The 72,089-nt window shown below is 43.3% G+C and overlaps 1 protein-coding gene across 1 annotated transcript; it reads right to left on the minus strand.

The window, feature by feature from the left end:
* Positions 1-4,073: 4,073 nt before the first annotated feature.
* Positions 4,074-58,892, minus strand: LOC126195195 (juvenile hormone acid O-methyltransferase). Its single transcript, XM_049933710.1, has 6 exons — positions 58,809-58,892; positions 37,740-37,945; positions 31,166-31,356; positions 23,524-23,656; positions 20,111-20,258; positions 4,074-5,255 (listed from the first exon to the last, which is right to left on the minus strand). The coding sequence occupies exons 2-6, from the start codon at positions 37,923-37,925 to the stop codon at positions 4,987-4,989; spliced, it is 927 nt and encodes a 308-aa protein (XP_049789667.1). The 5' UTR covers positions 37,926-37,945; positions 58,809-58,892; the 3' UTR covers positions 4,074-4,986.
* Between the last annotated feature and the right edge of the window lie 13,197 nt (positions 58,893-72,089).

Below are 72,089 nucleotides of genomic sequence, written 5' to 3' on the forward strand. Positions count from 1 at the left end.
GCGTTTTTCTTGTGCAAGAGTTACCATGTTTATGCAGTTCTGGCAGAGATATGTGTCTGTATTTGAGCAGACATGTTACTGTCTATTGAATGTTGTGTTGTAACATGAGACCTTTCAGTTAGAATAACTGAGTGATCCCCCCATGAACCATGGACCTTGCCGTTGGTGGGGAGGCTTGCGTGCCTCAGCGATACAGATAGCCGTACCGTAGGTACAACCACAACGGAGGGGTATCTGTTGAGAGGCCAGACAAACGTGTGGTTCCTGAAGAGGGGCAGCAGCCTTTTCAGTAGTTGCAAGGGCAACAGTCTGGATGATTGACTGATCTGGCCTTGTAACAATAACCAAAACGGCCTTGCTGTGCTGGTACTGCGAACAGCTGAAAGCGAAGGGAAACTACGGCCGTAATTTTTCCCGAGGGCATGCAGCTTTACTGTATGATTAAATGATGATGGCGTCCTCTTGGGTAAAATATTCCGGAGGTAAAATAGTCCCCCATTCGGATCTCCGGGCGGGGACTACTCAAGAGGATGTCGTTATCAGGAGAAAGAAAACTGGCGTTCTACGGATCGGAGCGTGGAATGTCAGATCCCTAAATCGGGCAGGTAGGTTAGAAAATTTGAAAAGGGAAATGGATAGGTTAAAGTTAGATATAGTGGGAATTAGTGAAGTTCGGCGGCAGGAGGAACAAGACTTCTGGTCAGGTGACCACAGGGTTATAAACACAAAGTCAAATAGGGGTAATGCAGGAGTAGGTTTAATAATGAATAGGAAAATAGGAACGCGGGTAAGCTACTACAAACAGCTTAGTGAACGCATTATTGTGGCCAAGATAGATACGAAGCCCACACCTACTACAGTAGTACAAGTTTATATGCCAACTAGCTCTGCAGATGACGAAGAAATTGAAGAAATGTATGATGAAATAAAAGAAATTATTCAGATAGTGAAGGGAGACGAAAATTTAATAGTCATGGGTGACTGGAATTCGAGTGTAGGAAAAGGGAGAGAAGGAAACGTAGTAGGTGAATATGGATTGGGGCTAAGAAATGAAAGAGGAAGCCGCCTGGTAGAATTTTGCACAGAGCACAACTTAATCATAGCTAACACTTGTTTTAAGAATCATGATAAAAGGTTGTATACATGGAAGAAATCTGGAGATACTAAAAGGTATCAGATAGATTATATAATGGTAAGACAGAGATTTGGGAACCAGGTTTTAAATTGTAAGACATTTCCAGGGGCAGATGTGGACTCTGACCACAATCTATTGGTTATGACCTGTAGATTAAAACTAAAGAAACTGCAAAAAGGTGGGAATTTAAGGAGATAGGACCTGGATAAACTGAAAGAACCAAAGGTTGTACAGAGTTTCAGGGAGAGCATAAGGGAACAATTGACAGGAATGGGGGAAAGAAATACAGTAGAAGAAGAATGGGAAGCTTTGAGGGATGAAGTAGTGAAGGCAGCAGAGGATCAAGTAGGTAAAAAGACGAGGGCTAATAGAAATCCTTGGGTAACAGAAGAAATATTGAATTTAATTGATGAAAGGAGAAAATATAAAAATGCAGTAAATGAAGCAGGCAAAAAGGAATACAAACGTCTCAAAAATGAAATCGACAGGAAGTGCAAAATGGCTAAGCAGGGATGGCTAGAGGACAAATGTAAGGATATAGAGGCTTGTCTCACTAGGGGTAAGATAGATACTGCCTACAGGAAAATTAAAGAGACCTTTGGAGAGAAGAGAACCACTTATATGAATATCAAGAGCTCAGATGGCAACCCAGTTCTAAGCAATGAAGGGAAGGCAGAAGGGTGGAAGGAGTATATAGAGGGTCTATACAAGGGCGATGTACTTGAGGACAATATTATGGAAATGGAAGAGGATTTGGATGAAGATGAAATGGGAGATACGATACTGCGTGAAGAGTTTGATAGAGCACTGAAAGACCTGAGTCGAAACAAGGCCCTCGGAGTAGACAACATTCCATTGGAACTACTGACGGCCTTGGGAGAGCCAGTCCTGACAAAAATCTACCATCTGGTGAGCAAGATGTATGAAACAGGCGAAATACCCTCAGACTTCAAGAAGAATATAATAATTCCAACCCCAAAGAAAGCAGGTGTTGACAGATGTGAGAATTACCGAACAATCAGTTTAATAAGCCACAGCTGCAAAATACTAACACGAATTCTTTACAGACGAATGGAAAAACTAGTAGAAGCCGACCTCGGGGAAGATCAGTTTGGATTCCGTAGAAATACTGGAACACGTGAGGCAATACTCAACTTACGACTTATCTTAGAAGAAAGATTAAGGAAAGGCAAACCTACGTTTCTAGCATTTGTAGACTTAGAGAAAGCTTTTGACAATGTTGACTGGAATACTCTCTTTCAAATTCTAAAGGTATCAGGGGTAAAATACAGGGAGCGAAAGGCTATTTACAATTTGTACAGAAACCAGATGGCAGTTATAAGAGTCGAGGGACATGAAAGGGAAGCAGTGGTTGGGAAGGGAGTAAGACAGGGTTGTAGCCGCTCCCCGATGTTATTCAATCTGTATATTTAGCAAGCAATAAAGGAAACAAAAGAAAAATTCGGAGTAGGTATTAAAATCCATGGAGAAGAAATAAAAACTTTGAGGTTCGCCGATGACATTGTAATTCTGTCAGAGACAGCAAAGGACTTGGAAGAGCAGTTGAACGGAATGGACAGTGTCTTGAAGGGAGGATATAAGATGAACATCAACAAAAGCAAAACGAGGATAATGGAATGTAGTCGAATTAAGTCGGGTGATGTTGAGGGTATTAGATTAGGAAATGAGACACTTAAAGTAGTAAAGAAGTTTTGCTATTTGGGGAGCAAAATAACTGATGATGGTCGAAGTAGAGAGGATATAAAATGTAGACTGGCAATGGCAAGGAAAGCGTTTCTGAAGAAGAGAAATTTGTTAACATCGAGTATAGATTTAAGTGTCAGGAAGTCATTTCTGAAAGCATTTGTATGGAGTGTAGCCATGCATGGAAGTGAAACATGGACGGTAAATAGTTTGGACAAGAAGAGAATAGAAGCTTTCGAAATGTGGTGCTACAGAAGAATGCTGAAGATTAGATGGGTAGATCACATAACTAATGAGGAGGTACTGAATAGGATTGGGGAGAACAGGAGTTTGTGGCACAACTTGACCAGAAGAAGGGATCGGTTGGTAGGACATGTTCTGAGGCATCAAGGGATAACCAATTTAGTGTTGGAGGGCAGCGTGGAGGGTAAAAATCGTAGGGGGAGACCAAGAGATGAATACACTAAGCAGTTTCAGAAGCATGTAGGTTGCAGTAGGTACTGGGAGATGAAGAAGCTTGCACAGGATAGAGTAGCATGGAGAGCTGCATCTAACCAGTCTCAGGACTGAAGACCACAACAACAACAACAACTGAGTGATAATTAATTTTCATGTTATGTTGCGAGCCCATACATCTGTTTATTTCTAAGTGTGTTTCCTCTCACTGACTATAATTTGTATTTTAATGTTACTTAATGAAGCTGTTGTTTCTTTGCATTCCAGTGCCAGCCTCTTTTTACACTTCGTTTATTTAATTTTTGTGGGAAAAGAATCCTTACAGCTTCTTACTGTAATATTCGTAGTTCATCTGGAAATAAACTTCATTAATTATTTATTCTGGTTTTGTACTCCTAACTGAAATAACGTGGTAGATGTAGTAGGAGCTTTAAATTGTAAGTACTCTTCTTAGGACAATCTCTTCCAGGTGTTAGAGCAGTGGTAGACAACCTGATACCTACCGCCAGCTACTGGCCATTTCAGCTTTCATGGTGGGCGGTTGACGGTAGGTGTTTTAAAAAAATTTCATTAAGTCTTCATAAAACTTTGACATAAAATATTTGGTACGTAGTTGTTATTATATTATTTAACTTGCTATTAGTCATCTTTATAAATTTTAAGAGTAAAGTTACTTCCCTGCTTTATAAATAACCATTACTGTCCAACTGGGGGCAGTTAGGAAGTCTTACTACTGACAAACGAACAAAAGTGGGTGGTAGGTAATAAAGGTTAAGTGTCACTGCGTTAGAGTATTTATTGTAATCAATAACATGTAATCAATAACATGTGACTATGTAGTCATCAGACAATCCTACAGAGAAGACTGTTCACAGGGAAACTATAAACGGTTACACTACCCCGTCCATTCTTGATGTCATAAGAGATTCTATTAATTTATTCATGTGTCAACTGTCACATTTTGTTCCCATCACCCCTCCTCCAGTCTCGAAAACTTGTACTCTCCGTCTGAAACCCTAATTCGCTATCAACATTACGATGCGTTTACGTCGCGCACATCTTTATAAACTGTGCATATCTGCATAAACTATGCTTAACATAGAGCTTGATATTGTATCGGCATCCAAAAGGCCACTTGCCCTAAAAAATATGGAAGAATAATGATGAAGAATATCTTCATTACAGTTTTCGTACTGAGTAAGATATGGTTCTCTGAGAGATGATTTGGTATAAGTGTTATAGGTACACAGTTTGGAAAATGTATGAATTGCACATGGGATCACAGTGTAGGAGTATAGGAATGTCCATGCGCTTTTAACTTATGATTATTTAATCTTCAGTGCCTCTTTTAAGATGTGCTAGTGAATGTTAATTAATTATCATTAGCTACACAGATCTATGAATGACAATCCTGTCGTGCTTTTTACACCCGACGAGAACTTTCCTATCCAAGGTGCTTTACCCATCTCAAGTACCATGAGGTTGAACTTTTACAGACCACGGAGACACAGGATGTTGCCTACAGGATTAGGTGGTGAAATAACCTGTGGTACTATTCTCCGACTGCCGTAGCGCACTGAGGACTACGGGGGGAAGAACTTGGCGGGACATCTACGAACATCCTGCCGCAACTACCACATTCTACTCGTGACGGCTGCAGATACCGCTTATCGTTGTGTTCTCCGGCCTAGTCAACGTGTAGTTCGAACGCCGTTTTGTGCTGCAGACTTCGTTGCCACGACAGTGAGCACGCTATAGCGCGTGGTGAACTTCTTGCTGTTGGCGTCGACTGCGTTGTTCCCGCTCTTGTTACTGACGTTGCTATTGTTATTGCTGTCAGCATCGTCTTCTATCGACACGAGCTTTTGTCGCAGAACTTCTTTCATGCAGTCTTCTAGGAACGCTTGCTGCAGCGTTTCTGGCAAGCGCTCCACAAACGGGTTCACGGCTGTCACGGCTTCTGTGTGAAAAAAAGAGTTGTTTTTGAAACAGAGGCAAGTATCAAACTTCAGAATAAAGAAAGACTAGTAGCTAGTTTCTCTGGGCTTCGTGTTTGTTATGAGGCCCACACAATTTAAGGCGATAAACATCAATACCTGCTTTAATCTGTTATTCACGTTCTACAACTTTGTATAAGAACCGTATTATCAATAAGTAACAAACAAGTTAAGACAATTAGGCTGTTTCACAATAGAAAATCTGGTGTCTTTGTTCTCTAACCAACCTTAAGCATTGTACATGTTTTTAAATTCTTTTAGCAACATTACTTTTAAGGCGTGAAGCGTCATTTAAATTTTAAGATAAAGTGCAAATACTGAAGTAATCTGGCTACGGCCCATCTCTATCATCCTTCCGGCAGGTTAAGAAAGTGCCGGGATGGGTGATAGTTAGCTGACTACGAGAATATTGGAGACTAATCCAGGTGGCCAAATAGTCAAAACGTTATTGGAACATTCATTAATATAGTTATAGAACTGGAGAAAGTGGCGAAACTTAAATGTGTTGTGATGAAATGCCTCCAACAGTAAATGCTTATTTGTCATACAGTTGTTGTTGCTGTTGTGGTCTTCAGCCCTGAGACTGGTTTGGTGCAGCTCTCCATGCTCCTCTATCCTGTGCAAGCTTCTTCATCTCCCAGTACCTACTGCAACCTACATCCTTCTGAATCTGCTTGGTGTATTCATCTATTGGTCTCCCTCTACGATTTTTACCCTCCACGCTGCCCTCCAATACTAAATTGGTGATCCCTTGACGCTTCCAGTCAAGTTGTGCCACAAACTCCTCTTCTCCCCAATCCTATTCAATACCTCCTCATTAGTTATGTGATCAGCATTCTTCTGTAGCACCATATTACGAAAGCTTCTATTCTCTTCATGACCAAACTATTTATCGTCCATGTTTCACTTTCATACATGGCTACACTCCATACAGATACTTCCAGAAACGACTTCCTGACACTTAAATCTATACTCGATGTTAACAAATTTCTCTTCTTCAGAAACGCTTTCCTTGCCATTGCCAGTCTACATTTTGTGTCCTCTCTACTTCGACCATCATCAGTTATTTTGCTCCCCAAATAGCAAAATTCCTTTACTACTTTAAGTGTCTCATTTCCTAATCTAATTCCCTCAGCATCACCCGACTTAATTCGGCTATATTCCATTATCCTCGTTTTGCTTTTGTCGATGTTCATCTTATATCCTCCTTTTAAGACATTGTCCATTCCATTCAACTGCTCTTCCAAGTCCTTTGCTGTCTCTGACAGAATTACAATGTCATCGGCGGACCTCAAAGTTTTTATTTCTTCTCCATGGATTTTAATACCAACTCCGAATTTTCTTTTGTTTCCTTTACTGCTTGCTCAATATACAGATTGAATAGCATCAGGGAGAGGCTACAACCCTGTCTCACTCCTTTCCCAACCACTGCTTCCCTTTCATGCCCCTCGACTCTTATAACTGCCATCTGGTTTCTGTACAAATTGTAAATAGCCTTCCGCTCCTTGTATTTTACCCCTGCCACCTTCAGAATTTGAAAGAGATATTCCAGTTAACGTTGTCAAAAGCTTTCTCTAAGTCTACAAATGCTAGAAACGTAGGTTTGCCTTTTCTTAATCTTTCTTCTAAGACAAGTCGTAAGGTTAGTATTGCCTCACGTGTTCCAACATTTCTACAGAATCCAAACTGATCTTCTCCGAGGTCCGCTTCTACCAGTTTTTCCATTCGTCTGTAAAGAATTCGCGTTAGTATTTTGCAGCTGTGACCTATTAAACTGATAGTTCGGTAATTTTCACATCTGTCAACACCTGCTTTCTTTGGGATTGGAATTTTATATTCTTCTTGAAGTCTGAGGGTATTTCGCCTGTCTTATACATCTTGCTCACCAGATGGTAGAGTTTTGTCGTAACTGGCTCTCCCAAGGCCATCAGTAGTTCTAATGGAATGTTGTCTACTCCCGGGGCCTTGTTTCGACTCAGGTCTTTCAGTGCTCTGTCAAACTCTTCACGCAGTATCTTATCTCCCATTTCATCTTCATCTACATCCTCTTCCATTTCCATAATATTGTCCTCATGTACATTGCCCTTGTATAGACCCTCTGTATACTCCTTCCACCTTTCTGCTTTCCCTTCATTGCTTAAAACTGCGTTTCCATCTGAGCTCTTGACATTCATACAGGTGGTCCTCTTTTCTCTACACGTTTCTTTAATTTTCTGGTAGGCAGAATCTATCTTACCCCTCGTGAGATAAGCCCCTACATCCTTACATTTGTCCTCTAGCCATCCCAGCTTAGCCATTTTGCACTTCCTGTCGATCTCATTTTTGAGACGTTTGTATTGCTTTTTGCCTGCTTCATTTACTGCATTTTTATATCTTCTCCATTCATCAGTAAAATTCAATATTCCTTCTGTTACCCAAGCATTTCTACTAGCCCTCGTCTTTTTACCCAATTGATCCTCTGCTGCCTTCACTACTTCATCCCTCAAAGCTACCCATTCTTCTTCTACTGTATTTCTTTCCCCCAATCCTGTCAATTGTTCCCTTATGCTCTCTCTGAAACTCTGTACAACCACTGGCTTAGTCATTTTATCCAGGTTCCATCTCCTTAAATTGCCACCTTTTTGCAGTTTCTTCAGTTATAATCTACAGTTCATAACCAATAGATTGTGATCAAGGTCACATCTGCCTCTGGAAATGTCTTACAATTTAAAACCTGGTTCCTAAATCTCTGTCTTACTATTATATAATCTATCTGATACCTTCTAGTATCTCCAGGCTTCTTTCATGTATACAACCTTCTTTTATGATTCTTGAACCAAGTGTTAGCTATGATTAAGTTGTGCTCTGTGCAAAATTCTACCAGGCGGCTTCCTCTTTCATTTCTTAGCCCCAATCCATATTCACCTACTACGTTTCCTTCTCTCCCTTTTCCTACACTCGAATTCCAGTCACCCATGACTATTAAATTTTCGTCTCCCTTCACTATCTGAATAATTTCTTTTATTTCATCATACATTTCTTCAATTTCTTCGTCATCTGCAGAGCTAGTTGGCATATAAACTTGTACTACTGTAGTAGGCGTGGGCTTCGTGTCTATCTTGGCCACAATAATGCGTTCACTAAGCTGTTTGTAGTAGCTTACCCGCACTCCTAGTTTTTTATTCATTAGTAAACCTACTCCTGCATTACCCTATTTGATTTTGTATTTATAACTCTGTTTTCACCTTACCAAAAGTCTTGCTCCTGCTGCCACTAAATTTCACTAATTCCCACTATATCTAACTTTAACCTATCCATTTCCCTTTTTAAATTTTCTAACCTACCTGCTCGATTTAGGGATATGACATTCCACGCTCCGATCCGTAGAACAGCAGTTTTCTTTCTCCTGATAACGACGTCCTCTTGAGTAGTCCCCACCCGGAGATCCGAATGGGGGACTATTTTACCTCCGGAATATTTTACCCAAGAGGACGCCATCATGATTTAACCATACAGTAAAGCTGCATGCCCTCGGGAAAAATTACGGCTGTAGTTTCCCCTTGCTTTCAGCCGTTCGCAGTACCAGTACAGCAAGGCCGTTTCGGTTAGTGTTACAAGGCCAGATCAGTTAATCATTATCGCATGGCACCGGTATATTTGCTAATGCGTAAATGCGGAACCGATTTACCCTGGAAAAAATTACTCCCACTTTCAACCCCCGCTTGCATATCTGACTCTATGATAAGAAGAAAGACGTACAGAAATGTTTCCATGTGTTTGCGAACAACAGAAAAGGGCCATGAGAATAACTACAAAATGGTTCAAATGGCTCTGAGCACTATGGGACTCAACTGCTGTGGTCATAAGTCCCCTAGAACTTAGAACTACTTAAACCTAACTAACCTAAGGACAGCACACAACACCCAGCCATCACGAGGCAGAGAAAATCCCTGACCCCGCCGGGAATCGAACCCGGGAACCCGGGCGTGGGAAGCGAGAACGCTACCGTACGACCACGAGATGCGGGCGAATAACTACAAAAATATTAATGGGGATTATTGTAAACATATACTCAAAACAACGGGGATTGAATGGATAGTCATGAAATAACATTCTTTGCAAGAATCTTATATCTTATGTATATTATATATGTGAAAGTTTGTAAGTGTGTATGTGTGTAAGTTAGTATGTTTGTGACTCGTTCCTGCTGAAACGGAAGGACGGATTTGAATGAAATGCGTTATACCCTGAATTAACACAAATTCCATCTTATACACTGACGAAAAAAATCGCTGTGCCAAGAAGGAGTTGTGATACATAAACCGAAGTTGGTAGGCGTGTTTCTACATTTGAAATATTGTCTTTCCAGTTTCTCGCTAGTCGCATAACAGTAGTACTAGTAGCGCCACAGATACAGGCAAATCAGGTTTGCTTTAAATACACAAAACAACTTTGTTATTGCGTTTCTTCTGTGATTGGACATGATGAATCCACTTCAGTCAATAATGCCTTTAAAGGGACAAAGACGCCATTATCAACACCTCACTGAGTTTGAACGACGTCATTTAATAGGGCTACGAGAAGCTGGATGTTCCTTCCGCGATTTTGTAGAAAGACTTGACCGGAATACAGCCACTTTACGTGACTGCTGGCAGTGGTCACGATAATATTCGGTCGCAAGAAGTCCAGGCTCCGGATGGCCACCTCACATTACCGAGAGGGAATACCCTCGTCTTCGGCGTTTGGCTCTGGCGTATCATACTGTATCTGCAGCGGAAATTTGAGTAGCGGGAGACATTGCAGTGACACAACGAACTGTTATGAATCGGTTACTTCAAGGAGAGCTCCGAGCCAGAAGCCCTGTAGCGTGCATTCCACTGACCCTAAACCAGCGCACTGGACTCGCATTCGGGAGGACGACGGTTCAATCCCGCGTCCGGCCATCCTGATTTAGGTTTTCCGTGATTTCCCTAAATCACTCCAGGCAAATGCCGACTTCCTTCCCCATCCTTCCCTAATCTGATGAGACCGATGACCTCGCTGTCTGGTCTCCTTCCCCAAACAACCCAACCCAACCCTAAACCAGCGCCATTGACGGTTTCGTGGTGTCAAGCAGGAGTTCTTTGGAGGGCAGGGTGAAGGTGTATTTTGTTTTCCGATGAAAGATGGTTCTTCTTCGGTGCCAGTGATGGCCGTGTGTTGGTTAGAAGGATACCAGTTGAGGGCCTGTAACCAACGTGTAGGGATGCTAGACAAACTGAACCTGTATCTGGAGTTTTGGTCTGGAATGCGATTTAGTATGACAGCAGAAGCATTCTCATGGTTATCCAATGTACCCTTGTACGTCAGTCTCATGATTCGACCTGTTGTGCTGCCATTCATGAATAGCATTCAAGGCGGTGTTTTCCAAAGGATAACGCTCGCCCCCATGTCGCTGTAGTAATCTAACATGCGCTACAGAGGATCGACATGTTGTCTTGCCCTGCTCGATCACCAGATCTGTCTTCGGTCGAGCACATATGGGACACCAACGGACAACATCTGCGACATCCACAAACAGTATTAACCGTCCCAATTGCAGCAGTCGTGAAGCTCCATGCCACCAACTGACATCTGGCACCAGTACAACACAATGCATGCACGTTTGCCTGCAACATTCTTCCGGTTACATCGGTTGTTAATGTACCGGCATTTTACACCTGCAATGGATTACGTCACGCTTACATTAACATGTGATGTTGCAATGTTAAACACTTAAATATGTTACCTAGACAAATGCATTCCCGAAATTTCGTTACACTAACTGTTTTTTGATGTTGCTATTTTTTTGCGTCAGTGTATATATCCAAATGCATTTAATTCACTGTCCAGTTGCGACAGAGATCTGTATTTCTCTTAAATTATGTATACACACGGCCACTGTATCAAAGAATGGCGTCTGTTCTGCCGTACATGTCAGGCACTCATTTATATATATCTACTTATCAAAGGGACGGGGGTCAAAAAGACGTCTAGCCCACTACGCGCGAATACCCATACTTCAGTCATCCAGTATTTGAGAATGAGAGCACTTAGTGACTTGCAACCAACTTTATGTATAGTACTAAAGCTTTATGAAATTTTTTTCTCCCCAACATAATGAAAGAAAAGAAAATTATCGCTTGCTACATTTTTGCTGTTCACAGAGTAAAACTATAGCATGAACTATGACGTTTTAATTTATTAATTCCTTACTACTAAGTCTATTCAGATCACTTTTCGCAGATAGTAGCCACATATACCACTGAATGTAAATTAGATCCATATATAACATATAGTTCTGGAGATATGTCATATACATTAAGCTGCATGAACATGAAATTGCAGTCCAGAACACACTATAGATACAAGTGAAATGTGTTAAGTACATGTGAAATATATCTGATATGTGCATATGGAGGTAAAGCCACAAGTACCAGTAGAAAGCTCATCCTAAATCCCTGGGTCGATTTCAACCAAATGTGGTATACATGTTACCTAGGATCTGGAAAGAAATACATGGGGGTAAGAACCACCAGCCTAGGGGGGGGGGGCGATAAGAGGAGAGAGAAGAAGCAGGAGGAGACTGACGGACAGAGGGGGGAAAGTAAGACATGAATACAGATAGGGAGAAAAGGAGATGGACAAAGAGAGGGGATGAATGAGATGGATAAAAATGGGAGTAGGAGGAACTGGATGGAGAAGGGAGGGGATGGATAAGATGGATAAAAGTGGGAGTAGGAGGAACTGGATGGTGAAGAGGAGGAGATGGGCAAGGAGAAAGAAAGGAGAGGAGTAGATGAATAGAGATTGGAAAGAGGAGGAGATGGACAGAGAGAGAAGGGAGGAGGAGTTGAACAGCGAGTAGGAGAGAAGGAGATGGACATTGAGAGATGGACAAGAAGAGGGGATTGATGAGATGGGTAAAAGTGGGAGTAGGAGGAACTGGACAGAGAAGAGAGGGGATGGATGAGATGGATAAGAGTGGAAGTAGGAGGAACTGGATGGAGGAGGACATGGGCTAGGGGAGGGGAGAGGAGTAGATGAACAGAGATTGGAAAGAGGAGGAGATGGTCAGAGAGAGAAGGGAGAAGTTGAACAGCAAGTGGGAGAGAATTAGAAGGACATTGAGAGAGGAGTGGGGGGGGGGGGGGCAGGAGATGGGCCGAGAGCTTATCTGAGGGGCGAAGCTGGTGTATAAATAAAGCAGCATTGTACACTTGGGATAAATGGAACGAGACTGCACTGTTTTTAGTAGGTTGGCCTTATATTCGGGAGGATGGGAGCTGCAATACCCATTCAGTTACACTAATTGAAATTTTCCGTATTTTCCCTGAATTACTTCAGGCCAGTGCCACGATGCGTCTTACTATGAAGCCACAGCCGACTGCCTCTACCTGTTGTATCGAACTGTCTAACGTGGTTCACGGTTCACGCTTCACCCTGCCGGTTGCAAGTTGCCTCTCTGACGTCTTCCAGGGGCAACAAAAATTTGATTTTCAACATTTCATTTAATTACTGATCGAATTTAAAAATTTAAAATGCTGTCATAATCTACTCATTAAGAGACATAACCTTATGATCATAGGTTAACACAGTAAGACAAGTATTACACTGAGAAACTGAATGTATGTCTTCAAGCAGTGTAACTCACCTCGAGCAAATACCCAGACTATATTCACCTACTATTTTTAAAAGGAGAAACTTTAGTGACTTTCAACAAACCGTACATATAATTTCGAACCTTTGCGAAACTTCTTCTCACTGAGACCTCCGCCAGAATGATGAAAGGAAATAATTTATCTTTTGCTACATTTTCGCTGTTCGTGCACTGGAACTGCTGCATCAATCATGACGTCTTATATTTTATTACTTCTTTACTACTATGTCTGTTCGCAGCACATTTTCCAGACAGTATTCACATATACCATTGAATGTACCTGCTGAATTATATCGTTGTGCGACATATATTTCAGGACGTGCCCAACGGAAAATAAAAGCCTGAGCGCACTTCTATGTGATGTCAGCAATGGGGTGTTTTTGGCCAACGACAAATAGTTGTCAAACCTCTTTGGTCAAATCTTTGATAGTGTAGAAGGGAAGCTCTAAGCAAAGATCTTTGATAAAAGTTAGAGCGAGAGCTTAACTTCGATCAACGTTCGCCGCTGTATACATGTCTCTTCGCTTCCTTTAGTGCATTTAAGCTATAAAATGACGAAGCATATTTGATGCTTGGCTACCACCATAATGATCATCACAAAGTATGAAAAATATGAAATTCTTCACAACACAAAGCACGTTTACTGCAAAAACCATAATAACCAATTGGAAACTTATAAAGAAATAGCTGCAGCAATCAGATTCATTCGAAGTGGCCGCGCAGTCGATGATGTTAAAGTTAAATATGGAAAGAAAGGATATCGAAGGAGATGGATGTGTGAAAAACCTAGTGTTCCAAAGGGTACATAAGTGAAATAAATGCATTTACTTGTACTCTAAGTAACTTAACTGAACCTTCATAAATTCCTGCTGAGGTGAAGTATTGGTTCACACGTTTCTGGAATAATGAGCAAAATAGTACACTGTCTACTACATTGCAAGATGGAATAACTTTTGCGTTTTGTTAAAAATCTCAACCTAACCAAGAGACAATCCTTAGCAGAAATAGCATTCAATATTTAAGTAGTGAAACAGTCTGCCAGTTACGTATTTGTTCACGGTTTTCACGATGCTTTGCAAGAATTTTGCCGACCGCGTTGGTCTACTGGTTCTAGGCGCGCAGTCCGGAACCGCGAGACTGCTACGGTCGCAGGTTCGAATCCTGCCTCGGGCATGGATGTGTGTGATGTCCTTATGTTAGTTAGGTTTAAGTAGTTCTAAGTTCTAGGGGACTGATGACCGCAGATGTTAAGTCCCATAGTGCTCAGAGCCATTTGAACCATTTTTTGCAAGAATTTATTCTCATTATGAAGTACAAATATTTACAATGATGTTTCGGAAAATCGGACAAAAGAAATCTGTCCGATTGCAGTAAACCTGAAAACACAACTGCAGGGCAAGAGAGACAGAACAACACATATACAGGGTGACAATTATTGAACTATATGAAAACAACGTAAGTTAGTTACAAACTACGGTGTATACACACTTTATTCAACATGTAAACGTCACTACAGTTTTTCGGATTTAGGTTATGACATGTTCGATATGCCTGCCACCATTGGCGATGATGTGGCGCAGACGAATAGCGAAATTCTGCTTGACCCGCTGAAGTGTCAGAACATCGATGCTGTCTATGACCTCCTGAATGGATGTTTTCAGCTCAGCAATGGTTTTGGGGTTATTGCTTGTCTTTAATATAGCCCCACTAAAAGGAGTCGCACGTATTCAGATGCGGAGAACACGGTGGCCAATCGAGGACCATGCCAGTGGCGTCTGGGTACGCCGGAGGCAGAATGCGGTCCCCAAAGTGCTCCTCCAGGCCATCAAACACTCTCGTATATCCATGGGGTCGAGCTCCGTCTCGCATGAACCACATCTTGTCGAAATCAGGGTCACTTCTCGATAATGGGGATGAAATAATCTTCCAAAACATTCACGTACCGTTCGATAGTCACCGTACCATCAAGGAATATCGCACCGATTGTTCCGCGACTGGACATTGCACACTACACAGTCACCTGTTGAGAGTGAAGAGACTTCTCGATCGCGAAATGCGGAATCCCAGTCCCCCAAATGAGCAAATTTGGTTTATTGACGAACCCATCCAAATGAAAGTTGGGTTCTTCGCTAAGCCAAACCATACACGCTCACACTAATTCCCATCATTCCCCGCGGCCTGTAGTTTCAAAATCCTAACGCAAACCGTTTAGAAGTTCAAATGGTTCAAATGGCTCTGAGCACTATGGGACTCAACTGCTGAGTTCATAAGTCCCCTAGAACTTAGAACTACTCAAACCTAACTAACCTAAGGAAAACACACACATCCATGCCCGAGGCAGGATTCGAACCTGCGACCGTAGCGGTCGCGCGGTTCCAGACTGTAGCGCCAGAACCGCTCGGCCACCAGCGGCCAGCAATTTAGAAGTCATGACGATTTTATTTCATATTGTTCAATAATTGTCACCCTGTATAAACACTCCATAAAATACCTATATGAGTATTTACTGTTGATAATGAGCGTAAATTCTCGAAACGCGTGATATTAAGCAAGAAAAAATAGGTAACTAGTGCGGCGTTTCATTTTTTAAATCCTGAAGAGCTGCAGCCTTTATAAAAACATCGATTATGATAATGAACTGAAGAAGCGACATCTCTTAAATGAGTATTGTGCATGAAAATATGAGGGGCCACTCTCGTGAGGGCAGACTGAAATGATTGTTCGCCTGTTCTCAAAAAAATTTCGCTTTTCTTTATATCCTCGCACTGTAGCTCACGAAGGAAATTCTGGCGAACGCTTTGAGCTTTTATACTCGCTATCCACGGTTTCATCCACAATCATTTCCATTTCTCTTTCTTTTCAACAAATGCAGTTGCCACTAACATGTACTGTTGTATAGGCGATTAACTGTTCGGCACCCATTACGAACAGTTTTACAATCGTGTGATAGGTGCAGTGAAATACTCATAGATTAAGGATAATGCTGATACATGGTGAAATAACGCTCTGGTGGGCGGTTTGCGGGTTTAAATCACCTCCGGGTATGGCCGTGCGGTGCATTTGACCTGTGGTCGTCGCACTGTGGCGCTGGCAGCAGTCCACATACGCAGAAGTGTGCTGGTGCATGTCAGAGTACGGTGGAGCGGGTAAGTGTGCAGACGCTTTCAGACGTGCTAATGGTGACTGTGTAAAGTGTGATCTCAGATTATGGCAACGATTCCAGCAGACAGGAAAAGTGTCCAGGCGCTACAGTACGGGACTTCCACAGTGTACAACACCACAAAAGGACCGTTATCTCACCATCAGTGCCCGCAGACGACCACGGAGTACTGCATCTAGCCTTGCTCGGGACCTTACAGCAGCCACTGGAGCAGCTGTCTCCAGACACACAGTCTACAGACGACTGAACAGACATGGTTTATTCGCCCGGAGACATGCAAGGTGCATTCCACTGACCACTGATCACAGGAGAGCCCGTAAAGCCTGGTGTCAAAAACACAGTACATAGTCATTGGAACAGTGGTTCCAGGTTATGTTCACAGGCGAGTCCAGGTATAGTCTGATCAGTGATTCTCACCGGGGGACCTGTATGGAGATCGCGGTTTGATGGTGTGGTTTAGGATTATGATTGGTGCACGTACAGCCATATATGTGTTTGACAGAGGAACTGTAACAGGTCAGGTGTATCGGGACGTCATTTTGCAGCAGTATGTCCACCTATTCAGGGTTGCAGTGGGTCCCACCTCCTCCTTTATATGATAATGCACGGCCCCACCGAGCTGCCATCGTGGAGATAATGCACGGCCCCACCGAGCTGCCATCATGGAGGAGTACTTTGAAACAGAAGATATCAGGCGAATGGAATGGCTTGCCTGTTCTCCAGAACTAAACCCCATCGAGCAAGTCTGGGAGTCTGAGATGCTCTCGGTCGACGTATCGCTGCACGTCTTCAAACCCCTACGACACTTCAGGAACTCCGACAGGCACTGGTGGAAGAATGGGAGGCTATACCCCAGCAGCTGCTCGACCACCTGATCCAGAGTATGCCAACCCATTGTGGGCCTGTGTACGTGTGCATGGTGATCATATCCCACATTGATGTAGGGGTACATACGGAGGAAACAGTGGCGTTTTGTAGCACATGTGTTTCGGGACGGTTTTCTCATCTTATCACCAATACCGTGGACTTACAGATCTGTGTCGTGTGTGTTCCCTATGTGCCTATGCTATTAGCGCCAGTTTTGTGTAGTGCCACGTTGTGTGGCACCACATTTTGCAATTATCATTAATTTATGAGCATGAGTGTAGTTTGGTCAAAGACGTTTGGCGAAATTTTTTAAAAGAGCACAGTCAAAGATCTTTTTCGGTATAATACGGGCCTAAGGCTTCATACGTTCCTGTCGGCCGGCAGTAACGCTATGTTGCTGACGTCACACAGACGAGTACTCAGGTCTGTATTTATCGTTGTCCACGGTTCAGGATGTATGACGTCACAGCACTGATATGCGTGATAAACCAGCTTTTGTGTAAAACGGAGCACAAATTACACAGAATATACTGACCCAATGTTCGATAATGAGAGCACAGCGACTTCCAACAACTTTTAGAAATAATCTTAATTCTTTTCTAAACCTTCTCTCGCTTACATGCCTAATGTCGAAATTTAATACACAGATCTGCCACAACTGGCAGAAAAAATGGGTAGGAGGTAGGTATTGATTCGAACTAAGCTTTGATTACAAAGACGGGTACGTCGTTTCATGCTACTTCAGCCCTGTACCTCATTTCATCAGTCATAGTTCCTGGTTAGTTGTGGTGTGTTAGTCTTCGGAAACCCATGATTAAATGTTGATTATGAGTACATGGAGTTCAGGGCACCTCTGCATCTATGTTTCCGAGGATAGCATGAACAACGGGCCATCTTGCAGTAACTTGTTGAAAGATAATGTCACGGAGCACTTGAAAATGGATTAAACGTCCAACCTTAACACGTCAGAAATATAACGATTTCCGTCCGGCCTACGTGGCACAGCTGTCATGTATATGGAAATTACATGACACTGTTGAAGTTCAGCCGGGCCACTTCGCACAGCACCAACGCCACATAAAAATACATGCATCTCTGCCTTTACATTGAGGTGAAGTGGAAGGCGCAAGTCATGTATACACTACTGGCCGTTAAAATTGCTACACCACGACGATGACGTGCTATAGACGCGAAATTTAACCGACAGGAAGAAGATGCTGTGGTATGCAAATGATTAGCTTTTCAGAGCATTCACACAAGGTTGGCGCTGGTGGCGACACCTACAACGTGCTGACATGAGAAAGTTTCCAACCGATTTCTCATACACTAACAGCAGCTGACCGGCGTTGCCTGGTGAAACGTTATTGTGATGCCTAGTGTAAGGAGGAGAAATGCGTACCATCACGTTTCAGACTTTGATAAAGGTCGGATTGTAGCCTATCGCGATTTAGGTTTATCGTATCGCGACTTAGCTGCTCGCATTGGTCGAGATCCAATGACTGTTAGCAGAATATGGATCGGTGGTTTCAGGAGGGTAATACGGAAGGCCGTGCTGGATCCCAACGGCCTCGTATCACTAGCAGTCGAGATGACAGGCATCTTATCCACATGGCTGTAACGGATCGTGCAGCCACGTCTCGATCCCTGAGTCAACAGATGGGGACGTTTGCAAGACAACAACCATCTGCGCGAACAGTTCGACGACGTTTGTGGCAGCATGGAAATCAGCTCGGAGACCATGGCTGCGGTTACCCTTGACGCTGCATCACAGACAGGAGCGACTGCGATGGTGTACTCAGCGACGAACCCGGCTGCACGAATGGCAAAACGTCATTTTTTTCGGATGAATCCAGGTTCTGTTTACAGCATCATGATGGTCGCTTCCGTGTTTGGCGACTTCGCGTTGAACGCACATTGGAAGCGTGTATTCGTCATCACCATACTGGCGTATCACCCGGCGTGATCGTATGGGGTGCCATTGGTTACACGTCTCGGTCACCTCTTGTTCACATTGACGGCTCTTTGAACAGTGGACGTTACATTTCAGATGTGTTACGACCCGTGACTCTACTCTTCATTCGATCCCTGCGAAACCCTACATTTCAGCAGGATAATGCACGACCGCATGTTGCAGGTCCTCTACGGGCCTTTCTGGATGCAGAAAATTTTCGACTTCTGCCCTCGCCAGCACATTCTCCAGATCTCTCACCAACTGAAAACGTCTGGTCAATGGTGGCCGAGCAACTGGCTCGTCACAATATGCCAGTCACTACTCTTGATGAACAGTGGTATCGTGTTGAAGCTGCATGGGCAGCTGTACCTGTACACCCATCCAAGCTCTGTTTGACTCAATGCCCAGGCGTATCAAGGCCGTTATTACGGCCAGAGATGGTTGTTCTGGGTACTGATTTCTCAGGATCTATGCACCCAAATTGCGTGAAAATGTAATCACATGTCAGTTCCCGTATAATATATTTGTCCAATGAATACCCATTTATCATCTGCCTTTCTTCTTGGTGTAGCAATTTTAATGGCCAGCAGTGTAATTTTGGTTGTACCAACTGACGGAACCTGACATCAAATGTGCCAAAGAAAACTGTGCTAAGAAATACCATTTAGCAACGTCCACAGTGTTATTATACACAGACATTGCAGTATATAGTGATACCAGTAAATCCTCGATTCTTTAAAGAACTGAACTCCCTTGCATAAGACGGCTTTAAACGTCTGGTTACTTTACAAATTAGACAACTTGTTAAATGTTTGATGTTAAGCATGTAAGGGAGAAAAAGTTTAGAAAAGGCTTGAAATGATGTTTAAAGGGTGTTGGATGTTCCTGAGTGCTCTTATTTTCAAATAGTGGGGGATGTAGTGGAGGAAACACTAATCATTAACGTATCCAAACAGTTGATGCAGTTTACGACAAATTGACGTTTGTTTGTATTGTGCCTTCATGGTAATGGAGTTCTAATAACCAGTGCGCATTATTACAAAATAGGAATATGTTAACAGGCAACTTGCAATGAGAGCATTGTTGATAATTGTGCAACATCTTAACCTGGAGATTCGTACTTCCAGAACGTTTTTGACAACACTCTGAGATGTAGTGATTATCTTCAGTTTCGGTAACTCACCTATGAGGGCGCTGTGGCCGGGAAAAGTGAAGGATCGTTGCTGCTGGGTGCAGAGCGTCACTCGAAACCCGGCACGGCACAGGAGTTCATTCATCTCACGCGCCGGGTCCTCGCTGTGATGGTACGGCGAAATGAAGCGGCTTGCGTCCTGTTACAGCAACTGAGTTACTCTGTTATACGTACGTAAACAAATAACACAGTATTATATGCAGACAATCGTCACTTAGTGATGGGACGGTGGGACAGCGTACAGGTGATAGAATAAAGCGAAGACAATGTTGGCAGTCCAAATAACTTCTCACTGACTTCAGAATTCACATTTGTGATTTACTGTGTGAAGTCACGAGTGAGTGGATATCTGGCGAAATCCCACACCCGGCGACAGTGAGGTGAATGGAACTGTCGAAGAAGGAGGAACGGTGGTTCCAGTGCAGAGAAAATACCGAACTTCACATTCGTATCGTTCTGCTAGAATTCTGCAGCTGCAGGAATGCCCAGAACGATATGTAACTTTCTGAGCTCTACATCTTGCTTGATGTAGAGATACAGTTGAAAGTATGTTTAATTACCAGCAGCTGTTTTTTTTCTTTTCAGACGCGACTGATAGTGACCCAGTAACATCACGCCAGGCGTTCGCCCGCTGTGATTGGTTGGCCGCATTCATGTCAATAGTATCTAACGTGTACTCGGCCATAAATGCAGTCCAATGTGAAACATGACTTGGAAAATGACCGTTTGTGCCCAGTCTGCACTGACAGGACCACTGAAGTAAGTGGCGATAGTGGTACCTTGTACGAAGGAACGTACGGAGTATTTCAAAGTCTCTACAACAAACTTCTGTGACTAGTAGATCATGTCACGATGTTCCTCCAAGTTTCTCGGCTACGTTAAGTTTCCTGTTGTGTTGCATATGCCCTGAAAGGCATTAGGTCGTAGGCACTCTGTGGCATTCGTATGCAGTTTGTGTTGCCTATAAGCTAGTCATCTTCATCACCTGGAACGCTGTGGTCCGAGTTTCTAAAATATGTTTCTTTGCTTACACACATTCATTCTAAAAGTTACTTTTGTTGAAAATCTGTAATAGTTTTTGGGGTAGCTAGTATGCAGATGCAGAACACGTGGTCAGTAGACCTTGCGAGTTGGTGAAATCTCGACGTCCCAGGGCCGACGAATTCAATAAAACGACTCCTGGCGTCGCCGCGAAGTGTCAGTCCACTGTTTGTCTGGAAGTGAAGATGATCCCCATTACGTAAGCTATCATCTCTACACGTTCGTCGCAATGAGTGTGAAACATCCGATGTCGATGCCACATTCTACTTGTTTTCAGTTCTTGAGGTGAATTATAGAATACACTGAGGTGACAAAGGTCATGGGATAGTGATGTGCACAAATACAGATGGCGATAGTATAGCGTAGAGAAAGTATGAAAAGGCAGTGCATTGGCGCGGAGATGTTATTCGTCTTCAAGTGATTCGTGTGGAAAGGTTTTCTAAGTGATTATGGCTGCACGACGGAAATTAACAACAGACCTTGAACGCAGAATGGTTGTTGGACATACACCCGTGGGACGTTACATTTCGGAAATCATTAAGAAATTCAATATAGCGAGATCTATAGTGTCAAGGATGAGCCGAGAATACCAAACTTCAGGTATCACCTCTTACCACGGACATTGCATTGTCCGACGGCCTCCACTTAACGACCGAGAGCATGAGAGTTTGCGTAGAGTTGTCAGTGTTAATAGGCAAGAAACACTGAGTGAAATAACCGCCGAAATCAATGTGGGACGTACGACGAACGTATCCATTATGAAAGTGTGGCGAAATTTGGGGTTAATGGGCTATGGCAGCAGACGACAGACCCCAATCCGTTTGCCAACAGTACGACATTGCCTTCAGCGCTCCTCTGAGCTCGTGACCATATCAGTTGGACTCTAGACGAGTGACCAACCGTAGGCTGGTCAGATAAGTCCCGATTTCCGTTGGTATGAGCTGATGGTAGGGTTCGACTGTGGCGGAGACCGCAAGAAGCCATGGACCCAAGTTGCCAAAAAGGCCCTGTGGAAACTGGTGGTAGCTTCAGAAGTGGAGGCTGTGTTTACACGGAACGGACTGGGTGCTCTGGTCGAACAGAAGCGATAATCGGAAGGAAAGGTTATGTTCGGCTAGTTTTTCCCGAAGAAATATGTAATTTTTATTGATGGCAATGCGCCAAGTCACCAGGCCTCAACTGTTCGCGACTGCTTCGAAGAACACTCTGGACAACTCGATGGAATGATTTGGCCACCCAGATCGTCCACTGTAAATTCCACTGGACATTTATGGGACATAATCGAGAGGCCAGTTATTGCACAAAATCCTGCACCGGCAACATGTCACAATTATGGGCGTTAAGCCTCAGGAAGTCGTTTCTGAGAGTATTTGTTTGCAGTGTAGCCATGTATGGAAGTGAAACATGGACGATAAATAGTTCAGATAAGAAGAGAATAGAAGCTTTCGAAATGTGGTGCTACAGAAGAATGCTGAAGATAAGGTGGGTAGATCACATAACTAATGAGGAGATATTGAATAGAATTGCGGAGAAGAGGGGTTTGTTGCACAACTTGACTAGAAGAAGGGATCGGTGGGTAGGACATGTTCTGAGGCATCAAGGGATCACCAATTTAGTATTGGAGGGCAGCGTGGAGGGTAAAAATCGTAGAGGGAGACCAAGAGATGAATACACTGAGCAGATTAAGAAGTATGTAGGCTGCAGTAGGTACTGGAAGATGAAGAAGCTTGCACAGGATAGAGTAGCATGGAGAGCTGCATCAAACCAGTCTTAGGACTGAAGACCACAACAACAACAACAACAACAACAACAACAACAACAAGGAGGCAAAATAGCTCCATATTTCTGCAGGGAGCTTCCAATGACTTGTTGATTTCATGCCACGTCGAGTTACTGCACTACACCGGGGTAAAGTAGATTGGACACGATTTTAGGCCACGATTTCGGCCACCCCATTGTAAACGTTCTTTTTTCTCTGAACTTTATAACTAGGAAAGTGGCGGAAGGCGGCTAAGACAGTCATCCAGTTACCACAGGCCTGCATTTTACGGGCAAAAGGTATAGAAGTTGTGGTAACTCCTACTTTGATGTACACCATAGCTCCATTGTGTGATAGCTACGTGGCAATGTCATTCTGCTTTTACAGCAGTGCTCAGAAGCCTCTGATTAGTTGTAAAATTTTATTTGCGTGGTCATTGATAATACAGAAATGTATAAGTCTTGATGCGATAGCTTTGAATGCAAAATGTTGTTTCTCATTTCTAGGGGCTCTTTATAGTAGCTACAAATAATGCTTCACAGGAAGCATGCGATCTGGATTACGGAGCGTTTTAGTCGGCATGTTTTGGATCTTGTGTACCTACCTGCATGTACTCTTTCCACTGGGGTTTGTGCGCCAGTCCTTCGTACACGCTGAAGATGGGGCAGTGGGCCAGCAGTGAGAGGACCACTTCACCGCCTGGTTTCAGTAGTCGGTGTAGATTTTCAGCTGCTTGCCTGCCAATTCGTGTACATAGTAGTCTTAGAATTCAGAATTTGTGAACAACCCTTTACATTCGCATGTGACTACAAATTAAAGAATTTTTGCCGCGGAAATTTGACATTTAAGCAATGACAGAAAGCAAGCAAGTATTCATATCCCTGGGGGAGTACGTGTAGGCAGTCCACTCAAAGTTTGTTTTTTGTTAATACGTAGGAAAAGTAATTTACCAACTATTGGGTAGTTACAAAAATACGAAACACACAGGCGTCTCTACTTGAGTATCAATAAGCACTACAAATAACTCACTTGTAGCACTCATGATTCTGTTTGAGTCCTGTTGTAGGTGCTAAATGAAGAAATTTATGACAAATCATCCTCGCTTCTTATCTTCATAAACGCTATTGCTTGTCTGAAAACGCCTTGGTATGTTTATCGTTATGTCGTGTTCGCAGAATACTTACATTATTCTACTATTTCCATAATACAGGGTGTTACAAAAAGGTACGGCCAAACTTTCAGGAAACATTCCTCACACACAAATAAAGAAAAGATGTTATGTGGACATGTGTCCGGAAACGCTTAATTTCCATGTTAGAGCTCATTTTAGTTTCGTCAGTATGTACTGTAGATCCTCGATTCACCAGCAGTTGGCCCAATTGAAGGAAGGTAATTTTGACTTTGGTGCTTGTGTTGACATGCGACTCATTGCTCTACAGTAGTAGCATCAAGCACATCAGTACGTAGCATCAACAGGTTACTGTTCATCACGAACGTGGTTTTGCAGTCAGTGCAATGTTTACAAATGCGGAGTTGGCAGATGCCCATTTGATGTATGGATTAGCACGGGGCAATAGCCGTGACGCGGTACGTTTGTATCGAGACAGATTTCCAGAACGAAGGTGTCCCGACAGGAAGACGTTCGAGGCAATTGATCGGCGTCTCAGGGAGCACGGAACATTCCAGCCTATGACTCGCGACTGGGGAAGATCTAGAACGACGAGGACACCTGCAATTGACGAGACAACTCTTCGTGCAGTTGACGATAACCCTAATACCAGCGTGAGAGAAGTTGCTGCTGTACAAGTTAATGTTGACCACGTCACTGTATGGAGAGTGCTACGGGAGAACCAGTTGTTTCCGTACCATGTGCACCGTGTGCAGGCACTATCAGCAGCTGATTGGGCTCCACGGGTACACTTCTGCGAATGGTTCATCCAACAATGTGTCAATCCTCATTTCAGTGCAAATGTTCTCTTTACGGATGAGGCTTCATTCCAACGTGATCAAATTGTAAATTTTCACAATCAACATGTGTAGGCTGACGAGAATCCGCACGCAATTGTGCAATCACGTCATCAACACAGATTTTCTGTGAACGTTTGGGCAGGCATTTTTGGTGATGTCTTGATAGGGCCCCATGTTCTTCCACCTACGCTCAATGGAGCACGTTATCATGATTTCATACGGGATACTCTACCTGTGCTGCTAGAACATGTGCGTTTACAAGTACGACACAACATGTGGTTCATGCACGATGGAGCTCCTGCACATTTCAGTCGAAGTGTTCGTACGCTTCTCAACAACAGATTCGGTGACCGATGGATTGGTAGAGGCGGACCAATTCCATGGCCTCCACGCTCTCCTGACCTCAACCCTCTCGACTTTCATTTAGGGAGGCATTTGAAAGCTCTTGTCTACGCAACCCCGGTACCAAATGTAGAGACTCTTCGTGCTCGTATTGTGGACGGCTGTGATACCATACGCCATTCTCCAGGGCTGCATCAGCGCATAAGGGATTCCATGCGACGGAGGGTGGATGCACGTATCCTCTCTAACGGAGGACATTTTGAACATTTCCTGTAACAAAGTGTTTGAAGTCACGCTGGTACGCTCTGTTGCTGTGTGTTTCCATTCCATGATTAATGTGATTTGAAGAGAAGTAATAAAATGAGCTCTAACATGGAAAGTAAGCGTTTCTGGACACATGTCCGCATAACATATTTTCTTTCTTTGTGTGTGAGGAATGTTTCCTGAAAGTTTGGCCGTACCTTTTTGTAACACCCTGTATAGATTAGGGTATGTAATTTTTTGTTATGCTCTGCACCTTTTTTTCTTCTTGTAACATTTAATTTAGCGTTTCCTATTTAAAATTGTCTTCTATATTGCCATCACTTGAAGATGCTGTCGCGAGCTGTGATGTATGCAGTGTGTCACAGTGGTTAGTGTCGCTAGCCTGTACACAAGATATAAAAGGGCAGTGTATTGGCGGTGCTGTCATTTGTTCAAAAATGGTTCAAATGGCTCTGAGCACTATGGAACTCAACTGCTGTGGTCATTAGTCCCCTAGAACTTAGAACTACTTAAACGTAACTAACCTAAGGACATCACACACATCCATGCCCGAGGCAGGATTCGAACCTGCAACCGTAGCAGTCGCACGGTTCTGGACTGCGCGCCTAGAACCGCGAGACCACCGCGGCCGGCGCTGTCATTTGTACTCAGGTGATTCATGTGAAGAGGTTTCTTACGTGATTACGGCCGCTCAATGGCAATCAGCAGACCTTGAACGCGGAATGGTAGTTTGAGCTATACGCTTGTGACATTCTGTATCGGAAAGCATTACGGAATTCAATATTACTAGATACAAAGTGTCACGAGTGTTCCGAGAACACCAAATTTCAAGCATTATCTCTCACCACAAACAACACCATGGTCGAAAGCCTTCACTTAACGCCTGAGAGCAGCTGCGTTTGCTGCGCGGGGGGTAGCCGTGCAGTCTAGGCGCCTTGCCACGGTTCGAGTCCTCCCACGGGCATGGGGGTGTGTGTGTTGTCATTAGCGTAAGTTAGTTTAAGTTAGATTAAGTAGTGTGTAAGCCTAGGGACAGTTGACCTTAGTTGTTTGATCGCATAGAACTTACCAGAAATTTTCAAATTCCCAGCTGCGTTTGTGTGAAGTTGTCAGTGTTAACAGGCAAGCAACACTGCGTGGAATAACCACCGAAATGAATATGGAACATACGAGGAACTTATCCGATGGGACAGTGCGGCGAAATTTGGGGTTAATGGGCTAGGATAGCTGACGTCATCGCCTGCAGCGCCTCTCCTGGGCTCGTGATATTATCAAAATGGTTCAAATGGCTCTGAGCACTATGGGACTTAACAGCTATGGTCATCAGTCCCCTAGAACTTAGAACTACTTAAACCTAACTAACCTAAGGACAGCACACAACACCGAGCCATCACGAGGCAGAGAAAATCCCTGACCCCGCCGGGAATCGAGAACCCGGGCGTGGGAAGCGAGAACGCTACCGCACGACCACGAGATGCGGGAGTGATATTATCAGTTGGACCATAGATGACTGGTAAACTGTGGCCTGATCAGATGGGTCCCGATTTCAGTCAATAAGAGCTGGTGTTAGGGTTCGAGAGGGGCACAGAAGCCATGGACCTAATTTGTCAACAAGGCACAGTGCAAGCTGATCATGGCTCTATAATGGTGTGGGCTGTGTTTACATGGAATGGACTGGGTTATCTGGTCCAACTGAACCTAACATTGACTGGAGATGGTTATGTTCGGCTACTTGGAGCCTATTTTGGCTAAAAAACAATGGAATTTTTATGGATGACATTGCGCCATGTCAGTTTAGTGATAGAATGGCAACTGCCCACCATACACAGACGAATGACCTCACACAACGCTTTATAAGATGCTGGCAGATAAGTTCTTGATGTAGAATAATGTGGATTAGACAAATTGGGATCCAATACTGCACATAGTGACATTCGCATACAATACGGCGAAGCAAGACAGTACAAACTTTACACCGTTATTTATATCTGCTTGCGAGGCCGAAGCTCCAATGGATGCATTGATCCCGTATGAGCTGGACGTTACTCACGATGTCTACATGAAACATATCAACGAAGAACAAGGTAGCTTGTTCGTGCACCGACCCTGGGCGCCCAGGAGAACGAGCGCGAGCGCTATAACGCCAAGCACCGGCCAAGTGAGATACAGCTCGAGAGATTTGGTTTGGATTTTTACGCCTCTGTGGAACGTAGGACTATCGGAAATGTTACTAAAGAGCTACTTTGGGCCGTATCGTATCCTTCGTTGTCTGTCGGACGTCGCATATTTAGTCGAGGATTATGATGCTTCATAAAAGACAAAAGCACATATACGTCGTCCATGTTTTTCATATGATGCCCTATTACAGTCCAGAGGCCTAGATTGACGACGGAAGCCGGCCGCGGTGGTCTCGCGGTTCTAGGCACGCATTCCGGAACCGTGCGACTGCTACGGTCGCAGGTTCGAATCCTGCCTGGGGCATGGATGTGTGTGATGTCCTTAGGTTAGTTAGGTTTAAGTAGTTCTAAGTTCTAGGGTACTGATGACTACAGCAGTTGAGTCCCATAGTGCTCAGAGCCATTTGAACCATTTTTTTTTTTTTACGACGGAAGGTTCGAGAAAACAGAAGACCCAATGGACGGTGGCAAGCTTCGACAGGAGAGGCTACCTCCGCGCTCATCATAGTGAAGACCTGTAACAACATGACGAGAACTCGAGGACTCAAGAATGAGTCATACAGAGGACCATCACAAGACGTGGATTAGGAGCGCCATAGCTGGCTCCAATGAGAGCTTTTGAAACAGAAGGTCGTTGTTTCTCCGAGAGAGGGAGCAGTGCGGTGAGCTGTGGTGTATGTCGTGTGGCGTAACGGTCAGCATCATGGGCTCACGTGGTGAGGGTCAGCACTTCCAACCAGACCACGACAAACCATTACTTACCTGGTTTATATCATTTGTGGAACGCTATGCTAGATTAGTTACTGGTAGATTCTATCAACATACGTGTTTTACAGTGATGCTTCGTGAAATCAAACGGCAATCGATATAGGGAACACGAAGTTCTTTTTCGGGGATACTGCTGAGAAAATTATGAATGGGCATTTGCAACTGACTGCAGTGCGATTCTACTGTCGCCAGCGCAGAATTTACGTCTCGTACGGAGGTGTATAGATAGTCGTTTTCCCCTCGCTCCCTTTGCGGTTAATGGGGTGATTACTAACCTTCAACAGATAAATAGGAGTTCCAAAACCCCTGAAAACGCAAATGAATTTCATATGCAGTTCTCCTACGTTGTCGGCATTGGGCTTTATTTACATAACTGATAAAGAACAGGGGTGAACACAACACAATAACGAAAAACAATAGATAAAATTAAGATTGCGCATCTGCATAATGCAAAATGTCTCTGTAAAAAATATCTGTGACTACCTAAGACATAATTTACTTGCAATAAAAATGCATCGGCAACTGTCATACACACTGAAGCGCCAAAGAAACTAGTACAGGTATGCGTGTTCAAATACAGAGATGTGTAAACAGGCAGAATACGGCGCTGCGTTCGGCAACGGCTATGTAAGACAACAAGTGTCTGGCGCAGTTGTTACATCGGTTACTGCTGCTACAATAGCAGGTTATCAAAATTTGAGTGAGTTTGAACATGGTGTTACAGTCGGCGCACGAGGGATGGGCCACAACATCTCCGAGGTAGCGATGATATTCCCATACGACCATTTCACGAGCGTACCGTGAAATCAGGAATCCTGTAAAACATCATATCTCCGACTTCGCTATGGCCGGTAAAAGATCCTGCAAGAACGGTACCAATGACGACAGACGAGAATAGTTCAACGTGACAGTGGTGCAACCCTTCCTCAAATTGATGCAGATTTCAATGCTAGGCCATCAATAAGTGTCAGCGAGCGTATCATTCAACGAAATATCATCGATATGGGCTTCTGGAGCCGAAGGTCCACTCGTACACCCTTGATGACTGCACGACACAAAGCTTCACGCCTCGCCTGGGCCCGTCAACACCGACATTGGACTGTTGATGACTGGAAACATGTTGCCTTGTCGGACGAGTCTCTTTTCAAATTTTATCGATCGGATGGACGTGTAAGGGTATGGAGACACTCTCATGAATGCATGGACGCTGAATGTCAGCAGGGGACATTTCAAGCTGGTGGAGGTTCTTTAATGGTATGCAGTTGGAGTGATATGGGACCCCTGATAGGTCTAGATACGACTTTGACATGTGACACGAACGTAAACATTCTGTCTGAACACCTGCATCCATTCATGTCCACTGTGCATTACTACGGACTTGGGTCATTCCACCAGGAAAATGCGACACCCCACACGTCCAGAATTGCTACAGAGCGGCTGCAAGAACACTCTTCTGAGTTTAAACACTTCCGCTGGCCACCAAACTTCCCAGACATGAACATTATTGAGCAAATGTGGGATGCCTTGCAACGTGCTGTTCAGAAGAGATCTTCACCCCCTCGTCCTATTACGGATTTATGGACAGCCCTGCAGAGTTCATGGAGTCAATTCCCTACAGCACTAAGAGTTTAGTCGAGTCCATGCCACGTCGTGTTGCAGCACTTCAGCGTACCCTCGGGGGCCCCACACGGTATTAGTCAGGTGCACTAGTTTCTTTGGCTCTTCAGTGTATGACATGAAGTTTTTATAGAAGGTAAATACGTGGCTTATTTTAACAAAGTAGTAAATAAAAGAAGTTGCATTCCAAGATGTTTTATGTAAGTCCTACATCTGGACGTAAGTATAATACGTGATAAAAATCTCATACTGCTTTTACATAGATGTAGAATTAAAATGATATACAAATGTAATGTCAAAATTAACACCAGAAAATGCCACAAATGCCGAAACAACCTATGTAAAACAACAAGAAATAAACTATTTAAAGCTAATTTTGTAAAAATATAAAGAAAATTTCATCTGGAACTGAAATTTATAAATGGGATTAGTAAAACTCCTGTTTCTGGACCTAATGAAAACAAGACTGAATCTTTCTTTCTTTTCTTTTGCTATTGCCCTTTTCCCACATGTTGCGCTGGGTCGGCATGGTTAAGGTCAGATTTGGTATGGTTAATTTTAAGGGGTGGCTGGATGCCCTTCTTGTCGCCTTCCCGAACCTCTCGGGATGGAACGAGTATATCCCAGCTGTCTGCGTTTAGTGTAAGCGATGGAATAGAGCAAACGTGTTCAAATGTCTGCAAGTCGTGTAACTGAGGCGGGACATGGGGACCAGCCCAGTATTCACCTAGTGGGATGTGGAAAACCGCCTAAAAACCACACTCAGGCTGGCTGGCACACCGGCCCTCGTTAATCCGCAGGGCGGATCCGATCCGGGGCGGGCGCGTCTATCCGAGTCCAGGAAGGAGCGCATTAGGGCTCTCGGCTAACCTGGCGGGTCAGAAAACGAAGACTGAGTGTGGAAGATAAAGTCAGTAGAATGCGTAATAGATAAAAAATATTGCACATTTGGTGTTAAGAAGAGTGAACTCAATACACAGTTTGCATCTAATGAGGCTGAAAAATTGTAAGAGGGTTGCTGCGGTTTGTAGGAAATCTACTTTGTACAGAGAGAAGAAAGAACAAGAAATCATTTGCATAAATATCTGCAGCGACATTGCCTAGCCTCACCTTTGCTCCGGAACCCAGTGCAAGCAGAAGAAGGAGAAGATCTTGTCGAATGGCGCCAGCTGGTAGACGGGCGAGGCGTCGATGTTAGGGTCGGCAATGTCGAGGAGCTGGAAGCTGAGGCCGGAGTGCGCCGCCCCGTATAGTTCCGCGGCGTGCTCCACCATGGCAGCCGACACGTCTGTGCCCACCAGCTGCAAAAGTGCTGCCGCTGTAAGGCGTCTTAGTGCTCGTCATCACTACTATACGGTCTTTCGTTACTGGCTAGTAAAATCTCTTTATGCATTTGTAGCTGCAGTCTAAATATTACAGTTGTCCAGAGATCGCGGCGCTACTTCGAAGTTGGCAACGTGAATCGATACCCCAACCATTACCGAGCGTTCGCTGCACTCCGCAACGATATATGGGAGGCGCCGCAGAAGACCCCGCCTCCTTCTCAGCAACAGCAGTGCTCTCGCATTGGGGTCAATATAGAGCTGAGCCGGGAAGAACTCAGCCCAGTTAGAGATCTCAGCTACAGCAGACAAGACCATCATCTAGGACCAACGAGTAGTTAAAGTTTCACATGAACTTATTCTGTTGCTAATGTTAAAAATTGTATTTCAATGAATAATTACTTAATTAGTGGCTCAAGTGTTGCTTTGCTGATCCAAGATATTTGTAAATTATCTAGTACTCCTGTGACAAAGACGTATGCCAAAGTGAAGTAAATATTTTATTCATTTCTGCAATAAAGTGAGCTAATATTTCTTGTGTTCTAGCTTGATGCGCCTCCTCTCAGAGCAATCGAAGAACCTACGATTGTGGCCGGACGAAAATAGGTTCGCCTTGTCACAACAACAGTTGTTAACCGTTGCGCAAAATCTGTGCCTCCAACGGAAAAGAATCAGTCGAAACAGTATCTATCACGGAGGACTCTTCTAGGAGAAACATTTTTATTCACGTTCTCTCATACACATATGGGAGATGCAGTATGCATACAGAATCAATTTATCAGGTTGTTGCACTTAGTTTATATCCGTTTCGCGTAACAGAGCCGTGTGTCCTACGCCATTTATGGACCGTCAAAGCCTGTCAAACTCCATAGAAGAAAATATGGAGAGACACAAAAGAATATGCAAAAAGTATGAAAAAAAGCACTCCGTCTTCAGGCCACGAGTGGCCTACCGGGACCATCCGACCGCCGTGTCATCCTCGGTGGAGGATGAGGATAGGAGGGGCGTGGGGTCAGCACACCACTCTCCCGGTCGTAAGATGGTATTCTTGACCGAAGCCGCTACTATTCGGCCGAGTAGCTCCTCAATTGTCATCACGAGGCTGAGTGCACCCCGAAAAATGGCAACAGCGCATGACGGCCTGGATGGTCACCCATCCAAGTGCCGACCACGCCTGACAGCGCTGAACTTCGGTTATCTCACGGGAACCGGTGTATTCAATGCGGCAAGGCCGTTGCCCATGCCAGAAGTAAGAACAATATAGAAAGGTCACCTTGCCGTAAATATAGGATCCTCGCCACACTCTCTTGAGTGAGCGGAAAGGTCGGCCTGACGGTAAGCAAACCGTCAGCGAAGAGTAGTTCCACTTGTGAACGGAAGTACCATGATGACACGAGTCGTACGAAGCTTTGAGCGGGTACTCGACCATGCATTGTGATCGCGACACGGGTTGGCCGCCATCTTATGCACATATCGTTAACTGACGTACGGCTTTGGTCAAAGTCTTGGCTTGAGTTAGAGCACTGTGTATCTGTGCGTGTCGACGGTTGGCACACGCGTGGATTTGCGCCCTTTTTCACAGTCTATCAATATATCAACGTTGAGGGCAGCGAAATTATTAGTGGCAAAACATAATGTCTTCTGGTGAGTCCTAGTTCAAGGTCCGTAATGTTAGATGCATACAGGTTGTCGACTACAGTGCACTGTTGAGCGACATAGACGATAAATGTCAGATGCGACAGTATGGGGTACCAGTGCAAACAATAACCGATCTCGACTCCTACATACTCAGACTCCCTCAACGTAAACATCCACACCAGGGAGGTATTAACCCCGGATCAGTGCGCATGCTCCATAAATTAATTACGCACTTCAGTGTTCATCTGCATGTGACAAGGAGCTGAAAAGCCTTCGAAAATAGGCAAGTACCTCTGCTTCCCTGGAGTCTGCCTCACATGACGTAACACAGTTATTACGTCCTTGGTCCTTAATTTGTTCGTCACACTCGCTTAGTAATCACTTTTAGTACATGATATTCTTGCAGAGGAGATTCAACAGTAAGATAACCACTTTCTCGTTCAAGCCATACTACAGTAAATGCTGTGATTATATTACGAGGGTCGCAGTTTACTGAAATCTGAATCGTAGTGTTTTCTTAAGTAATTCTAGTAGTTTGAATATGTCATACACTTGATACTTCATTGGCATCTATTCTTCGCGGTGTAGCAATTGTCATTGAAGGCAGCGAATCTTCTAAAATCAGAACTGATTATGAACCTGATTGCAAGTGTAACAGCGTATGGCGATAGTGAAAGGCGAACGGAAGTAAACACGTTTCTTCATCCACTTTGCGTAGTAAATATGTAGGAAGGGTGCCTCAGTTACTCAAGGCAAATTATGAACTGCAATTTCTCTGCACACAGGTTTTATTTCACGATTTCATATCACCAACAAACTTTGAGAAACAGATGCTCAAATATAGATCTTTTTTTTTTCTTGTGAACGTATCTTTTTCATCCATCCTTTATGAGAAAGGTGCGTGAGTGAATCGCTGTCCTCTGTAGCTAACTCATAGTTAGTGTCTTCTACATCAAAGTTTTCACTCTCCCCTACGAGTTGTTGTTGGAATGTGAGATTTTGGTCTAGGAATCGGTATGATTTTATGTTGCAGTGACGCGACGGATATTGGAATATACGGCCGCCGTTTTCCTGACGAAAGACATTCACACAGTACCTGTGCTGATCTTTGTCGTGAGCATGCTACCGATGGAACGCACATTTGAGAATAATAGAATTTTAGGACGGCGTGACTTGCAGCTTCAGTAATGCACCTTCATCCAGAGTCCGTGCTGTGACATATGCTATGAGTACAGGTCGCGTATTTGTGTCGTAGTTGTTCCAAGAGTATTGCATCACATTTAGTGGTGGATCTTATGTCACTTAATTTCGCTGCTGCTATGTAATTTCTGAAGTACTTTCAGCAGCAAAATAGTAATGGTGCGGCCTTCCAAATACACGGCTTACTGTCAGATGCGACCTATTTTACGCTTGCTAGCTATTTAACAGTTAGAATAACCACGTCTGGAACTATGTTAGAACTCACTGAGAAAGACTTTTCGTAATACATATGTATTTATATTTATTTATTTATATTATTTATATCTATATTATTTATTTACATGTATACAAATATAGAACAATCTTTGTATTTAACAACCATAAAATAAAAGCCCACTGATGGTGCTGGAACTGCAGTGAAACATGTCTGGGATGAAAGAGAAAACTGTGTTTTGCTTAAGGCGGACCCCCATCCAAATACGTATGTATCGTTAAAGCAAACACGGACAAAAGAGCTTCAACCCCAAGGTGATTATGGTTCAAAATGGTTCAAATGGCTCTGAGCACTATGGCACTTAACTTATGAGGTCATCAGTCCCTAGAACTTAGAACTACTTAAACGTAACTAACTACACACATCCATTCCCGAGGCAGGATTCGAACCTGCGACCGTAGCGGTCGCGCGGTTCCAGACTGTGACTCCTAGAACCGCTCCGCCACTCCGGCCGGCCCCAAGGTGATTACTTTTGGTAATATTTAGCCTGGAGTGATTAGTAATCATCTGCAGTCTGTATGCGTGGCGGTAAAGCAACCTGAAGCAGCTTACCATCAGTTTATGGGTACAAGACTTAAGAGATAGCTGGGAATGGTACCGTTGTGTACAGCAATCTGTCGACTTCGGCGAGTTTGGTTACGTCGAGAAGGATCCGTTGTGTGCATGGACTGCGAGCTGGCGTTTTTTCCTGACGTATATTTCTCCATTTACCATCATAGTGAGCTGATTTACCGAAATCAGTAATTCATTACATGGCGTAAAACGGTGTGCTGTCAAGCATGAAAGACGATATTACTGGCACTAATCGTATTAAAATTAGAAGCCGAGCGCGAGAAGTTTCTTGCATGTCTCCTGAATTGTGCATTATATTTATGAAGCTCGTAGTAAAATAAATAAATAAATAAATTAGACATTTTCAGAAATGGCTGATTCTCAGCTACAAGGGGGAATTGTAAATGAGTTGTTATATGTAGTTGATAAAGTGCTTTACAAAAAATGGAAGACACTGAGAGAGCACGTGCTATGGAAGTTAACATAGAATAAATACAGGTTATGAAAAAGCCAGAAATGGTGTGATCTTAATTGTAAAAGACGACTCAATCCGTAAGACGTTAAACAATTCAGATATCTGGAAAGCCTCCTGTCAAATGAAGCTCACTGTACCAATAAAACTGAATGTTGACTTGCCATGGTCAAAAAGGAATTCATGAAGAGAGGAACTCGGTTGAGTATATCGAGACTAGGTACAAATAAAACACTGAGTAGACACAAGAGGAGCTCAGTAGATTGACGAATTACAGCTAAAGAAAAAAATATTGACAGCTGAAGGAGGAGGGTGAAGTTAGACATAAGTGGAAATGTCCCATGCTCAGAAACAGTGAAGGAATGAATGAACTCGGCATATCGCCAACGAAGACCTGAGGACGGAACATGAATATTAATGACAATGAGGTAGAAGATCAATAGGAACTGCCTGCTAAAACATTGCTATAGCTCTGTTTCCATCATGAATTACTGAGAGTTTTTTGCATTTTTGCAAACAAATTTACGTTGACAGTTAATCGATGTGTCGCTCACAACGATATAGGAAAGGAACGTCTGCTTCGGCGATAATAACAAAATCACAGTGTCTCACAGGTATGAAGACTTGATAGCATGGTGATTCGAGAGTCTGACAAAGTAAGGGATCTTCATAGAGAAACACATTGGGTGGAAAATATTCTAATCGGCTACGTATACTGAAGCACGCGGCGTTTGCCCCGCTTCGGAGACCTGGGAGTGTCGTGGCCGCATGTGGGGCCGGCCGCGTCTCCTTAAACGTGCGATGCGCGCCCGTCGCCTGGCGGTCCGCATACCGGTACTTTCTCGGTAGCGTGCACAGCCGGCTGGCGTTGCGGCGCGCGACACCTCGTACAACGATCTCAGAGCATAGAAAGAGAAAAGTCTGTCCTTGATACAGTCTAATTGCCCCAAGGGAAACAATGTTGAATGCTAACTACAGTGGCGTCGGTCCCTACGATGGACTTCAAGAGCGTCCTAAGACGATGGGGTGAGTAGCACCCACGTGGAGGCTAGGAGAAGCTCTTAAAATCGAAAAAACTGACCTGTGCAGCTCTGTCTCCGACCTTTATTGCGGCCGGTGGCGGAATACTTACAGCACATTTTTCTGGTCACATGTGAGGCGGACACGAATATATTCCTTGGAAGTGACGGCCTCTGATAGCGCTCGTACCGCCTGCTAATGTCTGTCCGTCAGTGCGACGGAGCGAGTTCGTGACGCAGAGGCGTGTACTCAACGACGAACCTGGGTGCATGAATGGCAAAAGGTTAATTTTTGGGATGAATCCAGGTTCTGTTTACAGCATCATGATGGTCTCATCCGTGTTTGGCGACATCGCGGTGAATGCACATTGGAAGCGTGTATTCGTCATCGCCATACTGGCGTATTACACGGCGTGATGGTATGGGGTGCCATTGGTTACACGTCTCGGCCACCTTTTGTTCGCATTGACAGCACTTTGAACAGTGGACGTTACATTCCAGATGTGTTACGACCCGTCGCTCTACCCTTCATTCGATCCCTGCGAAACCCTACATTTCAGCATGATAATGCACGACCGCATGTTGCAGGTCCTGTACGGGCCTTTCTGGATACAGAAAATTTTCGACTGCTGCCCTGGCCAGCACACCAATTGAAAACGTCTGGTCGATGGTGGCCGAGCAACTGGCTCGTCACAATACGCCAGTCACTACTCTTGATGAACTGTGGTATCGTGTTAAAGCTACATGGGTAGCTGTACCTGTACACGCCATCCAAGCTCTGTTTGACTCAATGCCCAGGCGTATCAAGACCGTTATTACGGCCAGAGGTGGTTGTTCTGGGTACTGATTTCTCAGGATCTATGCACCCAAATTGCGTGAAAATGTAATCACATGTCGGTTCTAGTATAATATATTTGTCCAATGAATACCCGTTTATCATCTGCATTTCTTCTTCGCGTAGCAAATTTAATGGCCCGCAGTGTATATTGCAAATGTTGTGAGAAAATGAGTCAAGTGCCTGCAACCGAGTGACCGAACGTATCCATTTAACGAGTGTAGTTTCCTTCTGTGTGAATGAACTCTGTTGTGAACCGGGAAGAGAAGGAAGAAACCCATTGAGGTATTGGGCTGTTGGACCTGGAGGATTCACACTGCTGGAGATATGCTCAGTGGAGTTTAGAGGAAAGGAGAAGTCTGTGATGCGAACCTGTGTGTGTGGAGGCAGCCTGGGCAGTAGCAGGTCGACGGTGACGTCTCCGGCGCCGCAGCCCACGTCGAGCACGCGCAGGGGCGGCGCCGGCCACCGCAGCGACGGCCACGCCGCCTCCAGCGCCGCCGACGCCTCCCACCGCTGGAGCCCGTTGGACCGCGAGTACAGCTCCGCCTGGTCCATTGCGACTGCCCCACGAGAGTCTAAAGGGGAAGCCAGAAAACACCAGAAAATAACTGTTTATAGTCTCACCAGCCTTGACATAGAGACGAATTGGAGGTAAAACCTTATGAGGAGCCATCCACACACTAACGTGTCGGTGGCACCTATCGCAGTGGAAATGGCAGGTAGTGGTGACCGGTAGGAACGTGATGGACATTCTGGATCAAGTAACTTCCTAGCAGATTAAAACTGTTTGCTGGACCGAGTCTCGAACTCGGAACCTTTGTCTTTTGCGGGCAAGTGCTCTACCAACTGAGCTACCCAAGCACGACTCGCACCCTGTCCTCACAGCTTCAATTCTGCCAGTATTTCGTCTCCCCCCTTACAAACTTCACAGAAGCTCTCCTGTGAACCATGAATCTGTGAAGTTTGGAAGGTAGGAGACGAGATACTGGCAGAATTGAAACTGTGGTGGTGGGGCGCGAGTCGTGCTAAGGTAGCCCTGTTGGTAGAGCACTTGCCCGCGAAAGGCAAAGGTCCCGAGTTCGTGTCTCGGTCCGGCACACATTTTTTATCTGCCAGGAAGTTTCATATCAGTGCACACTCCGCTGCAGAGTGAAAATGTCATTCTGGATTCTGGATCAAATTTGACTCTCAGCTTGCCTATATTCACGGGCAGGGGCAAATGCATGACGCCACCACACCCTACTTCTCTCCTAAACCTTCGATAGCTACACACCTTTCCTCTCTCTAGCAGTCCCTCCCCACCCTTTCCCTTCATCGCCTCTCCCTCTCCCTTCTCCACTTCTCTTTCTAAACGACATCCCTTTGTTGGGAAGACGCCGGTCAGAGAGCTTCTAAGCCAATTGTACCATGCATGTTCATTGCTCCCAAACAAAGCTCGTGTATTAAAGCCGTAGCAGCTCATTTCATATTTTCTTTAGCCACCCAACGTGTTTCTAAGGCCAGCTTAAGTATTAGTTGAAAGATGTGATTGGACGAGCTAATACGGCACTAAAATATCGAGCTGTTATTACGAGGGCTAAATATGTGTTGGCTTGGGTTGTTTTGGGGAAGGAGACGAGACAGCGAGGTCATCGGTCTCATCGGATTAGGGAAGGACGGGGAAGGAAGTCGGCCGTGCTCTTTGAAAGGAACCATGCCGGCATTTGCCTGGAGCGATTTAGGGAAATCACGGAAAACCTAAATCAGGATGGCCGGACGCGGGATTGAACCGTTGTCCTCCCGAATGCAAGTCCAGTGTGTAACCACTGCGCCACCTCGCTCGGTCTAAATATGTGTATCAGCATTGGTGTAGACTCTCCTTGATGTGCACTGCCAAGAAATGGACATGTCTTAGGAATGGGGTGGGGTAAAGGGAGAGGGAAAATGGATGTTCAGTATGGGAGGGAAGAGATTTGCCAATTGAAGAGTGTCTGGCTTAGGAGGAGGGGGAATCATGATGACGTGATGCATTTGCCCCTCTATTTAGACATAGGAAACCTGACAATCAGATGTCAAATTTGCTCCAGAATGCATACAAACTAGTGTGAGATGTGATAAACCTGAATATTTGGAGATAAATACTTCGTTTGTAGAGGCAAATACATACAAACATATAATAAGCTATTCAACACTAAGTTTTCAATTTCTGCTTTTGAAACACCTTGCTGTTTCTGTTGCTCACATACTGTTTGTCCCTTCTAAGAGTCGTCAGGAGCTTTTTCTCTGGTATTCTGGAAGATATTTGCAATAACTGGAGTTATCCCAAACATATATTGCTCATTACATTTTTCATGCAACACTCAGTTTCAACGGAAACAGTCAGTTTGTTTTCTATTTAAAAAAAATGAAAACGGAACTTTATGTTCCCATTTGATAGAGAGACTCCAAATTAGTCTAGTGCAATATTCGTTTTATCGATATTTTTTAATTGGGGCGGTGAAACACGAAGAATAATCAGTACTCTAGTCAGTGGCGGATTTACATATAGGCCCACTAGGCACGGCCATAGGGGCGGTAGCTTAAGGGAGTGGCATTTTTTGCTCTGCACTCATTTTCACCTTTTACATTTTAAAATAATTGCCCGTAAAAACGACAAAATTTTTTAATATTGTTAAACAACTTGCTGGTTTAAATAAGCCTTAAGAACGATATTCGACAATACAAGCTTGGAAATATACATAGTTTACTTGGTGACTGAATGGGAAATTTAACATTGGGTTTCTGTCTGGTATCATCTTCCTGATTGTTCAAAATATTTTGGAGTAAGTTGTGAGGACGGCAATCTACAAAACAATGTTTGAAATATTATTCCGAGAATGTTGTCGGCTTCTACTTAACCCTACCACATTTTCTCCCTGAAAATACCGAAAAGCTGTGATAAACTAATCAGCAGTCTCTTAAATACTGTAACATGTGTGGGCCTCAGTATGTAAAACCCGACTCTACTTAACATTTCTTGTAGAAATTACAGGGAAGTATCAAGTCAACCCACCATTACTGTATTTAATGTGAATGCTCTGTGGTCTTCAATATCTGATCTTTGATTTAATGACAACCGTTTAACAAAACATGCTGATCCAGGGAATGTTTTATATTTTTATATACATGTTTATACAAAAAGAACATTAGCGGAATATCTAATAATTAGTGAGATATGCTTCCCAAGAGTTTAAGTTTTGTTTATTTATTTACTTAGTTACTTTTTTTGGCGAAAAAAGAAGAAGTACCTAATTTTCGTTTGTCTCATTTATTGTGATGTAGCCTGCACGATATCAAAGTTCCCACTGTGTACAATCAAATAGTACGTGGCATTGGAAATTTTATATTAAACTACTTGACTAAGCTTTTTTTCTTAGAGGAAAGGTCACTTTTATGTTATGTTGGAACAAAAGGTGCGTTTGCGTGTAGACACAACAGCAGTGTTCACACATATGACAACACACCACATCAACTGCCAACAAGGCTACTTTATAGTCTTCTCTGCCCATTGAAACCGCTAAAATGTTATAAGAATAACCTCACTGCAAGAAGTTGCAAAAATTATTTGCTTTTTAAATTAGAAAGACATTGTCAAAAATATTCAGAAAATATTTGCGTCCCAGCTAAAATTTGCGTCCCAGAGCCAAAAAAAGGACTGTCCCGTTTCTTTACGAGACGAAATCTAGCCGGCAGGTATGCTTCTACTGTTCGCTGACAACAGAGAAACAGGCGACAGTGAAATTACAGTAAATTATTCTGCATTGTCATTCTTTCACAGCACAGTTACGTCGAGTAATCCGAGTTGGTCAGTTCATCTCTCCGTGTTTAAAGGAAAAATCTTTGTGCTCGTGTGCCGTGCTTCAAGTAAAAAGCTTTGTCCTCATGTGCGGAATAGTACGATTGGAACTGGATACAGTCTTTCTTTCTTTCCTTTTACAATTTTTTTTCTTTTGTTTTGACTGTTGGTTGACAATTCTGTAAGTGCCTTAACATGAATAACAGTGAAAAAAGCAAACGTGCAAAATTAAGTGGGGTGGCATTTCGGAAATTATCGAAGGAAAGGCAAGAACGAGAAGCCAATGTTCTAAAAACGCTTGGCAGAGTAGATAATTTTTTCGCAAATAATGTTGCTGGTTCGACTTCGAGTTCAAGTAGTACGGATGATATTTCTGGCACTGAATCAACAATCGACATTCTCTTACAACGTGGAATTAATTAAAATTGTAACGGTGATTTTTCTAATTCAAGAAGATCAATAGGCGATAAAACTAGATATTTGAAAAAATATGCATTTTACTGTAAACTTTTAAATGGCGAATCAACTTTGCGCGATTTTCTAATATACTCCTGTAGCACCGGTGCTGTTTCTTGTGCATCGTGTAAATTATTCGGAGGTAAGGCCACGATTGCTACTAATGGTACTGCAGACTGGAAAAATATTTCTAATATTATATCTCATAGTGAGGATTCACTTGAACACAAAAATTCTGAGATATTACTCTTAACAAGAAAAAAGTAACTTGGAACAATAGATAACGATTTTGAGTCATATGTTGAGACAGAAAAAATGAACTGGTGCAGTGTGTTGAAAAGGGTGTTTGAAGTAGTGAAGAAGCTAACAAGTCATGGACTTCCCCTACGTGGAATGTTGAAAGATTTCATTCATTACATAATGGTCAATTGATGATGTCTCTTGAACTTATCGCCGAGTTTGATCCTTTTCTCGCAGAGCACATTGAACGATACGGAAATACAGTGCAGGGACATACAAGTCATCTATCTTCAACAATCTGTGATGAAATAACAGAGTTTCTTTCTGAAAGAATGAAAAGAATTATCATAAGTGAAATAAAACAGGTCAAATATTTCTCTATAATAATAGATTCTATTACGGACGTTTCTCATATTGATCAATTATCTTTCATATTAAGATATGCGAACGAGAATGGTGAACCTATTAAACGTTTCCTTCTGTTTTTACCAAACCCGGGAGACAAGTCCGAAAACTTCGCTGTGGCCGTACGAAAAGTCCTGTCTACAAATTCCATTGATATTACTGACTGTAGAGGCCAGTCATATGACAACGCAAGCAATATGTCAGGAACCTACACTGGTTTGCAGGCACGCATTAAAGAACGAAATCCGATAGCACATTATGTGCCTTGTGAAGCACATTCTTTGAATTTAGTCGGCACTACTGCTGCAAGCTGTTGTCAGGAAGCATGTTCATTTCTCAGTGTAGTGCAAAACCTTTATACACTCCTGGAAATTGAAATAAGAACACCGTGAATTCATTGTCCCAGGAAGGGGAAACTTTATTGACACATTCCTGGGGTCAGATACATCACATGATCACACTGACAGAACCACAGGCACATAGACACAGGCAACAGAGCATGCACAATGTCGGCACTAGTACAGTGTATATCCACCTTTCGCAGCAATGCAGGCTGCTATTCTCCCATGGAGACGATCGTAGAGATGCTGGATGTAGTCCTGTGGAACGGCTTGCCATGCCATTTCCACCTGGCGCCTCAGTTGGACCAGCGTTCGTGCTGGACGTGCAGACCGCGTGAGACGACGCTTCATCCAGTCCCAAACATGCTCAATGGGGGACAGATCCGGGGATCTTGCTGGCCAGGGTAGTTGACTTACACATTCTAGAGCACGTTGGGTGGCACGGGATACATGCGGACGTGCATTGTCCTGTTGGAACAGCAAGTTCCCTTGCCGGTCTAGGAATGGTAGAACGATGGGTTCGATGACGGTTTGGATGTACCGTGCACTATTCAGTGTCCTCTCGACGATCACCAGTGGTGTACGGCCAGTGTAGGAGATCGCTCCCCACACCATGATGCCGCGTGTTGGCCCTGTGTGCCTCGGTCGTATGCAGTCCTGATTATGGCGCTCACCTGCACGGCGCCAAACACGCATACGACCATCATTGGCACCAAGGCAGAAGCGACTCTCATTGCTGAAGACGACACGTCTCCATTCGTCCCTCCATTCACGCCTGTCGCGACACCACTGGAGGCGGGCTGCACGATGTTGGGGCGTGAGCGGAAGACGGCCTAACGGTGTGCGGGACCGTAGCCCAGCTTCATGGAGACGGTTGCGAATGGTCCTCGCCGATACCCCAGGAGCAACAGTGTCCCTAATTTGCTGGGAAGTGGCGGTGCGGTCCCCTACGGCACTGCGTAGGATCCTACGGTCTTGGCGTGCATCCGTGCGTCGCTGCGGTCCGGTCCCAGGTCGACGGGCACGTGCACCTTCCGCCGACCACTGGCGACAACATCGATGTACTGTGGAGACCTCACGCCCCACGTGTTGAGCAATTCGGCGGTACGTCCACCCGGCCTCCCGCATGCCCACTATACGCCCTCGCTCAAAGTCCGTCAACTGCACATACGGTTCACGTCCACGCTGTCGCGGCATGCTACCAGTGTTAAAGACTGCGATGGAGCTCCGTATGCCACGGCAAACTGGCTGACACTGACGGCGGCGGTGCACAAATGCTGCGCAGCTAGCGCCATTCGACGGCCAACACCGCGGTTCCTGGTGTGTCCGCTGTGCCGTGCGTGTGATCATTGCTTGTACAGCCCTCTCGCAGTGTCCGGAGCAAGTATGGTGGGTCTGACACACCGGTGTCAATGTGTTCTTTTTTCCATTTCCAGGAGTGTAATTTTTCTCTGCTTCTACACAGCGCTGGGATAAACTTCTTTCTTTCACGAAACTAGGAAGCAAAACGGTATAAAGTTTATCAGAAACACGTTAGTCAGCATGAGAGGAAGCGTGTATAAGTCTATATGAAAACTGGGAGGTCGTTATCAATTCCCTCACACATATTGCCAATAATGCGTTTGAAAAACCACTTTTGCGAAATGAGGCTTCAGCTTTATTGAATCAACTCAGCAGACTAGAAACAGTATTCATGATGACAGTTTGCAAGGACATACTTCAGAGATTTAATAGTGTAAATCTGAAATTGCAAAATGTAAATATTGATACTAAAATAAGGCATGAATTATATGCATCACTTGTAGGATTTATTGCATCTACTCGTGGCATGTTCGACTATTATGAAAAGAAATCCATGGAGATTGTGACTGATATAGACTATCAATGCACCTATAAAAGATCACGAAAACGCAAACTTTATGATGACGAAAAAGCGGTCTCTGAAGAAGAAAATTTAAGATTATAATGTGATTTTTGTTATAACTTAGAGCACATTCATCGGATTTACAAACTACATAATACCGGTTCATTTTACAATTGCCGATGGCAGAACGCGGAACTAAACCTCGTTTACGTGCAGACGTGACCGAAGGCGCCCGACAGTGCTAAACCATACCCGAATGGCCCAGGCCGCTCGGCGCTGCACAGTCAAGTCATACTGATGCTGTAGTATAACTGATGCGTATTCTTGGCGTCTGCTGAAACGTATAGTTACCGCGGAAATATACGTTATCGGAGAGTACGCTCAGATGAAAAAGTGTAAATGAATAATGTAGTTCAGTTCTGCCGATGAATACGTAAAACTTTGCTAATACCGTTATAAAGAGCTATGGTGAGAGCAGTAGCTGCATTACGAAACTGTTCAACCATAAAATGGATTAAAGGTATTGTGTACACTTATAATGCAGCATCTAGCTACACACACCCTAATGCTTTACACGTTAACTATTAGATTATAAAACAAATTTGATTTTCCCGCACCAGTCTGTAAAATTATGTAATGGTAAATCCGTTTCTGTGTTTATTCGTCTGTGGTTAGTTATTAGTTAGTACACCGAAATCTCTATTTCATTTTCATTTCTGGAAGTTTCCTATAGATTCACGTATTAATACGGAAAGTGTATTTTTATCTGCTACACATTCAAGTTATTAAATCGTAAAATGACAGTTTAATTTTAATTTTGAACGCATCTCTGTAAAAGTACGTATTAATTTCTAATGTATGACACGTTCACTTCATTCTTTAGACCGTAACACAACTTTTTTACTTTCGTTTTCAACTGTTTTGTGTAAAAGAACGTATTAAAAGTGAATGTATAACAAAAATCCGTGGTCTCCTATACGCCCTGCTGAATTTTTAGGCTGTAATAGAAAAGTTATTTTCATTGTATCCGTTCGTGTTGTCTTTCGGTATAAGGAATGTGTTAACACGATGCAGTTTTAAGTTTGTTTTATCCGCTGCCGTACACCAAGTACAGTTCAGGAACCATATTACATTTTAATTGAGAGCGACTAGACCGCTCACGCGTTCTTCAGAACGACGAATAGCAGAATACGGAATCAGCTCACTGCGCTCCCACCCAAAACGGCGACTGTGAATTGATCGGGTAATATTATTTAAAACATGCTTTTTGGAGGGAGGGGGGACGTATATAATATGGTGTGCCTAGGGTCGCCAAATTTTAAAATTCGCCACTGACTCCGGTGCTGATTGCTAACACCATGCAGCAGCGCTGCTCAGTGGCTGCTGGAGTACTGCTTACTCTTCGTGTTTTACTGTCCGTGTTAATAGATATCGATAAAACTGGACTAATTTGGGACCGTTCTAACGAATAGGCACATAAAATTCACGATTAAAAGTGTTTTTGTACGTAATGGGAAACAAACGGAAGTTTTCCCTTTGACACTGGAGTCGCATGAGAGACGTGATGTGCGGTATTTGTCTGGGCTGACTCCAGCTACAAACTGCAAAAATGAAATTGCAAATATCTGCCAGAACACCAGAGAAAATGCACCTGTCATCTCTTAGGAGAGGCACTCATTATACACTGCAGGACTTTGTACGCAAGTAAATGGCAAACAGTGAAATACGAATCTGTCAGCTTCCAAGCTACCATAGATTGCCTTTTATTGGCAGGACGCTTAGAAAATGTAACAGACCTACTAAGGAGACTGCTTACACTACGCTTGTCAGTCCTCTTTTAGAATAATGCTGCGCAGTGTGGGATCCTTACCAGATAGGACTGACGGTGTACAGCGGAAAAGTTCAAAGAAAGGCAGAACGTTTTGTATTATCGCGAAATATGGGAGAGAGTGCCACAGAAATGATACAGAATTTGGGCTGGAACTCATTAAAGGAAAGGCGTTTTTCGTTGCGACGGAATCCTCTCATGAAATTCTTATCACCAACTTTCTCCTCCGAATGCGAAAATATTTTGTTGACACCAGCGTACATAGGGAGGAACGATCACCACGATAAAATAAGGGACATCAGAGCTCGTACGTAAAGATACAGGTGTTCATTCTTTCCGCGTGCTATACGAGATCGGAATAATAGAGAATTGTGAAGGTGGTTCGATGAACCCTCTGCCAGGCACTTGAATGTGATTTGCAGAGTATCCATGTAGATGTAGATGTAGATGTCCAGTTACGATGCTTAACAGTCCGTCACGTCAAGCAAGATTTCTGATACAAATCTGTTGGCTTTGATAATTCGCAAACAAAGTGTCTCTATCGAACTTAATCTAGAGCTCGCGTTATGATACAGAAGAGTCCGTTACTAAAACTAAATTTCGCCTTTCACGCGAAAGGAGGTGTAAAACTGTTATCTAAAGTTATTACTGTAAGCCGCAACGGCGGAAAGTGGAGATAGGTCCGACCACAGACCGTAAGTAATTCGTATCATTTTGTCATCGCAAACAAGATTCGATTTTTCAGTCTTATATTCGCGCATTGAGTCATGGTTTGGCAGAACTTTGTAATAATTGCCATCAAATAAGGCAGAAAGCATAGAAAATATTCCTTCTGAGTTTCTAAAATCATTGGAGGAAGTGCCACACAAACGACTATGCGGATTGGTTTGCACAATCTAAGAGTGTGGAGACATACCATCAGACTTTCGGAAAATGTGGTCCGGACGATCCAGAAGCTGGCAAGAACCGAAAAGTGCGAGAATTATCGCACAATCAGTTTAACAGCTCAAGCATGCAAGTTGCTGACAAGAATAATATACTGAAAAATGGAAAAGGAAAATGAGGAGTTGTTAGATGACGATCAGTTGACTTAGGAAATGTACAATTACCAGAGAGGCAGTTCTGACGTTGTAGTTTGTAACAGAGGCAAGACATAAGAAAAATCTAAACACATAAATAGGATTTCCCGACCTAGGAAAAGCGTAAGACAATGTAAAATGGTACCGTATGTTTGAAATTCGCAAAAAACTATTCATTTGTATTGATTTATTTGACCTGACAAGGTTTTTGCCTTTAGATACCGTATTTCTTTACATCAGAGTTAGCTGTAAAATAACAATAATTTTTATATGAAATATAATAATTAAATAGAATTGATGAAATTAAAAATGAATTGGGTGTATGCAGAAACAACACGAATAAGTATTAGTGACTAGGAACTAGTCGAGTTAATATTTCTACCACTTGTGCTGCTGCTGCTACTGTCACTAGCACAATAGTGACATTGGTAGATGTAAAAGTATTTTAAAGTATTTATAGGTGTACAAAAGTAATATATTTTGACGTCGCGAGTTCTGTGAGAGGGAAATTTGGGTAGACTGCACCAGCTAAGACCAATGGGAAACGAGGAAGGTCTGGATGGAAGGAAGGATGTTGGGGGCTAACGAATGCGTTCAAGGACAAGAGTAGACATCAGCGCACGCTCCGCTGGAGACTGCAAAATTCATTCTGGAAACATCTCCCTGTGGCAAAGCCATGTCTCTGCGTTATTGTTTCTTCCAGGAGAGCTAGTTTTGCATGTTTCGCAGAAGAATCTCTATGAAATTTGGAAGGTAGGATACGAGGTACTGCCGGAAGTGAAGCTGTGAGGAGGGGTCGTAGGTATCGAACACTTGTTCGCGACGGGCAAAGGTTACGAGATTGAACATCGTGTGGCACATAGTTTTAGTCTGCCAGGAAAAGTCCTACCAGCGCACACTCCGCTGCTGAGTGAAAATTTCATTCTGGAATACAGACATTGTTCTTGGGGTTCAGTAGGTATGTCATTATCTTTTCAAGCTGGAGATGTTATTCAGTTCTCTGATATAATGAGGTAAATGCGTTGGATCGTCATTGAGAGATAATGAAATACATATGGACATGCGAATGTACAGGCATGGAGGAAACGAACTTGACGTTAAATATTGGAAGAAGGCCTCCATTGAATCGTCAGCACATATCAACTTCGTCCACCGGAATAATCCGAATGAATTGATAGACCGATTATTATTGCTGCATCAAAAGTGGCAGGCACTAATTCACAGGGTAATGAAATAATATCTATTGGAGGAGCTTCAGGAAGCAGTGATTATTACTTGAAGTTTATGATGGTCGTGGGGAATGAAGACTCACCTAAACTCACTTACTTGAAAACTCAGCCATAAAAGGTTCTGTTCGAAAATTCAGAAGATTTAGAAACTGTTCACGAAATTATTACGTGGAATTTGGCATATGGAACAGTACGCTTCGGAGCTTTAGAACAGGAAGCGAGAGATCGTATTCGATTTCAGAGTAGGACTGAAGACTTACTATTTGACTGAAAGCATAAGGACACCTGTTAGTGGACATTAATATGGGCTGTGTCCACCCTTCAGGTTAATGATGGCTTAACTATGCTGGCAAGACAGAATGATATGTCTGAATATCTGTGGAGGAATGACTGCCCATTCTTCCTCAAGAGCCGAGATCAGAGAGGGTAGTGACGTTGGATGCTAATGTCTGGAGCAAAATCGACTTTCTCATACCAAAGGTGTTCCGTTTGTAGGCTAGTCCATTTCAGGAATATTAATGTGCACGTACTGTTGTCTCACAGGCGCTGCTTTATGACAAGGTGTATTTTTATGCTGATACAACCATCATCTCTGAACTGTTTTCTACTGTATGGAGAACACAGTCCTTTAAAATCTGTTTCAATATTTCATCATTGAGCGCTTTCTGAAGCGCAATAAGGGGATTATAGCCTAACCACGAGAAACCCTCCCATATGTAACACCATCTCCTCTACTTCACTGCTGGCACAACAGATGATAGATGGGACATCGGCTTGCCACAGGGTATCGTGTGATTTATAACTCTAAATTACACGTTTTCAGTCATCAGCTGTTCAGTGGCGGCACTCTTTATGCAACTATCAGTATCTCTTAGCACTGACTACAGAAATGTGTGAGTTATGAGGAGCTACTCGACCATTTTACACCATTCTTTTGAACTTCATACACACAGTCATTGTGCCAGCTGAACTCCTGGTAGCACTTTGCAACCGACGCATGTTGTCTTCCACTGATTTCATGCGACTTTTCACAACCAGCCTCCGCAATGCTTGACGGTCTCTAATCATCACTGCATAAGGGTTGCTTGGTCTTTGTTTGGCTATGGTTGTTTCTTCACGCTTCCACTTCACAATCACATCCCCGACAACGGACTTGACGGCTTTAGAAGGTTTTAAATGTCCCTGATGTATCTGTTAATTATGTCATATCAAATGACTAGTCCACATTCAAAATTAGTGAACTCTCCTGATGTGACTACTTCTCTGCTGGCGACCAGTACTCACAGCCCACTTTTATGCTGGCGGGTTCTACATCTACATCTACATGGATACTCTGCAAATCGCATTCAAGTCCCTGGCAGAGGGTTCATCGAACCACCTTCACAATTCTCTATTCTTCCAATCTCGAATAGCGCGCGGAAAGAATGAACACCTATATCTTTCCGTACGAGCTCTGATTTCCCTTATTTTATCGTGTTGATTGTTCCTCCCTGTGTAGGTCGGTGTCAACAAAATATTTTCGCATTCGGAGGAGAAAGTTGGTGATTGGAATTTCGTGAGAAGATTCCGTCCCAACAAAAAACGCCTTTCTTTTAATGATGTCCAGCCCAAATCCTGTATCATTTCTGTGACACTCTCTCCCATATTTCGCGATAATACAAAACGTGCTGCCGTTCCTTGAACTTTTTCGATGTACTGCGCCACTCCTATCTGGTAAGAATTCCACAACGCGCAGCAGTATTCTAAAAGAGGACGGACAAGCGTAGTGTAGGCAGTCTCCTTAGTATATCTGTTACATTTTCTAAATGTCCTGCCAATAAAACGCAGTCTTTTGTTAGCCTTCCCTACAACATTTCCTGTATGTTCCTTCCAATTTAAGTTGTCCGTAATTGTAACTCCTAGGTATTTAATTGAATTTACGGCCTTTAGATCTGACAGATCGATCGTGTAACCAAAGTTTAACAAGTTCCTTTTAGCACTCATGTGGATGACCTCACACTTTTCATTATTTAGGATCAACTGCCACTTTTCGCTCGCTCCATTCAGATATCTTTTCTAAATCGTTTTGCAGTCTGTTTTGATCTTCTGAAGACTTTATTAGTCGATAAACGACAGCGTCATCTGCATACAACCGAAGACGGCTGCTCAGATTGTCTCCCAAATCGTTTATATAGATAAGGAACAGCAAAGGGCCTATAACACTACCTTGGGGAACGCCAGAAATCACTTCTGTGTTACTCGATGACTTTCCGCCAGTTACTACGAACTGTGACCTCCCTGACAGGAAATCACAAATCCAGTCACATAACTGAGACGATATTCCATAGGCACGCAATTTCACTATGAGCTGCTTGTGTGGTACAGTGTCAAAAGCCTTCCGGAAATCCAGAAATACGGAATCGATCTGAAATCCCTTGTCTATAGCACTCAACACTTCACGTGAATAAAGAGCTACTTGTGTTTCACAGGAACGATGTTTGATAAACCCATGTTGACTGTGTGTCAATAGAAAGTTTTCTTCGAGGTAATTCATAATGTTTGAATGCAATATATGTTCCAAAATCCTGCTACATATCGACGTTAACGATATGAGTCTGTAATTTAGTGGATTACTCCTAATGCCTTTCTTGAATATTGGTGCGGTGCAACTTTCCAGTCTTTGGGTACGGATCTCCCGTCGAGAGAACGGTTGTATATGATTGTTAATGCATCAGCATACTCCGAAAGGAACCTAATTGGTATACGGTCTGGACAAGACGACTTGCATTTATTAAGTGAATTAAGTTGCTTCACTACTCCGAGAATATTTACTCCTACGTTACTCATGCTGGCAGCTGTTCTCGATTCGAATTCTGGAATATTTACTTCGTCTTCTTTTGTGAAGGCATTCGGAACGCTGTGTTTAATAACTCTGTTTTGGCAGCACTACCTTCGATAGTATCGCCATTGCTATTGCGCAGAGAAGGCATTGGTTGTTTCTTGCCGCTAACATACTTCACATACGACTAGAATCTCTTTGAATTTTCTGCCAGGTTTCGAGACAAAGTTTCGTTGTGGAAACTGTTATAAGCATCTCGCATTGAAGCCCGCGCTACATTTCGAGCTTCTATGAAAGATCGCCAATCTTGGGGATATTGCGTCTGTTTAAATTTGGCATGTTTGTTTCGTTGTTTCTGCAACAATGTTCTAACCCGTTTTGTGTACCAAGGAGGTACAGGAGGTCACGCCTCTCACGACGTACAGAGATCAACTTCGTACATAGGTGTGTCCGTATACTTTTGATCAGATAGAGCATAGGCAGAGTTCGACAGCCGGCAGCACGAACCCGTTACCGAAGTTAAATGTCTCTGAGAGGTTAGCAGGTGCGCGTCGGCGTTGTCTAAAGTATAGTCGGCCGTCGTGTGCGTGTGTTGTCTTGCCGAAGCACGTCGGCTGAGCTGTATGTCCGCCTACCTGTCTGAACTTTGACGTTGAAAAGTTGCCGATATTAGGTAACTGAAGCTATTGTATGTGTCCGTTTCTTATATATTTGAGAAAACCTTGCAGCGTCCCTTTACAAGTAAGACGCGGCTTTCTTTCCAGAGCATTATAACAACGCGTTATTCCAATGCCATTTAAGCAGTTTAAAAAGTACAAGTAAAAAACATTTTCTCTCTTTTCCAAAGTGACGGGAATATCAGGTTGTCCACTGCTGAAAAATATTGAGAAAAATTTTTGCTTTGTAACTGATGATTGATGTTTGGGGCCGAAGGTAACAAGAGACTGCTCATAAAATGTTATTTTCAATCCCTGATAATTGCAAGAAAAAAGTTGTGGGAATTGCGAAAAGATAGTGACTATTATTGTTATGAGAGAAATGAAAGTTGAATGAGAATTGGTTTAATCAGATGTAGATCTCATTCTACTGGTAAATAAAACACACTTTGTATTTTGCTTCGTTTAAAAACGTTGGCAAGATCCTGCAGCGTAACTGAGGATGAGTGCTTAGTAGAAGCCAGATTAACACTACTTTGAAAATTATAGTTCAGTCTGGAATGTAGAGTATCATTAACCTTTTATTCATTTCTCTAAATTCTAGTGAAACTATGACCTGTATTTTATATAGTCAAACATTTTAGTCTAATATTCTGATGGCAAGACCATTTTAGCTTCAAATAACATCAGTAGTTGAAGAAGCATGAGAAGTTCAAGCTGCCATCGCTACTGAGATGCATCAAATGGTTCAAATGGCTCTGAGCACTATGGGACTTAACATCTGAGGTCACCAGTCCCCTAGAACTTAGAACTACTTAAACCTAACTAAGCTAAGGACATCACACACATCCATGCCCGAGGCCGGATACGAACCTGTGACCGTAGCGGTCCCTCGGTTCCAGACTGTAGCGCCTAGAACCGCTCGACCACACCGGCCGGATGAGCTGCATCTTCCTGCTATACAGGATATGTCCAAGAACATCTGTTTTCACAAAGGGTTTTGACGATTTTCACCAAACAGACTTAGGAGACGATGATTCCTTATTTCACATGGAATTCTGACTGTAAATGTTTATCAGCAGTGACCAATGTTTACTCCATGGGTTGCTACTACGAATTATAAACGTGGTACAGTAGAAGCAGATGTACTTAAAAATGTATAAACCGAAAAATGACGATTATCATCACATTTACAAAGGCTGATGTAGGAAAGGAATTTTGCAATGCTAGTTTCAAAAAATAATGTAATATATCAAAGTCAATCATTACTGCACTTTTTCAAATATGGTAGCTCCCATGGTTGATCGCTCCAACAAAACTCTTAAGTAAATACTATTCAAAGTTCCTAAAATGGATTAATATTGTACAAGGGTTGGTACGAGAATAAAGTCGCACAGAACACAGGACAATAAAAATAAAACCACCTGGTGTAAAGAATAATAGCCCTTAATCTTCTGCGCATAAAAAAACAAAAGTGACTGAATCTCATCTACTTAAATTAAAAGCAGGAGATTTCGTTGGAGATGTCGAATAGAAGACTGTTTTGGAAAAAATTATACTGCAAACTGGTCTACTCCAATATTCAACTTTTGTAAAGTCAAAAATTTGTTAAGTCAAAGAAAGTAATCGGAGATCATATCTACTTGAAGATTACAATTCTTAGCCTGCAGCAGAACCTTTCTATGCAGAAGTTCTCGAGAAAGTGAAATATCCAACAACCTGTGTTGCTGAGAAAATTGTTCATAACAAAAATTGCAAAACTTTTGTAATCCAACAAAGATCATATGAACTGGATTTCTTTGCAAAAGCTATAGTAAGCTTGAAATAAAGAAGATACCCATTTAACATGTTATGTACACACACGTTCGTGTGTGTGTGTGTGTGTGTGAGTGTGTGTGTGTGTGTGTGTGTGTGTGTGTGTGTGTTTGTGTGTGTGTGTGTGTGTGTTTCTGACGATGCCGTGTGGGTTCGGCGAATGCTAAGAAAGCAACCCGCCGTCGTTCTCCTACCAGCGAACGAGATGGCGCGGTGTTTAGTACGATGGACTCGCATTCGGAAGGACGACTGTTCAAATCTCCCCGTCCGGCAATCCGGATTTAGGTTTTCCGTGATTTCCCTAAACCACTCTAAGAAAACGCCAGGATTTTTTCTTTGAAAAAGACACAGCTGATTTCCTTCCTCATCCTTCCGTAATCCGAGCTTGTGCTCCGTCTCTAATGACCACGCTGTCGATGGGACATTATCATCTTCGCTGCTTCCTGTCCTGCCGCAGCCCTACGCCTGGAAGTAGGCAACCCGGAGTCAGTCAAAACCCCTACTGCCTATTCTATACAAATACCCTTTATGATTTTTTTTTTTTTTTTTGGCCATGAATAAACTCTATCTTAGCTTCTCCTCTACTCTCATGTTATAGTCCGGCTTTCTGTATCATAAATAGATTTAATACTGTCATTTTTCACCGTTCGGCACAATTCTAATCGAAGTGACGTTTAGCTGAAGTTCTGTACAAATACACCTCCATTTGACAGTGACATTACCGTACATTCCATTATGTTCCGTTGACTTTCAGCGTGATTCGGCCTTAAGGTCCTGTAAGTGATGCATTGCGGAAGTTGGAGAGCACAAAGAAAGTATGCCCGTATGACAAAATACAAATGCAGCGCTGCCCTTGTAGCACGTTTTCGTAAACCGGAAAGAAAGATTTCAAATTTATCCATGACTTGAAATGAACGAGTAGCTAGTCTGGGATACTTCGAGTTTCACAGTTTTGGCGTTCAGGTCACCAAAGCGTTTTCTAACAATTTCCAAGAGACGTCACAGCTATTTGTGGAAATGCTGAACAACTTCAGGTGTCTCTATTTAACGGTCGGGGGAACTGATTCATCGCTCAACAAAGGCGTGAATGTACTCGAAATACGATAGATATTTGCATACATAGGTTTTTCATGAACTTCAGTTTACATGCTAAATATTTCCTTTAGAATCTAGAGAATAGAAGAGATAGCATCAGTTAGAAAGGGTATCGTAAGTTACATGTTCGTTAAGGTTGCAGTGCACAAATGAAAATGCGATCTCGTCAAGTACCTAATAATATGCAGCTATGCGGTTAGAGAGAAAGAGATCGGAAATTACAGTAACGAAATTAGTTGCTGAGCGCTAGTTGGAACGTCCCGCACATGCGCCGGGTTCTTTTATATCGTATAATAAAATTATGACCGTTTAAATGCAACTCCGGGAAATTTCTTTTTTTCCTGATGAATCATCTAGCCTAGCTGTGGAAAGTTTAAATACTCTGCAGTCACTCTACCATTGTGCGTTTTGAATGCAATGAGAGCAACTATAAACATTTTATTAACGATCATAAGATGGCGCTTTTGACATATTTCATCACTGTAAATGTTTCCTATTTTTAAACCAATGAACTGTCCGAGTAGTTCGTCTATAGTGAGTGTTCAAACAAACTGTGTTGTGAAAAAAAGGACATTTCACGTGATGTTTTCATCGTATGAATTTACGAATTTTGTAGGTCTAGCGAAGTTCAGTAACAGCTCATGTGAATTGGTTTAAAGATATGATAAAACAATTCGACTGATATAATGAAAAACCCGTGTACAATACACTAACAGAAGACATTACATGAATGTATTCGTACCAGCATGAAACTAAGTAGCAGTTAACCAGTAACTCTCCGATTCCATTGAACTCTCATGTATGAAACGGCTTCAAATTTCTGATTACTTTACAAATAAGTTAATGTGTTAAACATTCTACATTATGCATAAAAGTGAGAAAAAGTTTGGAAAACGTTTGAGATTATGTTTAAAGTTTATACTGGATAATTTGTGCTCCGGTTTGAACATCCATATGTACATCTACATCTTCGTGACTACTCTGCAATTCACGTCATGTTCTTAAAAATATCTCTCTACCGTTTCCCTCTCTAGCAGCGCGTAGGAAAAGTGAACCCTTAAAACTTTCTCTACGAGGCCAGATGTCTCTTACTGTATTGCGATGATCATTTCTCCCTATGTAGGCTGTCAACGATAAAATATTTTCGCATTCAGAGGAGAAAATTGTCAACTGAAAATCTAGTTTTTCATGCATCACTAATTTATGACGTCATATCTTCTGAACTATGTGTGGTACAGTGATATAAATTTGCAGGCACATTCAGTAGTATATTCGGATAATGTCTGAAAACTGAGTTGTGAATATAGTTGGTAGCAAACAAGTAATAAATCAAAACGCCATGTCCGATTCTGTTTTACTGCATAAACATCGAAAACATATTAGGCGATAAACTTTTGTTCGTTTCATTTTGTGGGTGTGCCAGGAAGAAAGAGTTTCGTAACGGAGTGAAATTATGTGTAAAGTTTTTCCAAATCACTAAATGCTCTTATTCACTGATTCTGGATGAATATAGTCTGGGTATTAGCGCACTTTGATTTACGACGCTTCAAGATTCAAGAAATGGTTCAAATGGCTCGAGGCACTATGGGACTTAACATCTGAGATAATCAGTCCCCTAGACTTAGAACTACTTAAACCTAACTAGCCTAAGGACATCACACACATCCATGTCCGAGGCAGGATTCGAATCTGCGACCGTAACGGCAGCGCAGTTCCGGACTGAAGCGTCTAGAACCGCTCGGCCACAGCGGCCGGCGATGCTTCAAAAATATACATAGTTTGTAATTGTGATACCTGTCTTTCCGTGCGAAACCTTTAAATTAAGAGTATCCCTCTTAATGAGTAGATTGTGACGCCATTTTAAATTTTTAAAATCGGTTAATAATTATATGAAATATTGAAAATCAAGTTTTTGTTGCCCTTGGAAGCGGCTAGATAGGCAAGCTCTAAGTGATACTGGGTCCCATGAACCCGTTAGCCATTTACTAACGGAGATCCGAAATGAACCTACGCAAAAAAGTAGTTCGTTAGGGAAACTCGTTCAAAAGATGATTGATTGTTTCTTTGCTTACAATGGACATGTCGCGACCATTGCTTTGAACCGTCAGAGAACAGCTTTGGTTGATAGTGGAAAACAATTTGTTTCCCGTAAGTCATAGATAAAATTAAGAAAAACAAACGAAAATACCATATCGTTCTGCACAGTGAAAATGCCAGTTGTCAGACAGTACATCACACAATCGATCATTTACGGAGTATAACATCGAACTAATGCCTCATTTTTCGTATTCACGAAATACATCGCATGACGACTTCTTTTTTTCCCTTATGGAAAACAAACCAATTATGAGCAGCAGGTTTCATCACCTCAAGAAACTGATGAGTCCCTGTAAACCCATGTTTTTGAGGAACCAGCAGTGAAGTTGAAAAGCATTTCCGGAATTGGCTTGCAAGCACGGTGAACATCAAAAAGAAAAAGTGTTGTACCGAAAAGTGTTTCCTTTCATTGTTTTTGAAGAAATTAAAAAACGCGGCCCGTACATTATTTCATGCACGTTTTTCCATTAAGACGATTACACTATCGTGTCGGGAATTAGTGTAGTGATGTGACTTGTAACAGTAAGTAAGAGAGTAAAGTCATTGTCATTCCTTGTAATTCGGTTGCCACACTGGGATATCGTCTTATCGTTGTCTGTGAAGTATTTATGACATCTCCGAAATGTTGAACAGACACCAGCGCGTTTTTCACCAGGTAATTGTAGGACACGAAACTAAAATATAATTATGCTGTAAAGCATGGCCTTTCTTCATGAACAACCCATTCAAAAGAAGCTGTCTGTTGCAGATTTATTTGTATACACTCTAAAATTGTAACGAAATCTGTAACTAAATTTTCCGTCGGTCCTAGACAGAACAAAAAAATCGTATTAAATAGAAATCACTTTCCTGATATTCTGTAAATATTATTGATTTGATCACGAACAACCTATCGGCTTATTAGATCATAGTTCGTACTCAAGTAAACATTATTTCTCAGTACTTCAGGGAGACGTCTACTTTTTAATGTTAATGGTGAGTCATTGTTACGCACCTACGCTGTTATTGTCAACATTGTACATGTAAAAGATTGAAATGAAAACACTAACCTTAACAGTGACAGTACGGCAGGCTACTCTTAGCAAGAACAAATCACAAGCGTGTCACTGTATAAAACGTGTTTTACAGCAACGTTTAAAACGAAGCACAGTGGTTGTCGTGTGTTTGGCGCAGTGCTGAACGAAATGTAAGTACATTGCTCTCTTAGTCACTAGTATTTATCTCTGGTACATAATTTTTAAATACAGTTCGTGATGAAGGCAAGGGTCCCGAGTTCGAGTCTCGGTCCGGCACACAGTTTTAATTTGTGAGGCAGTTTCAGTTTGTAAATAGTACCTTAAGGTTTCAGATAACTGACTCTGGCTATTACACATCTTCGTAACAGTACATAATTTCGTAGCTCACTGAATCCAATGTATCTTCACAGTATTATTAACATAAGCGATAGACGGTACACTGCTGTCTTTAATGATGAAAATCATGTTCAGTTATAAAAACATTTGGCCGTCAGGTTCGTCACAAGTACGCGTGTAATATCTGCAGTGACTGATAATCTACTAGGAGAGCTTTGATTCGATACCCAGACTCTGCTGCGACGTAATTTACATACACTAGCGGCTTGTAAGGTTGAGGTTTCACAAAAACTGTTGATGACAGCTCACGTAACGTGGTTACCGAGTAGACAAGCTGTGGGCTATTTACCTTTGGGCGTGACGGGCAGAGCCGGTGGAGTGATGTGTGGGAGCGACGGGACGGTCCTCAGAAGCGGGAGGAGCGGTCACAGTGCGACGCGAGTGCCACCGTGTGGCCACTGCCGGCATTTATATAGGTCCAGCAGCTTGGGCCGCGGGCCTATTTCGAAGCCTCCCCTTCACTGCGGACGCCACCCGCTCCTCCTCCCGGCTGGCTCTCGGTACCGTGAGTTTTCTTGACCCCCACTCCGGCATCATCGGTGGAGATAACCCCGGGTACTCAGGAAACGCTCCTGGAGGCAATGTATGCGGCTGCGACAAGCGACGCCCGGTTATTCCAGCGCGGGCGACCTTCACGGCTACCTGCCGACTCGGACTGTCCTCTTCCGTTGCGCCTTACCGTCTCTTGTTCATTCAGCCGCTCTCTGGTTCACTACGATTCCGAAGCGTGTTCAGCAGTCGAACGTCCACGCCATTCCATACTGTCCTCTTTCCTGCACACTCTCTTTCTACATCTACATCTACATCTACATCTACATCTACATACATACTCCGCAAGCGGAGAGTACCCGTTACCTTAACTAGTCGCTACCTTTCCTGTTTCACTCGCAGATAGAGCGAGGGAAAAACGATTATCTATATGCCTCTGTAAGTGCCCTAATTTCTCGATCTTATCTTCGTGGTCCATACGCGAAATGTACAGTACTGGCCATTAAAATTGCTACAACACGAAGATGACGAGCTGCAGACGCGAAATTTAACCGTCAGGAAGAAGATGCTGTGATATGCAAATGATTAGCTTTTCAGAGAATTCACACAAGGCTGGCGCCGGTGGCGACACCTACAACTTGCTGACATGAGGAAAGTTTCCAACCGATTTCTCATACGCAAACAGTAGTTGACCGGCGTTGCCTGGTGAAACGTTGTTGTGATGCTTCGTGTAAGGAGGAGAAATGCGTACCATCACGTTTCCGACTTTGATAAAGATCGGATTGTAGCCTATCGCCGGCCACGGTGGCCAAGCGGTTCTAGGCGCTTCAGTCCGGAACCGCGCGACTACTACGGTCGCAGGTTCGAATCCTGCCTCGGGCATGGATGTTTGTGATGTCCTTAGTTAGGTTTAAGTAGTTCTAAGTTCTAGGGGACTGATGACCTCAGATGTTAAGTCTCATAGTCGCTCCCATTTTTCGTAGCCTATCGCGATTGCGGATTATCGTATCGAGACATTGCTGCTCGCGTTCGTCGAGATCCAATGACTGTTAGCACAACATGGAATCGGTGGATTCAGGAGGGTAATACGGAACGCCATGCTGGATCCTAACGGCCTCGTATCACTAATAGTCGAGATGAGAGGCATCTTATCCGCATGGCTGTAACGGATCATGCAGCCACGTCTCGATCCCTGAGTCAACAGATGGGGATGTTTACAAGACAACAACCATCTGCACGAACAGTTCGACGCCGTTTGCAGGAGAATGGACTATCAGCTCGGAGACCATGGCTGCGGTTACCCTTGACGCTGCATCACAGACAGGAGCGACTGCGATGGTGTACTCAACGACGAACCTGGGTACGCGAATGGCAAAACGTCATTTTTTCGGATGAATCCAGGTTCTGTTTACAGCATCATGATGGTCGCATCCATGTCTGGCGACATCGCGGTGAACGCTCATTGGAAGCGTGTATTCGTCCTCGCCATACTGGCGTATCACCTGGCTTGATGGTATAGGGTGCCATTGGTTACACGTCTCGGTCACCTCTTGTTCGCATTGACGGCACTTTGAACAGTGGACGTTACATTTCAGATGTGTTACGACCCGTGGCTTTACCCTTCATTCGATCCCTGCGAAACTCTACATTTCAGCAGGACAATGCACGATCGCATGTTGCAGGTCCCGTACTGGCCTTTCTGGACACAGAAAATGTTCGACTGCTGCCCTGTCCAGCACATTCTCCAGATCTCTCACCAACTGAAAACGTCTGGACAATGGTGGGCGAGCAACTGGCTCGTCACAATACGCCAGTCACTACTCTTGATGAACTGTGGTATCGTGTTGAAGCTGTTTCATCCAAGCTCTGTTTGACTCAATGCCCAGGCGTATCAAGGCCGTTATTACGGCCAGAGGTGGTTGTTCTGGGTATTGATTTCTCAGGATCTATGCACCCAAATAGAGTGAAAATGTTATCATATGTCAGTTCTAGTATAATATATTTGTCCAATGAATACCCGTTTATCATCTGCAGTTCTTCTTGGTGTAGCAATTTTAATGGTCTGTAGTGTATGTTGGCGGCAATGGGATGGTTCTGCGGTCAGCTTCAAATGCTAGTTCTCTAAGCTTGCTCAGTAGTGTTCTTCGAAATTAATGCCTTCTTTCCTCCAGGATTCCTACTTAAGCTCCCGAAGTATATCTGTAACAACTGCATGCTGATCAAACCTACAGGTAGGAACTCGCCTCTGAATTGCTTCGGTGTCTTCTTTCAGTCCGATCTGATGCGGAACCTAAACACCTGATCAGTACTCAATAACAGGTGGCACCAGCGTCCTATATGTGGTCTTCTGTACAGATGAACCACATTTACTAAAATCCTCCCAATAAACCGAACTCAACCATTCGCGTTCCCTACCGCAGTCCTCACATGCTCGTTCCACTTCATATCGCTTCGCAATGTTACGCCCAACCATTTAAATTACTTGACTGTGTGAAGCAGGAAACTGCTAATGCTGTATCTGAACATTATAGGTTTGGTTTTTACTACTCGTCCGCATTATCATACATTTTTCTTGATTTAGAACTAGCTGTCATTAATCACACCAACTAGAAATTTTATCTAGGTCATCTTGTATCATTCTACAGTCCCTTAACCCCGACACCGTCATGTACACTACACTGCCTGCCAGATCATTTACGTATACAGAAAATAGCAACAGTCCTATCACACCTCCCTGGGGCATCCTGATGATATCCCTGTCTCTGATGAACACTCGCCGTCCAGGACAACATACTGCGTTCCGTTACTTAAGACATTTCGAGTCAGTCATATATCTGGAAGCCTACCCCCTATGCACGTACCTTCGTTAAAGACTGCTGTGTGGTACCGTGCCGAATACTTTTCCGAAATCTAATAGTATGGACTCTTCCTGTTCCCCCTCATCCATAGTCCGCAGTGTACCATGTGAGAAAAGAGCAAGTTACGTCTCGCATGAGTGGAATTCTGAAGCCATGCTGATTCGTGAATGTGAGCTTTCCGGTTTCTAGTAATTTTATTGTATTTGAACTCAGAATATTCTCTAGAATTCTGCAGCAAATCGATGTTAAGAATACTGGTTTGTAATTTTGCGCGTCTGTTCTTTTAAACTTCTTGTACACTTGAGCCACCTGCGCTTTCTTCCAGTCGCTTGGCACTTGGCGCTGGTTGAGACATTCGCGGTGAATGAAAACTAAGAAAGGGGCCAATGACGTAGAATACTTTTTGTAAAATCGAGATGGGATTCCGTCCAACCTGGCGACTTATTTTTTTTTTCAACTCTTTCAGTTGTTTCTCTACGCCAGGGGTGCATATTACTGTGTCATCCACACGGGTCTCTGTGTGATAGTCATACGAGGTACGTCTGTACGATTCTCCTGCATGAACGTTTTATTAAACGTGGAATTTAAGACTTCGGCCTTCCTTTTGCTATCTTCTAGTGTCAAACCAGACTGGTCAACGAGTGACTGCATGGAAGAATTAGACCTGCTTAGAAATTTTGCATAGGACCAGAATTTTTTCGGGCCCTACTCTAGATCTTTAGCCAAGATATGACGGCGGTACCTGTTATGTGATTCGCGCATATATCAATTGCCAGATGCACGAATCTCTACTAATCTTTGCCTGTCGTCGTTTGCGCGTCCTCTTGTGAATCGAGAGTGCAACAGCCTTTGCTTCTTTAGCATTTTTCGAGTTTTGTTATTAAACCATGGTGGGTCTTCTTCGTTCTTAATGCATTTACTAGGCACAGGATTTACAATCTGTTTAAACTTTGCCCGTAATTCTTCTATGACCATTATCATGGAACTAAATGATTGCTGTTCATTATTTAAGTGAGATGGTAACAATTGCTTATCTGCTCTTTCTGTCAGAAACACTCTCCTAGCCCTCTTGACTGATTTATTAACTTTCCGCAACCACAGTCTCTATGATGACATCATGATCACTAATCCCCCTCTTTACACTGACGCCACCGATAAGGTACGGCCTGTATGGAGCTGTTCTCTTTCCTTTGAGGAGGACACATCAGATGTCCTTTTCCATCCTAGTTCGTACCAAGCTTCCACCTCTCCATACGAGTTGTGTGAGAAAATTAATGAGGCTGAATTTTTATCTACCAAAGATCGTTGTTCCGTCTTGATAGCAGCAGCGAAAGGCATCAGCTGTTAGAAAGTTTAACTTGTCGGTCTCATTCTTTTGAATGTTCTCCACAGCCCAAACTGACATACTTTCAAGACGTTTTTCAATTTTGGGAAAAGAAAAAAGTCACAAGGACTCAGATCAGGTGAAAGGTGGGCTGTGGAACTGCATGAACTCGTTTTGGGTTAAAAATTCCGTGACTGACGTGTCCGTGTGACATGGCGCTTTGTCATGATGCAGTATCCACTTGTCTGCAATGTGTGGTCTCATTCGATTTACCCTTTTCCTTAGCCTTTAAAGTGCATCTTTGTAAAACACTTGCTCGACAGTTTGTCCTAAAGGAACTAAATCTGTATGCATGATATCCCTACTATCAAAAAAGCAAATCAGCATTGTTTTGAGCTTTGATTTGCCCATTTGGGCTTTTTTCGGTCGAGAAAATGTCTCAGTGTGACACTCGTCACTCTGTCATTTTGTCTCAGAATTCATTACCTGTGATCACCCGACTGAACCATTCGTGATCATTGGCAACCCTCCCAAGAAGATCAACTCCAAATTTCTTCGACTATCCTTCTGCACAGTTGAAGGGTTTTTCGGCGCCATTTTGGCACTGACCTTTCGTTTGTGCAAATTATCTGTCAAAATTTGGTGTTCCGTGAAAGTTTTGAAGTTTAACAGATCACCCAGCACCTTTACTACTAAACGTAGGTCTGATCTCTCAAGAACAGGCACATGTTCGACGTTTCCGCCAGTTTCTGAAATTGAAGGTCTCCCTGAACGAGGTTAGTCTTCAACGCGTTCTCGAGCTTCCAAAAATGATTTGTGCCATCGAAAAACTTGTGCGCCTGGTAAAGGAGGGTTCCCAGCGGAGCTGAAACTCGGACTGGGCATCTGAAAGGAATGACCACTGTGGTCAACGTAAGTAGAACAACACAGCGTTGCGACATCGCTCACAGTGTTATCAGTCTCATTACTTTATTAATACACTCATAAGCGTGAGGTGACGGCTACATTCTATACCAGAATCATTTTCTCGGTTTCTTTCCTTTACCTTCTATTCGTGGATGCATTTTTCTCTCGTCATCATGACGGAGTATATGAGATGAAGAAAATAATTTGTTTTTAGATTGACCTAGGAATGTTCAGCGTAAGATCATTCAGGAAGTACAGCATCTCTCTTGCAGCGTCTTCCACTGAACTTTGTTAAACATTGCTGCGACGCTCATATGCGCGTACTCACTCTGTCATGACTCTGCCATCAATGGGCCTTAAATCGCCCTTCCTTCCTTTCTTCCATCCCACTGAAAACATGTGATGCAGTCAGTCTGTAGTCCGCTATCTCATTAGATGGTCTTAGGCGCTATCGCTGCATAATCCTGTTGGAAGGAATGTACCTTTCAGGGCTCTTTTTTTGTGTCATCAGTCTTCTGATTGTTTTGATGCTATCCGCCACGAATTCCACTCCTGTGCGAACTTCTTCATCTCAGAGAAGCACTTGCAACCTACCTCCTCAATTATTTGCGGGATGTATTCCAGTGTCTGTCTTCTTCTACAGTTTTTGCCCTCTTCAGCTCTCTCTAGTACATGGCTGTCATTCTGTGACGTGTTCCATCATCTTGTACCTTCTCCTTGTCAGTGTTTTTCATATATTCCTGCCCTCAGTCATGCAATGCTGTGCTCCAAAGGTACATTCTCAGAAATTTCTTCCTCAAATTAAGACCTATGTTTGATACTAGTAGATTTCTCTTGACCTGCAATGTCAGATTTGCCAGTACTAGACTGCTTTTGATGTCTTTCTTGCTTCGTCCATCATTGGTTATTTTCCTGTCTAGGTAGCAGAATTCCTTAACTTCGTCCACTTCATGACCATCAATCCAGATGTTAAGTTCTTCGCTGTTCTCATTTCTGCTACTTCTCATTACTTTCGTCTTTCTTTCGATTTATTGCCAATCCATACTCTTTACTCATTAAACTGTTCATCCAATTGAGCTGGTCATGTAATTCTTCTTCACTTTCACTCAGGATAACAATCTCATCATCAAATCGGACCAGTGATTCCCTTTCACCTTGAATTTTAATTCCACTCCTCAACCTTTCTCTTATTTCTGTCATTGCTTCTGCGATGTACACATTGAACAATAAGGGCGAAAGACTACGTTCCTATTTTACATCTATTTTAGACAGAGCATTTCGTTCTTGGTCGTCCACTATTATTATTCCCTCTTGGCTCTTGTACTTATTGCATATTAACCATCTCTCCCTACAGCTTCCATGCTTCCCTGACAAACGCCAGCGACCTACCAATTGTGGTGTCAAATTTGCCTGAGGAAGTTAAACACTGCAGTTTTTGTTGGTAGCAACGAATGCCGATTGCGTCAGCATTTCCCCTCAAACATCTACACCCACCGTAAAGACAGATCTTGTTATTTAGATTTTTGTTCGTTGTTTTCAGCAACTGATTTTTAAGAATGCTGATGTGAAGAAATAACACACTAGTTGCGTTAAAAATTTTAACGCAATTACGAGGGTAAGTCAATTATTATCAGCAAAGTAGTTATAACATTTTATTGTAATCAAATAGGAACCTTACTGGAACATCAGTTTTCGACATAGCCTCCATGCGTTTCAGCGCACTTGGTCCATCGTTGTACAAGCTTCCTGATGCCCTCATAAAAGAAGGTTCTCGGTTGAGCTGTCAGCCAGGAAGGCACCACTTCTTTCACTGCTTCACCCGAAGCAAATCGACGGCCCCTTAATGCCTGTTTGAGAGGACCAAACGAGTGAGAGTCAGAAGGGGCAAGATCGGGACTATATGTAGGATGATTCAGTACTTCAAATTTGAGTTTCTGGAGCGTTTCAGCAATGTGGCCAGCAGTATGCGGACGGGCATTGTCGTGCAACAACTCAACACCTTTTGACAGCAATCCTCGGCGTTTACTTCGAATTGCAGACTGTAGCCTGGCAGTAAGCTTTTCACTGTAACGTACACTGTTTACTGTTGTCCCTCTTTCCCCATAATGTTCCAGTACTGGACCTTGTGCGTCCCAAAAAACCGTAAGCGTTAGTTTTCCTGCGGACGTTTGGGTCTTGAACTTTTTCTTGCACGGCGAATTTGGATGTTTCGATTCCATACTTTGCCGTTTACTCTCCGGCTCGTAATGATGGATCCATGTTTCGTCACCAGTAATGATACTGTCTAAGAAGTTGTCCCCTTCCTTACCATAGCGATCTAAATGTTTTTTGCAGATGTCCAAGCGCGTTTGTTTATGCAACTGTGTGTGTTGTTTTGGGACCCATCTTGCACAAACTTTAAGAAACCCAAGTCTTTTGTGGATGATTTCGTAGGCAGAACCGTGAGTAACTTGCAGACTATATGCCACTTAGTCAATAATTAATTGTCTGTCTAAGAGAATCATTTCACGTGAAAGCTCAATGGTTTCTTCATTTGTGGCGGTAAACGGTCGTCCGGCTCCTTCATCGTGCGTAATACTTGTGCGACCATTTCGGAATTTTTCGTTCCATTCGTAGACATTTCGTTGTGGCTAAACACTGTTCCCGTACTGTACCGAAAGTCTTCGATGAATATCGGCTCCTGATATGCTTTCCGTCCACAAAAAACGGATCACTGAACGTTACTCTTCTTTGGTGCAAGTAGACAGCGGAGGAACCATGATTAACAACACGGCAGCGACAACAAAATTAACCCAGCAGCTTGAAAATTGCAAATATATAACAACAAATAAACAAAGCATGCGTCATCAACGTAAAACGACAGTACTACCAAAATAAACAAAAATATAACTAAATTGCGGATAATATTTGACTTACCCTCGTATGTTCCTCAGATTTGATATTCAATAGATCGTTATTTCAATTTCTGCTACTATTCATCACTTTCATTTTATTCTTATTTAATCCGAATTTATCTGTGTATAGTGAATGCATTATAGTTGTTAGGGTGAAGGAAAAATGCCACACTTGACTGCAGGCGTGCGGATCCTTATCTCAGTTCAAGACAAAATTGTATTTAGCAAAACCTGTCCCGCCAATAGGCGAAATGCGACTTAAAAATCGAGTCTCTGGCAACGCTGTAAATGCGTGGAGCGTGGCCAAGAAACGTGGCAAAGAGGTAGCAAGAGCTCTGCGCTCTGTCGGAGCTGTCCCATTAGCTGAGCTAGCCGTCATGATAGCTCAGCGCGTTCGGTCAGAGGATTAGTTAACTTCTGTAATGATCCGAACGAACGGATCAACTATGAACTTGTTCAGGTCTAATACGACGACCGCCACGGACAAATGCAACGAACTTTAAAGAACAAAATGAGATCAGAAAAAAAAGTGAGACGAGGCGGTGCCGGTGCGAACGATTTGCAGACTGGTCGATATTCGACTCGCGTTCAGGCTCACCTTTTTTTTTTTAGTTAATGCATCAAATTGTACACAATTTACCCCTTCATAATGGGGTATCTCGCGCATATTTTTTTTTACTGTTACCTTTATTTAAACATTAAGATGTAACATGAACTTCATACAGACGTAAACGACCACTTTGTTTCGTCCATGACACAAATAAAGCCAACCGAAAGTAATAGTGGAAGCAGTAACATCGTCTGTATCCACCGAGGTACAAAAAACACAATAAGTAGCTGTACTACATTGGACATAATGCCATGCACAATAATTCCAGTCTGTGTGTTTGACGTCCAGCCTTTTATCTTCACAGACCCGGTACGCACAGGTATGAGCAACATTCACTTTGCCACGAGTCCAGCCCACAGGTGTATGCCAAAGCGCAGCTGAAAGCCACGTTCACGGGTGACATGTCGGCCGTGTCCAGACCAATAATTGCTGTTGTAGAGGTTGATAATACCTTCACGAGAAGCTAAATTCGAGAGTCCATGTCACGTTATTTATAAAATGTTCGTTATCTTCCACTTGGTGCAAAAGTCATTCAGGATGTTGTACTCGTCGATTGCGGTTTTCTGAACGTTTTTGTTGAGTAAACATGTAGTGATATGGATGCAGTTCATCATCGGGAAACACCTCAGCAACCAGTCCTTGAAATATGTGGAACTGCCTTGTAATATCACGGGTACTTCGGTCCAGGTGAACGGTGAACAGTTTCAATAGTCCCGTCCCCTATTTGTGGAGTACGTCTAGTCCTTGGAGGACCTCTGTCCATTAATTGTGGACGAAGATGAATGCTTTCCCGAAAGCGGTGCTCCAGGCGACGAAAAACATTCTTACCGGGATGCCGCCTTTGAGGATACCGTTCAGCAACATGAGCTTGTTTATCGGATGCACTCAGTAGCAAAAGAATATCGACGCATTCGTCATTTGTGTACTCCAGCGGGAAGCCGCCCTACGTGAACTTGACAGGACCAGTTATGGTTGTGCACTGCGCGGTTAGTAGACACTTGCATCCAATTTAATGGATCTCATTGTCATGTGATAGGTTATTGTCATGTAACAAAACGACGTTCTGCTTATAAACAAAGAGAACTGTGGAACGGACGTCTAAAAAGTAAAAAAAAGGGGGAACTGGACGCAGAATCGAACTATAGCTCCATTGGATATAAGTTTGATGTCCCAGAAGTCTACTCACTGAGCACAGACGACTGGTACGGTACTGCTGGTTGATACACGTTCCACTGCACATTCCGATTGGTTACACGATGTACTCCTTGTTTTTTTCATACATGTGTTTTCAGAATGCACCCGATCTGACTTTGCTAGATAAACTTTCGTCTTGAATCTGGATGAGAGATCATTTGGCGACCTCCAAGTGCGGCATTTTTTTCTGCACCCTTTATTATCTTAGTTTCAGCGAGAACGATAATCACATCAGCAAACTTTAGCGTTAGTATTTTTCTCCCATGAATTTTTGGGTCGATTTTCAACTTCCTCTTGCTTGTTCTTTGAGTATCTACCTTAAAAGTTAAAAACAGAAACGATTGTAAGATGCAATCGGTATCTACATCATTTTAACGCGAGCTTGCCTTTCCTCATTTCCTTAGCTTTCATGTGCGTACCTTAAATACACTACTGAAAATAAAAATGTTGTCACTTGTGCGAGATCTTCTAATTGTCTTCCACTTCGATGCGTAAGTTTGAAATGTGGCTCAAAGATCCCTATAAACCTCCTCTGTATTGGTGCAAAGGCGTGGCGCCCTGCAGCAGCCTCGCGCTCTGCGAAGATTCAAAAGGTGCGAAAAGAAAAGCTCAGAAGTTCATGTGAGGTGTAATGTGGAATAATGATGTCACAAAGCACCAAATTTCACCACAATTGTGCCCAACGCCATCGTGGACACGTCACACGATTGGAAGGTCGTCGCAACACTTCTTACATTTCGCCCTTCCTTTCGCACCTCTGTTATGGAGGTCAGAACCGTAGCCCCCAGCGTTAGAAACAAGAGATTTTTTTATGAGTGGCCGAGAAAACCGTTTCAGATGCTCCACCACTCAGAAACGACACGAGAAACCCTCAGGAGATGGCACGAAAGGCGTCAATGAAACCATCCCTTCCCTTGAGGTGTTGATTCCCACAGTTTTCGCGGTCGAAAACGGCAGTTCGCAGTACGATGAGCAACAATACGACGTTCTTGGCAACGTTGGACACGGCTGACATGCCGCAGACGATTCAACCCTACCATATGGACATCGTGGTGCTGGAATCCCATGAATGTGGTCTGACCCCCTTGGTGTGTAGTTCTGGTATGCCGGATGGAACTACTAGGGAACATTTAAAAGCACTGGAAGAAATTTTAACATGATCCGAACCAGAAAAGGGTTTTCATGCTTTTTTCAGTCATCCTGTTTGCCCCTGTCCTATGGCGCGAGCACAGAAGGGTGCAATATTCACTGCTCATGAACAAAATGGCAATGGATCTTCCTAAGAACCCCTCTTCGCCAACACCTTCGGTGCCACCCATGCACCTCTACTGTGCACGTTACAAATGCTCCTGTACGACACTTCCGATACCCGTTCAGCTGAGAAGTACCTAGTGGTTTCTGTAGCGCCTGAGGGTGAGCAACCCCTTCGACACCCCATAGGTGTGTAAGAGTTGCCAGGACTCTTTGTGGTGGTGGTAAGTCCCTATGTGACCAAACTGCTGAGGTCATCGGTCCCTTGCCTTACACACTACTTAATTTAACTTGAACTAACTTACGCCAAGGACAACACATACACCTCCGACAGAGGGAGCCGCGCGAATCGAGGCAAGGCGCCGCAGACCACGCGGCTACCCCGTGCGGCGACTTTTTGTGTCTTCCAGAAAAGTCGACTTTCATCTTTACTGATGTACATGTTTTTGCTCCTGTGCCCCTAACTGGTGTTATGGATAATTCAGTTAGCAAGTTTTAATGTTTGACAGACCAGTGTGGAGCCGTATTAGTGTAACTGTAGTATGTTCTCATTATGTCGACAAGACAGATATGTTGTTATATTTGTGGTATATCTGAGAACTCTGAAGATAACAGGTATTTACTGTCGAAACTGGCCATGAAATGAACTATTTCACATCAAGATATCTTGGCTTCTGATATTATGAATAAATTAGGAGACAGAAAGAGAGACATGGCCGAGCTGTGTAAGACCCAGTAGGACCCAACTCATTGGCCATAGAAAATGAGACGCACAGTGTGTGTGTGTGAGAGAGAGAGAGAGAGAGAGAGAGAGAGAAACGCAGTACCGAGTGTTAAGAAACATTTTGCTGGTTAACTGCGTGATATCAGAAACAGAGATGGGACCAGCTTCTTGTAAGGTATCAAAAAATGGCTCTAAGCACTATGGGACTTAACTTCAGAGGTCATCAGTCCCCTAGAACTTAGAACTACTTAAACCTAACTGACCTAAGGACATCACAAACATCCATGCCCGAGGCAGGATTCGAACCTGCGACCGTAGCGGTCGCGCGGCTCCGGACTGAAGCGCCTAGAACCGCTCGGCCACTCAGGCCGCCTGTAAGGTATCCTTTTGCTAGGCGGCACTCCGAATAACCGTACCTCAGCCAATCAACAATGAGATGTTGTTGTTGTTGTTGTGGTCTTCAGTCCTGAGACTGGTTTGATGCAGCTCTCCATGCTACTCTATCCTGTGCAAGCTCCTTCATCTCCCAGTACCTACTGCGGCCTGCATCCTTCTGAATCTGCTTAGTGTATCCATCTCTTGATCTCCCTCTACGATTTTTACGCTCCACGCTGCCCTCCAATGCTAAATTTGTGATCCCTTGATGCCTCAGAACATGTCCTACCAACCGATCCCTTCTTCTAGTCAAGTTGTGCCACAAACTTCTCTTCTCCCCAATCCTATTCAATACCTCCTCATTAGTTACGCGATCTACCCACCTAATCTTCAACATTCTTCGGTAGCACCACATTTCGAAACCTTCAATTCTCTTCTTGTCCAAACTATTTATCGTCCATGTTTCACTTCAATAAATGGCTACACTCCATACAAATACTTTCAGAAACGACTTCCTGACACTTAAATCTATATTCGATGTTAACAAATTTCTCTTCTTCAGAAACGCTTTCCTTGCCATTGCCAGTCTACATTTTATATCCTCTCTACTTCGACCATCATCAGTTATTTTGCTCCCCAAATAGCAAAACTCCTTTACTACTTTAAGTGTCTCATTTCCTAATCTAATTGCCCGAATCTCGTGGTCGTGCGGTAGCGTTCTCGCTTCCCACGCCCGGGTTCCCGGGTTCGATTCCCGGCGGGGTCAGGGATTTTCTCTGCCTCGTGATGGCTGGGTGTTGTGTGCTGTCCTTAGGTTAGTTAGGTTTAAGTAGTTCTAAGTTATAGGGGACTTATGACCACAGCAGTTGAGTCCCATAGTGCTCAGAGCCATTTGAACCATTTTGAACCTAATCTAATTCCCACAGCATCACCCGACTTTATTCG

This window comes from Schistocerca nitens, chromosome 7 (genome assembly GCF_023898315.1).
Source record: "Schistocerca nitens isolate TAMUIC-IGC-003100 chromosome 7, iqSchNite1.1, whole genome shotgun sequence".
NCBI classification, from domain to species: Eukaryota; Metazoa; Arthropoda; class Insecta; order Orthoptera; family Acrididae; genus Schistocerca; species Schistocerca nitens.

What these genes read in the sequence shown, in the direction of transcription:
- LOC126195195 (XM_049933710.1), bottom strand. Translation starts at nt 37,925, where the DNA reads ATGGACCAGGCGGAGCTGTACTCGCGGTCCAACGGGCTCCAGCGGTGG. An exon ending in CACTGGGTTCCGGAGCAAAG is followed by an intron (nt 23,657 to 31,165) that starts GTGAGGCTAGGC and finishes ACGAATTGGCAG; the next exon opens with GCAAGCAGCTGAAAATCTAC. An exon ending in CGGCCACAGCGCCCTCATAG is followed by an intron (nt 5,256 to 20,110) that starts GTGAGTTACCGA and finishes TTTTTCACACAG; the next exon opens with AAGCCGTGACAGCCGTGAAC.